This window comes from Agelaius tricolor, unplaced genomic scaffold (genome assembly GCF_023055355.1).
Source record: "Agelaius tricolor isolate 1412-34295 unplaced genomic scaffold, bAgeTri1.0.p SCAF_27, whole genome shotgun sequence".
In the NCBI taxonomy this organism is placed as follows: Eukaryota; Metazoa; Chordata; class Aves; order Passeriformes; family Icteridae; genus Agelaius; species Agelaius tricolor.
In genome coordinates, this window is record NW_027269287.1 from 4606752 (window position 1) to 4678840 (window position 72089).

At 38.5% G+C, this 72089-nt stretch overlaps 2 long non-coding RNA genes across 3 annotated transcripts; one reads left to right on the top strand and one right to left on the bottom strand.

The window, feature by feature from the left end:
• Positions 1-23820: 23820 nt before the first annotated feature.
• LOC139600443 (uncharacterized) lies at positions 23821-37734 on the bottom strand. The gene is made up of 3 exons (XR_011682542.1): positions 36883-37734; positions 26192-26416; positions 23821-24334 (listed from the first exon to the last, which is right to left on the bottom strand). It is a non-coding gene; the product is annotated as an uncharacterized lncRNA (long non-coding RNA).
• Positions 37735-38878: 1144 nt separating this feature from the next.
• LOC139600476 (uncharacterized) lies at positions 38879-40512 on the top strand. Of its 2 annotated transcripts, none has more exons than XR_011682559.1 (3): positions 38879-39178; positions 39272-39358; positions 39667-40512. It is a non-coding gene; the product is annotated as an uncharacterized lncRNA (long non-coding RNA). The 2 variants fall into 2 exon arrangements; XR_011682558.1 differs by having other exon boundaries at positions 38879-39028; positions 39210-39358.
• Positions 40513-72089: the final 31577 nt, after the last annotated feature.

Consider the following 72089-nt stretch of genomic DNA (forward strand, 5'->3'; position numbering starts at 1 on the left):
CTTTATTGGGCTCCAGTAAGGGGAGATCCCCCTCCAATGATGAGGAAGAGGAGGAGGGGGAATCGCCCAACACCACAAATACTCTTTTGTTTTGTTGGCATTTGTTATATGGCCTTGAAACATTCAGGTAAGCCTTGGGCTAGGCCTGAAGTTATGCGTTGATGCCACTGACCTGGGCACCGTCGTCTTGGAGGCAGGCCCCTCCGGAACCCAGGCAGGCAGGGTTCTAGCCTCATCAGAAGGGATGTGGCCTTTTGAGTTATTTCTGGCGGTAGTAGGAAAGGAGTGGCCCAAGGTGGAAAGGGGATGTCACAAGGTGGAGAGGATGGAGTTGGAGGCAATGCCAAGAAAGGGACCTCCTGAAGGACTAATAAATCAACTGGAAGGTGTATTATTATCAGGAGAAGAAGGAAAAAGAGAACCCGAGGAGAAAAGCAGGACGGAGTGGGAGAGATCCAAGATGGCGTGCACAGTGTCATCTTGGGCCTTAGATGGAGGAGTTGGAAGTGGACATAGGGCAGCAGAGTCATTGGCTGAACCAATATTACATCTGAGCCCACCATAGTCATATGATTTACTAGCAATCTTGGCCCCGTATCTACCTACCTCTGGGATGGTGCAAGGAGCAAGAGGGATAGTAAGAAAGGGTACCAATCCTAGGCTGTTCTGAATTACTCGATTTTTACTCCTTGTCTTTCTCTTCTGATTTTAATGGCTCCAGAATTAGTCAAAAAAATGGTAAGTGATTTTCAAGCAAAGCTGTCTCTTTAATGCTGAATTATACAATTTAACACCTACCGAGTCCCAAAATGCTGATGTTACAACACAGTAGCCTAATGAGAATTTTTGAAAGAATGTTTAATTATTTTTCAGTTTTCACTTCTCAAACTTCTTTCCCTGGGATCATAATTTGAACTTAAAGAGGCGATAGATATCTCTTTCTTCTACAGACATCTGCAAGCCCATCTTTAGAAAACTAAAGCTTGTTTTTTCTAAGATACTGGCATTCTCTTGGAGGTTATCAGGAAATTCCAGACACCCTATCATGTGTAACTAAAAAATAACATTCAGGTGATGGGGCAGATATCTCCCTTCTCTTACCTTCTTCACGCTACAGGTCTTCTTGCTGTCCTTTGCAGAGAACTTCCCCAGTTTCTTGGGCTGCTCTCCCCTGAACAAGCCACCAAAGTTGCTGAAGTCTTCATCCACTTGCCAGGCTTGACGTGGATCATGACAACGGCAATCCAAAAATTAGCGAGATATGTAGGGCCTAATTGGCTTAAGGGACTTTTGCTGATATTCCTAACACATCCCCTGAATATCAGGGGTCCCCTTTCAGATGCCATGTGTGGTGCACTGGGCCTGGATGGTATAGCTGGCGGTCATTTTAGCACTATCAACTTTAGAAAATCCACGTGGTGAATAAACAAAGAGGCATGATTTAGTGACCAAAAATAAAAGAGAACAGTAATTAGTAAAATAACAAGCGAATAATCTGAATAGTCATATAGGGTGCACTAAAAAGGCGAGAGCCTGGGTAAGTTCAGTAACACATATAAGGTAGGTTAGGGACAGAGTCTGAGGGATAAGGTACAATAAGTGTCAGGAATATTAAAATCAATGCACCAAAATTAGGCTAATAGTGGAACATGCAACAAAGAACTTTGTAGATTATGTTAACATAAGAACTCCCAGGGACGGTGAGGGTGAGGTTTTTTTTTTTTTGCTCACAATAACAAAGGGCATTTATCCCACACCCTTAGGCTAAAGTTTTCATTCTGCTCAACCCCATCAAGGAACCACGGATTAGACACAACTAAAGAGGCTGCCCTTAATTTGAATTCTTAGGGGCGACCCGGACGATTTATAATTTGAACAGTTTCCAGAGGTGACAAAAGCGCAATAGAAATTATAAAACCTTGGAAACTTATTTTTTATTTGATTGAATTGTTAAATACTGGAACATATGGCAAAGACTGTGTGCTGGAGGAGTCAGTGGCAGTGTTGGTCACCCTTCCAAGACCTCAGAGGATGCAGATGGATGAAATGGCCACTCTAAATGGCCCTAAATGCATCCCCTGTGCCAGCCCCATACCCTGGAGAGATACTTTCCACAAACCCCCCCATGTAGTGGGGCCCCAGTGCGTGCTGAGATCAAGGTGGGCAGTGGAGCCCCAAGCAGCATCAATGCCACGGTGGCCACCAAGGCCCTGGCAGTAGATATAACCACATCAAGTAACAAAGGTGTTCCTGCACCATGGGCATGCTGCACAGCACCGAAACACACTGTACTTCCACCATAGGTATACCACTGGGGCCAGAATGCCCTGTACCCACACCCACTCTCGGTGGCTACGTGGAGATGCTGTCCCAAGTCGGAGAGTGCCACCATCTTGGCTGGGTAACCTGTGACCGTGACACAGCTCCATGGAGCTCCCTAGACCACCCCACTGCCACCAGAGCTGGTCAAGCACCTTGTTACCATGGAAACACCCTGACTGCCCCTGTCTGGAGATGGTTGACTCAACCCATAAACAGTGCCCACAGTCCCAGCTGCCTTCAGAGTGGGGCCTGAGATGATGTCACTACAAATGCCCAGATGCCAAGCCTATGTCACATCCGGAAATGCACAGGAACCAGGACATCCCAGCACTGTAGGATATGGGGTTATAATTATTAAGGTCCTAAGGCTTATACTCACAAGAAGACCCCATGGGAAAGGCACAGCTACAGGCTGCCCAGTTGGAAGTCGGTTAAGGAGTAAGAGGCAGTTATAAGGAGACAGTCAGAAGTGAGATTGTGATTGGCTAGAGGAATGTATGGACAGTGTATGAGCAGGAAGCTGATTAAATGATAGGACACGTGGACAGCAGCATGGCAGCTGAGATAGCCAATGAGTACCTCTGTCTCTTAAGTTCTGTTAAGTCTCGGTTTGCTTTTAGTTATGTCAGGTTAAAATTAAAGGTGTAAAAAGGGGCTGATTTGTACTATAAAGCAATCTCCTTCAGAAGCATAAGGGAGTCCTGTGTTGCTTTGTTCCCCCATTGCTACAAATGGCAGGCCCAATCAGGGATCTATAAAGACAGCGGCAGGATGTACAATATTCTCTGGTAACAGGTCTCACTAGGTAAAGGAAGTGGCTGGGAGGAGTCCACAAAAATGATCTGGGGAAGGATCCAGGAAAAGGATCGGGGGAAGGATCCAAGAAGTGGATCCAAGAAAAGGATTTGGAAAGAGTTCAGGAAGGAACTCCAGAGTTTGTGAAAGAACTCAGAAATTAAAAGGGCACACACCTCACAATGGGGGGTGAGTAGACCAGTGTGACAAAGTATGGGACGTGGACAAAGCAGGCCCTTGGGCCAGGTCAGGCAGCTCTTACATCAGCAATCTAATAATGTGGCTGATGTGAAACTAAGCACCCTGCCGGACTGGGTGTCCAATCAATTTAAAGGCTTTCCCTTTCTTGGACCTCTTTGATTAGAAACTTGGCAAGCAATAGGCCAGAGATTTTTTGATATTACCGGGGACAACAATGCGGAAGCTTGCAGACACCTTGCTACATGGGGAAAAATCATGGCAGATATTAAAGGAAGTCACTCGAGTGTCGGCCACTACGCGGCTTCAGAAATTAATTCCCCTGAACCCTCAGCGCCACCAGAACCTGTACACAAACCCGAGTTTAATCTAAACAGCCACAGATCTCGGGGCAAGGATCTCTTACCCTGAGATCAACCCAGGCCCCACAGACTGCCATATCCCCATAAAAATCCGTGTGCTGTTGGACCCCTCAGCACAGAATTCTTTTACCGTGATAAAAATTCCTGCAAGGCCGGACCCCTTGGCCTGGAACTCTTGTATATTGATAAAAATCCCTGCAAAACTGGCCCTCTCAGATTGGAACTCTCGCATCGTGAGCAGGCGACAGACTTGCTCCCTGCCCCAGATGGCCATGCAAGTAGTCTATCATTGGCAAAAATGTCGGGAAGCTGTCAGGAAGGAGCGCAGCTTGGTGCTTGTTGCGGTCTGCCCAGTAATATATGCACCAGACCAATGGCAAGTGGGTCAAGAACTAGATTATAGAGTAATTAAATAACTGAGGGCAATAATAAAAAAAAGCAGCTTATCCTCCCATTACACACTAGTATCCATCACACCTAGAATCCATTAGGACTGCCTATGTCCTAATACACCCTGAGTAGAAGAGCATAATGGTTTTAAAAGTGACGCAGTTTACAGACTGCCTGATTATTGAGAGCTGTGTACAACTCAGGTGGAAGAACTGCAGTAAAGATATCCATAAAATGATGTTGCACAGCTGACCAGAAAGGGTGCTTTTGCAGCCCCTTCAGTGCAAGCAGGCTACCTGTGCGAAGTATATGATATCATCACTCGCCTAGCCATGCAGGCTCTGCAGCAACTCCTGGGGATGGGTGTCGATTCCAACCTGTCTTCTGGTAAGATTTTACAGGATCCAACACAGTGATTCATAAAGTTCTTGGTCAGACTGCAAGCCGCACTCTCCCGACAAGTCGACAATGATGAGGCCACAGTTATTCTGTTGTGGCAGCTTGCTTTTACAAAACCTGTGTTATAATTGCTAGCAAATTTCAACCTTTGGCTGTTCTATTCCAATGGTTTGTTAATGATAAAGACTCTTTCCATGTTTTTCTTAGCTCACACAGCAACAAAAACTGCATGGACGGTTAATGATATGTTTTCTTATTTAATTAAGAAAGGTAGAGAGCAATTACAAACCCTCAACGGCCAGGATCCGCATTACCATCTACGTACTTCCAAGACAATTTGACATGGTTGCTATCAGAGGATGCTAACTTTCAAATCGCAATTGCAAAGTTTTCTTGACAGATATCTATCCGTTATGTCTCACATTGTTTATGGACAGAGATAGGTAACCTCCCTCTGTACACAAAGCCTCACTGCAGCATGACATATGTCAATGGAGCAACTGTTTTTACAGATGCATCAGGCAAAACCAACAAAGCTGCAGTAATATGGGTGATTCTGCCCAGTGGCATAAAAGGGTGTTCATGTTAAAGGATGAATCTGTGCAGATTTTTGAATTGGTTGCTATCTGGTATGCCTTTCAGTTATTTTCACAGGAGCCATTTAACATCAAAACTGACTATTCATATACTGCTGATGTTATGATTCATTTAGAATTTTCCTATTTAAAACACGTTAATACTCATCTTTTTTTTACCGAGTTAAGAACATTGTGGACTGTCGCAGACATCTTTTGACGAACAGGTCAAGCTATTGTTGAGCATTCCCTAACACTTTAAAATCCATGCTTGAAAAACAAAGAGGCAAGGAGGGAGTTGGGGTCCCCTCATGAAAGGATAGCTAAAGCCTTTTATGTTCTCAGTTTTTTAAATTACGATGAGACAGGACGAACTGCATGTGAAAGGCTGTATACTTTCGACACAAAGGCACATTTAAAACCTCTTGTGATGGTAAAAGATTTACTGACTGGAAATTGGAAAGGACCAATGGCCTTGCTGACATGGGGAAGAGGAAATGCCTGCCTTTCCATGGGCCATCATGTGCAGTGGATTCCATCATGGTGTGTGCGGCCTTTTGTCACAGCATCCTGAGTTGATAGGTATATAGTTACTATGTTATAAGCCTTATTGCAGTTTTTGAACAGTTGTAGTTGTTGTCACTGTTATTAATGTCCTAGGAGTTGTTTAGTTTTTCTTAGTAGGCATTCAGTACTTAACAAAAACGGATATGGTGTTATTATTATTAAATAAAATTTATGCTCATCAGAAGGCCCCATGGGAAAGGCACAGCTGCAAGGTGGGAGGCTGGAAATTGCTTGAGGAGTAAGAGGCAGTTTATAACTGAGGAAAGAGTCAGTTGAAATTGAGAATGTTATTGGCTGGAGGAATGTGTGGACAGTGTATGAGCAGGAAGCTGATTGCATGGTAGGACGTGTTCAGAGCAGCATGTCACCTGAGCCTTCCAATGGGTGCCTTCTGTCTGTTAAGTTCTGTTAAGTCTCAGTTTGCATTCAGTTTTGTCAGGTTAAAATTAAAAGTAAAAAAAGGGGCCAATTTTTACAATAAAACAAGCTCCGTCACCACTCTTACTAGTCAAGACACCAGCACATATTAACACTATGGAGCATAATAATGGCTGCAAATATATGTACTCCACCCACATGTAGTCAAGCTTAAAACAAAAACCGAAAAAATTATACTCACATACACTTCCATACATATATGCATGAGTTTTAATCTGTATTACAATATTTATTGTTATTGTTAATTTGCATCCTACAAAAATTATTAGTCAAAAGGTACAACAGTGGTGACTTGATAAGGAAGAGCTAAACACCCTCAACTGGATTAAACCCTATCCAAAATTATCAACTCACAATTTATACCTTTATTTGACCTCCGAAAACATGATCCTAAGTTAATTTCCACCAGAAAATTAACCCCAGAAGAAAAAACTCCTCCCAAATCAGTAGAGCAAGCTACCCTCAAAAAAGACAGTAGTTCTTCTTACATTTCACTGAAATAATGCCATCTCCTACAGCTCTGGGGAGTGTCATGCCACACTGGTATTCCCAAAATAACAACAGGACAAGCCATCATGGAAAGAACATATGACACTTTAAAATGTAAACTAGGAGAACAAAAGAGAGGAATGTGTTGGTGAGACTCCACAGGATTGTGATATCACCTAACAGCTCCACGAGGTGAGTGCTGAAGTTTCAATCTGTACATGGAACCCATTGCTGGCTGGCAAAGCTAGGTTTGGCAAATTAATTAAAAGGCCTCATTCAAATTGGACTCATGCTGTGTGTCATCTTGCCTGCAAAGGGCCCTTGTAAGTAAGATAAGAGAGAACATTCTTGACATTTTTTTAATAAAGGGAAAAAAGGTGAATTGTCACAGCACAGCTAATCTGTAGCTGAACAAGATATACCTGAGGCTAACAAATACAATTTGGCTGACCTTGCTCATTCTAGAAAAGAGGTGAAAAAGACCTCCGCCAACCCTGTTCAAGCTTAGATGAAGATAATGTCACTAGCCAGAGAGCTGGGTCCCATTCAATAAGGAGAATGAAATGCCCAATAAAAAGAGCAGCCATATTAAATTCATTGTTGTTTGCAAGAGTATTGTGTCGTGTGTCTGTCTCCAACCCACAACCTCAAGTAACACCTAAATTCATTAGCATTTACACTGCTCAAAAAAACCCACCTCAAAAATTCCTGAGTATGATCCAAGAAACAAATGCTCTTTCTATTTTCAATTCTTTGAAGTTATTCCCTTCATTTACAAATGAAAATCATATGCAGAACACTGGTAAGTTAATTCCTCCAGTCCTGTGTCATTACACATGCTACTCTCAGGGTGATCTAGTGTTTATTTCCATGTATGAAGTTTCCAAGACATCCAAATAAAGAAAGATTATGTAGGTACCTTGTGGAGTTTGTCAAAAAGCTAAGACATCAAATCCCTGTTATAACCTGGAGAATGGAGGGAGCAGGGGGTGTGGAGAAATACCGGGAGATTGTGGCTCAAAGGAGTGGGCTGGGCACAGCTTCTAGCTCTGATTCTGTCAACACCTGGAGGAAGAAAGACTGTGGTCATTGTGGAGAAAATTCACCACCACTGCGAGGCTCTGTCTTCTGCTGCCTTTTCCTACCAAGGATGGTCAGACCCGCAACTTGGGAAAAGGAGTTTCGCTACCACCACCATAACCCAGCAGTGAATCTTTCTTCTGTTGCTGGGCCCTGCATTCCCCCTGCCCTTCCATGACATCCCACAGGTTCCAGCTATTTCCCGTCGAGTTTTGACACATTCTCATCCACTGCCCCGGTATTTCTGCTGATCCCTGCCATTCCAGCCTTCTGCTTCAAAGAATCAGGATGCGGTACCTGGATCGGCTGCCCCAGGGCTTTGCATAGCAAAACTTCTCTTCCATCCCTCACGACCTCAGCCGATCTGCCATAGCTACGTGCTCGCTGAGCCTGCGTCAGAGCAACGCCTGCAGCCGCGTGGGGATCACTGCACCTGCCCTGCCCGCCGGGAGCAACCAGCACCTCTGCCGGCTGTGACCATAACTACACCAACGGGGAGAGTGCCGCAGCCAAAAAGGCTGAGACTGGGTTCCTGGTTCTGTTTTTAATTCCATATTTGCTGTTGTTTATTTATTATACATACTCGTAAAGAACTGTTACTCTTATACCCATATCTTTGCCTGAGAGCCCCTTAATTTCAAAAGTCTAGTAATTCGCGGAGTGGGGTTTTACCTTCTCTATTCCAAGGAAGGCTTTTCTGCCTTCTGTAGCAGACAACTGTCTTGTAAATCAAGAGAGTAATATACCAAGAGTAGATATTTTAGGAGTTTTGTTCCCTGGACTGCACCTGAAAGAAGGTGGTGCTTCAAGGTAAAAATATCTTACATGGCATATTTTCCAGCATTAAAAATCTGATCGATCATCCTTTATTTGGACTCCACTGCTAAGAAAGGTTTTGTATTGAGAACTGGGGGGACTAATCATGTCACAGAAGTCAGCTTTTCTTCATATTTAGGAAATTTTTTTTGTGTCTGAACAGCTCAAATTAAAAGATCATCTACTACCAGCTAATAGTATCTACAAACTTCAAATTTCTATGAATATTTATTAACTCTTTTTTCTGCTTCTCTTATCTGTTTCTGCCTTGCATGAAAAAAAAAAAAATTGGAAATCTTTAATTAAATATGTTCATTACAAATTTGCTACACTGACAGGATAGATAGTAATTTTGCCTCCAAGACTCATTGTATCAAATAAAATAATCATGCTTGAGGTAGATAGATTGTTTTCAAAATAAATTACAGATGAAATACAAATGAGTACCTTGCAAACAAACCTGCATATGTGAAGAAACACTCCATTGCCCACAAAGATGCAGAGCAACATGAACCCGGAGGTAACTATAAAAATGCAGCTTAGTGCAGCACAGCTCAGCCTGAATTGGCTCACATGAAAAAGAATCATTTTGCCTCATTGAGCAGCTCTCTGATTGAAATGCACTAACAGTATTAGATAGACATAAAATAGTAGAGCTATACTAGGGAACACTAGGCAACCCAAATCTCTCTCTCTTACACACACACACACGGACAGAATGAATCAGATGGAAAAGAACAACGATGGGTCATCTAGTCCAAGCCCCCTGCTCAAGCAGGGCCATCCCAGAGAGCATGGCACTGGACTGTGTCCAAGCTGTTCTTGAATACCTCCAGTGAGGGAGAGTCCACAACCTCTCTGAGCAATTTGTGCTGGTGCTTGGTTACAGGCACAGTAAAGTTCTTCTTCACACTCAGGTAGAACTCTTGTTGTCTAGTTTCAGTCCACCTGGAAAAGTTAGGTCAAATAGGGGATAAAAAGCTTTCATGTTTTTTCTCATTAGATTTCAAATATGTAAGTGTGTCAGCATTGTCAAAATATCATCTACACTCATTTTAGCAAATTTCTCCCTAATAGCCTTTGATCCAGCTGTCATAGACCACAGCTTATAGATATCTCCAGTTCATGTGACTTATGTCTCCCCAGACTTAAGTCTTCATTATATAGATCTACACATAGATATTTTAGTCCTTATCTCCTGTTTCTACCACTCCATTCTTCTATGGGAGTTATTTCTGCAGGAATTCCAGAGGAGATTAATGAACTGCACCTTTAATTCCAGGGCACAGGTCTCAAACTCCTGCATTATTGAATACAGCTTACTTATCTATCTATCTATCTATCTATCTATCTACCTATCTAATTTATCTATCTATCTCTATGTCTACAAATAAATATCTATATATAAGAGATATGTGCACCGATAAATTTTTTCCCCTTCAAATAATGTAAATGACAAGCACCTTGAAAAAAGACAACTTCACAACTTGGAACTATCTACAAAACAGTGATATAGATAGTTTAAGCCTTACAGCACATTAAATCTGTGCTGTATGAAATAACCTATTGCTTTACTTGATTAGTTTAATTTCAGAATAATTTATTAAAAAGTTAATGGTTGATGGATAACAGAATTCATTGGAGAGATTTAATCTTCAAAGTTCAAGTGGCTTTTGTTACTTTTATTTGAGAATAGACTGCCACTGTTTCAGTCCTTTATCGCAATACCTAATGCCTAAAATGCATTACTCATGTAAGTATTTTCATTCCTAAATTGATTCCGTCATGTGATTTTGTATATTTTCCTGAAATTTACTCTTTAAAAAAAGCTTTGATTCCTCAAAACCTAATACATATGTCATTTAATAAAATATATTAATTTGATAGCTACTACAATGGAAGGTCAATTTTTGGGGTGAGTTCACACAATGTCTTCAGCTAATATTTTAATTTTTTTTTATTATTAATTAATGTCTTGAATTAACTTGTATAATTAGTGGTATTCTCCTAACAGTATCAATGGTTCTGCTGTAAAAATGCTTAACTTGCCTAAAGGAATAAGTACAAAACCAATAATCACACTGCCTCCACCCTTAAGCCATGCCAAATCAAGCACAAGATTACCGTGATACATTACATCTTTTCTCCTTTAAAAACAAAAACAAAAACAAAAAAACAAACAAAAAAAAAAAAAAAAAAAAAAAACAAAAAAAAAAACAAAAAATTCAAACCAAGGCATATATTTTATTTTTGTCTTTCAGTGCATAAAGAGGGAACTGAATAATGTTTTGGCACAGAACAACTTTTGAACTGACTTCTCGTGAGCAACTAAACTGCCATTTAACTAAAATATTGTTTTTCAGGCTTAGCTACAATTATTGACATAATATGTCAGACAAATTATGAGAGTAAAATGGTTCAGAATTTATTTGAAGTCAATTTACTTTTACTTTCTTCTTTGAGAATATATTAGGAAGGCTCACTGACTTCACACACTACCTTAAGTCTAATTTTCAATATATATTTTTCAAAATTAAAACAATATTTTTCTCTCTAGACAACCACATTAGAACCGCACCTGCACATGTCGCAATACTGTCACCATATACTGAATAATTTTTATCTTCATGTCGGATCATTTATATTTGCAGATTCATTAAAGATATATGGAAATTTTTACCCTAGCTCTCAGTGGTAGAAGAGAGAAACTATAGTGTGTAAATTTCATGCTTCCTCCTCTTACACAAGAGGAGGAAAATATAGAGGAAAGAGTAAAATGGTTAATCTCCCTTGATCTGAAAATTATTTTTTCATAAAAAGCCCCAAAAACCCAAGTAAATACATTTTAAAATCGGTGTTGATATTTCATACAAGCAAGACTTTCAAGATTTTTGAGGCATATAAAAATTGCACTTGCATAGAAATTCCTATAGTACACATTTGATACAGCTACTTTTTTAAAGATTTGCATACCTTGACGGTTCACTGAATGCAAATATATTTCTGTCTGAAAAAACATGTATAAACATATCATAATCCTTCTCATGAAAAATACGGTTTCACCAGAAACCTTTCTTTATACAAGAGGGAATTTCACTTCTTGTATATGTTAATGCAACAGATTGCTGATAACCCTGTTGCAAGTATAGTAAAACCCTATTTTACATTTTCTTCAAATGCTGGGTAAGTTTCAATGCATATGAGAAAGTATAATTCAGAGTTTCATGACACCATGATAAATTTTCATCAAATATTTGCAATCTAGACAGAAACTCGACTACAGACAGAAAATACACCTTAAATATATTCCTCTACAGACAGTTAATAAAAGTGAATAGAAAGGATTATATAAATTGTGGTTTCCATGCCTGAACACAAGATGGAAAGTAGTCAAGCCATCATGTCCATTGGTTTAATATATATTGTATATACTCATTCTAATGCTCCACTTCATCACAGCCTAGTAATTCTAAAACTGAGACAACTCAAGAAGCGAAAATTTATAACCAATGTATGTAATACTTAATCACACAGGTATATTGTGGCATTTAAACTTTTAAAATCAGTAAAGTATATATATTTGAACTAGCTGCATTTCAATGGAATTCTGAAAAATATTCTAAGACAAATTTGATCATGATTATTACGCCTTGTAACTAGCCGATTACAATGCACACATTGTCTTTTAGCTAAGAAAAATGAATTAAAAATACTTTTGAAATGTTATTACTGAAGGATTTTCTAGAATACTGACTAGGACTTATTCAGAGAGTAGACGAACAAGAAGGAATGCAATATTCATATATGTGAACAATAGCAATTGTTGGTACTTAGTAAGCAAAAAACTCAAGAAACTGCAAAAAAATCTTTGTAACACTTAATTTAGTCTTCATTTAATTCTTAGACCAGTGTTTTGGCTTTATAGGTCTCCTTTATGCTCATGACTGATATAAAATGTTACACAGAGGAGATTTGATAACAGGCTTTTTGTCCTTTAATGGTTCTAGGCCTTGGGTAGTACAAACTAGTAAAAACTTCTCGTTGTAGAATCAAATATTTAGTGGATTTTAATGATCTCTTTTACGTGGTCTTTATATGGTACTTTTTTACTTTGCATGGTTTCGTATAGCTTTGCAAAACTTGTTTGAAATAAAGGTTTTATTATGCTTATTTCTAATTACAACCTGAGACACAGCGACAAAGGTGAAAAGTGCTAAATTTTTCATCATATCCCTTCAGAGAAACAGGACGTGATTTTAGAGGCCACTCAGCATTTTGTAAACTGTAAAGATTAAAAATACCTCAAAGTAAAGATATTTCTCAAGAGTTTTTAAAATCAGGTTCAAGGTCTTATATCAAACTCTTAAAAAAACTAACACTATATAACTACAGAAAACCATAGAAAAATATAACTCTCTTCACACAGTGTGTGCAAGAGGAAAACAGGATGTGATTCTCAAAGGTATTATTTCTCTTTTTGAGATTTGTGAATAGTATATTTTTCAGAGCACAAAAAGAAAAATTTGAAAAATATTTTTATGGATTAATCTAATTTTTTTTCCTATTTAGAAATAAGAAGAGAACTGTTTTCATGTCGTAAAGGCACCTTGCATTTCAACTTTTTGCGTAAAAATAAAATATTGCTAGTATCATTTACAATGTAAATGTGTAAGAAAAACGTCTTGACAAAATCATTTGGCAAAACATTTGTTGTTCTCTCTCCTTCCAAAACCATTCATGATTTTGCAGGTTTATTTTAAATCAACACCTGTTATTCCATAACGGGGGGATCATTCATTCTTATGTCACTCTCTTAATTCTCTGGGGGAGAACATTTAAGTTTAATTTTTTTCAATAATCAAAGAAAACTCATTATTCATCTCCTAAGCATCGAGTCTATGGAACAATTGAGAAAAGGTCTTTTGAAAAAAATAAATTCTTTAGTTCAAGGTTTTTTAATTCTCCTGTATTGGAGTTGCAAGGCAAGATCCATTTGCCATTTCCTAGTTTTAGATAATTGATTAAAATTTATGTATGTATGCATAGTTTGTGCCTAGGATTTTAAGATGGAAAATGATTTACAGTAATGATAAGAAAAAAAGTGCAATGATGTGAAAATATTTTTGGCTTGTTTCAAGACTGTGAAAAGGGGCAGGTTAGAACTTTCTCCTGCCCTGTTTAATCCTAGCTGTCCATTCATTCTCACCACCATTAACATTTCAACTCAGCTTCTTTGCTTGGCTAGTTCTTCACTTAAAAATATCTAATTTGCTTCTCTACTTCCTGTCTGTTTTATTAAGTTTTGTCCCAGTCACCATCAACTTCACTGAGCAAACCTTCAAAAAGGTTTGCTTCAGTAATTTTCCTTAGATAGATGTCCTCCAGTATTCTTCAATTACCAGTTCCTCTTTACTGTCTTACCCTGCCATGAGCTTTTTAAGCTAGTTGTTCTACTGGTGAAGATTCATTATATTGAAATTTACAGCCAAAGCTTAAGGATCTGAATTTTTTCATTTCTTAATGTATTTCAAAGAATTACAAATTTAACAAATTTACAAAAAACTCTCACAAAGATGGCAAAACATGCCTTACACAAAGGACATACATTTCAAAGTAGAAATTTCCGTTTTTTGTTTTCTTTTTTTCTTTTTCTTCCCTATTTTTTTCCTTTTATTCGTGGGGGGGGATATCTTGCTTTTAACCTTGTTTTCAGAAATAACTCTATTAATATGATTTGGTCTACATTTTCAAGGCTCCAGTGACTAGATTGATCGTTCATATATTATTTAATTTTAATATAATGCCTTTTCTCTAATACTCAGCATTTAACATTGGATTTATCCTTTTGTTAAGCTATGTTTACATATATGGAACAAAAAATTCTCACCTCTAATGATTAAAGTCTGGCAAAATTTCATCAAGAGTAAACAGGTTTTTATATTACAAAATAATTACACATTATGATTAGCAATGCTAAGAATTCAATTTATTATAAAGAAGATGTTAAAAGTTAAGGATCATCAAAGTAAAAATGTCGGATTGGCGGAAGAAATGCGGCACACAACATGCGTGATCAGCAAGTCTCAAACTTTATTGATAGTTCACACATATTTATATTGGTGTTAATGAAGCTTATACATATTGCAAAGCTGAGCTCATTATTGGTTAATTACTTATCAGTCAATCACGCCTACTTCTATACTCTTAGGGTTATTTTGTTACTACTTCTACATTCTTGTGGTTATTCTGCTGAAACTATCCTCATATTTTTGGCAAAAGATCCTCTCCTCTATCCAGTTGTTGCAGCAAGGACAATGCCCTTGTCAATGATTGGACACTGACTGCTAAATCCTAAACTTGTCTCCTTCTAACTTAGCCAACGGTATTATGTGGACATGACCTTTCTCAGCTAACCACCTGTCCACAAAACTCTCCACAGTAAAATCTAGATTCCAATGTACTTTTATCTAGCAGAATTCTAATTTATCTAGTAAAACCTGCAATTCTTTAGCATGTATACTAATAGTTAAAACTCAAGGAAGTAGAGCAGAAAATATATTATATGGAATAGAAGACATCAAAATTCCCTGGGACCAAACTACAGAGTTGTAATACTCGTGTGGATCGAAGTGAAAAGAAAAAGTTTCTTTACAGTATTTTCAGAAGTATTATATAACCTGCTCAAACAAGAATTATACCATTAAAATAAAATCCTCAAAATTCACTTCACTTCTCTAAAGTGAAGAACCTAGTGTTTAGTAAAGAATTATTACCAAAAAAAAAAGTGTTAATATAAGTGCTTCTAAGACTGTACAATGAAGTACATATGTAGTGAAAGTCTGTGCATATAAAGTCTGTGCATCAGTTACTTGAGCGAGAGTTATTTGGCAGCAAATGGAGCAGGGAAGTAAAATACATTACGAAACTCAGAATATGTCAATCCTGCTTGGTTCTAGAGAGCCAGTGCAACTCCTACAGAAGTCAACAGATATTTTTGGACTCACACAGGTGAGGAATCTGAACTATGTCCTTATCAAGTATTAGGATTGGGAAATCCTAAAAGCTCAAGTATTTTAAAAATAACTGGATTACGCACAAAGTAGAATATCATGTAACAGTAAAACAATGATAAGGACCCAGCTTCTAATTCCGAAAACAGTGTGAAAAATGTAAACTGAACTCTTGGAAAAAATAAAATAATTTCTAAATCTCCAATACTGTGAGTTTGAAAAATTATTTATTGTAATTATTTATTTATTGTAATATTATGTATTGTAAAGCATAATTTAGTTTCATTCTCAATCTATGTGGAAAATGAGAACCCTTATTTTACATATTTCTATTAAAAAAACGAAAGAATACACGGAATAACAAGAGGTCATCAAGTAGATTGTATGTAGATTTTGTTTCGCCAGGAAAAAGCCTGGAGAAGTCATGCCTGCTGCTCTCTCTAGAAAGAGCTGGGGCTACAATGGAACGTCATGTAGAGGGAGATTGTGAGTTGACTTTGAGTTTGGGGTTCTATTTGGGTCTTAGGAGGGACTAAAAAATTTGGTGTGTTTAAATATTTTTATCAATGCTTGGCATGTAGAAAATAACAATAACAGTTTCATCTCTTTAATAGCAACAGCACTATAGAGTTTCTAGTTGACTAGATCTCAGAAATCATAGGTCAAAGCAAACTTTGGGTCACGAGTATAGAAGTTTGTGTTTACTCAAGTCAGCAAGTCTTTCAGTTAATTGTTCTAGATATCTGTAAGAGAATTACTTTTCAAGTGTTGTAAGCTGGTTAAAAATGTCTTATTCAGGTTTGGACATAGTTTGTCTCATCATTTACATCTCCGAGAGATCCCTTTCTCACGTTACTGCTGTCGAAGTCCTTGGTGAGGAGGGAAGCTCTTTCATTTCATGACAGAATATGCTTTGTTTTAACAGCACAATTTTCCTAACCTGGGGCTCCCAACACCGACAACTGAACAGTCCGTAAAGAGTTTTATAATGAATTTCATAAGGGGTACAATTTGTGTTGGCTTGGTTATTTTTCTCTTTTCCCGAATAGGAGTGGAGTGCTTGGGGTATATTTCTGGAGATTTATTTGCATCATTAGCCTCATTACATAGTTAAGACAATAAGAAGAAGCAAACATCAGCAGCCAAAAATGCCTTTGTTACAGAACATCTTAAAAAATTTTTAGCCAATAACATATTAGTAAAGCTTACAGACAGTTGTTATAACTAATTAGTAAAAGTACACGCAGACGTCACACAATACTTATCTTCTTTCTATTAACACTTCCCAATACTCCACTATTAAGCTTAAAACCTTCTATTATCTTACTAAGAACAGTTTCATATTTTCTTAAAGTCTATCTTAACTAAACCTCAAACTATTTTTTCATGTCCTTACTTGTTATACCGTTATTATTTTTTCTATTTTCAAACTTTACAAATACAGCTAATTTTAAGTTTCTCTACTCTTTTTGTTTGTAAGACTACTTTTCCAACTTTCTAAAACTCTTCTTACCTTTATTATTTCTGGCAAGTCAGGATAATTTAACTACCTTTTAAAATGTGTGCAGTATATGCATAAACATCAGTGTCACCCTAAAGATAAAGAGCCACTATGTAAGTGGTCTGTCTCATAGGCTACATTTTCAATTAAGAGAATTTCTCTAAATCCTAAGATAAAATCTTGCAATTGTTCAACCTCCAGACTTTTTATAACACAGTATAAATACAGAAGAGAAAAGAAAATTAGGTCTGTGAGAATAAAATGTAGCTAACCCAGAAAAGTTAGACATATACCCCAAAATTAATTAAAACCAAACATGGTTAGATGTTGATACCATGAAATCCATGTATTTTATTTAATGGTAGAAGAGGCAAAGAGTAGAATAAAAAAGAAAGAAAGAAAGAAATCGAAAAAGAGATGTGTGGGGAGAGAGAACAGGAGAGAGTTACAGGGATTAGATAAAAAAATCACCCTTCCAAGTCCCAAAAATGTGTCATTGGTCTTCTCGCTGGTGAGGGTCCCCCATGCCAAAGAGTATTAAATACAGTAATTAAGGTAGGTTTGGACAGGTGGGAATGCCCCTTAAGGGGGAAAGTTTGATATTGTCCCTTGAAACACAGTGGATCCTTTGCAGTGTTGTGGTGCAGGTTCTGGGGACCCTTTGTGGAGGGGCTTTGATGGTTCATTGACACCTCCTCTCACATAGATGTGATTTTCCCACAGTGAAGGGGCTCTTGAAGTTGTCAGAGGAGAGCGGTTTCACTACGCACAAGAAACTTCTCCTCCTCCTGCATTTGATGTAGGGGTCTGTGTGACCCTGACAGCACATAAACATGGGGCTGTCGCCCCAAAATTCTAGGCTTGAATGCATTGTCCCCCAGCCCAGACCTGCATAACTTATCTTATCTGCATCAACTTCCAGTCCAGGACTTCAGGTAGGATGTGCATTCAGAGTGTGGTAGACTTCCATGGAGCTTTTTCTATAAAGTTTTGCTGTAATAAGCAAAATTCCTTCACGAACTTGTTTAAGCTATAAAATATAATATTTCAGTCTCCGACAATCCCAAAACAGGCTCTTCTTTTCCTTCATCTTTGCTGAAGGAAGGGGAGAGAGTGCTATGCCCACAGCAATCCTGTATTCAGATACAGATAGGAAAGGGAAAACTGTGTGATCTCTACGACTTAACCATTTTCTTCCTTACAGAGGACATTAGCAGCCACAGACACTTGTTTATTCAACACAAGCATAAAAAGTCATGTTAAGATAGGTGGGAATGTTTCAAGCTTTAGATTAAAATGCAGAAAATTAAAGCTAATATTTACAATAATATGCAGTAAGTCAATTCACCCTTCTGGCCAGGCAGTATTTGTATTTTTGTTTTCAGTTCCTCTAAGGGACAGCCAAAGGACTGACTCTTCAGGCTACTTGTTAAATCAATACAACTTTCCCAGTCACCTTTTATTTTTGATGACGGTCAAATTAAGAATATTCAGTGAACTTATATTTAAAAACCCCTCAGGTAAATATCTAGCTACTGAAATACTGATATTTACATTTGATTTAAAATTCTAGAAATAATTTAATGTTTTAATTTCCTGTTTCACCAGGCCTCATGCATTTTATTACAGCCTCCATGACAGTTTAATTTGTAATGAATTTTAACAGCAAATGTTCCGACAAATTATTTTATTAGTTCCAGGATATGAATTTAGTTAAAATGAGAATGGTTTCGTTTTTTTCTAATACAACTAATGTTTATTAAAAGTAATTTTATAAAACTTTTTGAATTGCCTAAGCAGGATGAAAGCTGTCCACACTTGATTTGAACTACCAGTACTTCTCACACTGTTTTCTTTTTAAAAGGATAATTCCATAACTATCCAACTGTATTTATTTTTTATCTCAAAGTAGAGTCCAGCATGGCAAGAAGAAACATTTATTGTTTAGATTTCAAAATTAAATAAGGGGTATTTCTCCTTTCAGGCATTTTTGTAGAATTAGCTTCAGTAAATTATTTTAACTTCACCCCTTGTCTTCCGTGTGAGATTCACTATTGCACACAGAGGGAAACTGGAAACGGAGCAACTATTAATGGGTAGGTTAGTCCTGTTAGAGGGTCACAAAAGAGGAAGAAATGGTGAGGCCCACTTCTAGTATAGTTTGGGAACAAGAAGTCATTCTGCTTGACAAAGACCAGTTATTCAAAAACAAACTATAGAATGAATGTCTCTGAATCTGACTGCTGAAATAAACTTCATTTCCTGGAAAAATAAGAAACATTATTTCTTTTCATTCTTATACTAACACAAAATTATGGAGGTTGAATAGTCAAAGTGACAGGATTTTTTATATCCCCTGTTTTTTGTTTTGTATTTGGTAATATTCACCCACTTCTCGGTGGAATTTTTATTTATTCCTTTAAGACTTTAGCATTGTTTATTATGTCTGAAACATGTGTAAGCGTAAAGCCGCATGACAAACATGAATGTATGTCTTCTCATGAAAGCCTTTTCTTTTGTCTTTTATTGATCATTTTTTATATTTTTCTTGCTGTAGCTCTTATACCAAAACTTATTCTTCGAAAGAGTCTCCTTGTTTTAATTTTCTAACACTAGAGTTTCTACACTGGAGGTATCTCCTATCTGATTGACTCAAAAGTGAATTCAGCAGAATGCCCTCTTAATCATATAAAACCTCTTTTAACATATTTAAACGTCTGACTTCAAAAAATAATGTCTTAACATATATCCTTGTTTTTGTTTTTCTTGCAATTCATATATGTAATTTCCTTGACTCTTTAGAATTGATTTTAATGAAATCTCAAAACAATCATCAGTCTTTACCATTCTTTACAGTATAACACCAAAGCTTGCCATTTAATTAATGAATGACCAATTATTTATTGGATACGATGACTACCAGGGTTTAACAAACATTTAGACTTTTTCTCAAGCATTTAACTAGTAAATAAAAATCCTTCTATTACTGACAAAATCCTCTCTAGAGTTTGTTTTTCTTATTACTAAATTAACATCTATATCCAGTTTTTATCTCAAGAGCCTAGAGCTGTATCTTAGCATCATCTGAACAGAACAGAAAAAGAAAAAAAAATCATCTGTATTTTGCAGTGTTGTTTTGCCAACTTCAGGGTAAAAACTACCTGAGTTAATTCCGAGTTGCCATTTTTTCTCATCCCTTTGTCTATACTGGGAGTTTTAAGGGCTGAGATCTCCCAGCGCTTCCTTTCTGCAATATATTTTGATTTCTCCTCTTGATGGAAGAGGTTCAAGAGAAAACTTATTCCTAATTTGTATGCTAATAATATTTCTTTCATGTCACTATCACGGTTATAGTCTGGTTTATGCAAGACTGAAGAAGGTACCAGGGAAGGAAACGACTCATTTCCAATCTACCTTACTTCCAACTACCATCCTGTTTTGCAGAGAAAAACCTTGAGATGTGTTAGCATTTGGGATACTAATTGCACATTCTTCTAGCCATAGACACAGCAAAACATAAAAAGATTGAAAACAGCTGAAGGGAGAGCATAAATTAGATGGGATTTTGGTTTTGTGAAGAAATAAGAAATAGCTTTGAGAGAGACAGGGCTGAGGCAAATAAGTTTTTTCATAGAGGGTAAATCCCACAACCTTAAACAATTCTTAAAACAAGAAGGGAATAACAGTAGAAGAGGACACAGATAAGAATTGTTATAAATATAGATACTGGGAAAAACTATTGTTGCCGATTTTCAGAGGCTCATATTGTCCATGCCTCAAACATTGATATAATTTCTCAGTTTTAGGGACGCTGCTTATCCTGCATTCTGCTTCCTCTCTGTTCAATGTTTTACACAGAATCACACAAAATAACTAGATTGGAAGAGAGCTTCAATGTCATCGCGTCCAACCCAGCCCTAACATCTCAGCTAGACCATAGCACTGATTACCACATCCTGTCTTTTTCAAAAACATCCAGGAAAGGCAGCTCCACCACGCCTCTGGCAAGACCAGTCCAGCAATTTATCATCGTTTCTTTAAAAAACTTTTTCCTTAAATACAGCTTGTATTTCCCTTGGCGCAGCTTAAGACTATTTCCTTTTGTTCTGTCAGTTTTTGCCTGGAGAAAGAAATCAACCTCCATCTGCATACAATCACCTCTCAGAAAGTTGTAGAGAATGGTAAGGTCACCTCTGAGTCTCCTTTTCTCCAGGATAAACTACTCCAGATCCCTCAGTCATTCTTCATGGGGCTTGTGTTCCAAAAGCCTCACCAGCCTTGCTCCCCTCCTCTGAACACAGTCAAGCACCTCAGTGTCCTTCCTAAGGCCAGTGCCAAGTACAGGAGAAAAAACCTAAATATACTTACTAATAGTTTTCCTTTTGTCCTTATTCCTCTGTGGTATTATTTTAAGTGTTATCTCTGAGAGTTTTCTACCTACTAAATAAATAATATGTTCTATAATAGACTGAATCAGTCATTAATAAAGAAATTGTGAATAATAGTGGGCTTTGGGGTGCTGGCCACTTCAATAAATTTACTACCTGCTGCCAGAGGCCTAGGCAAAAGGCAAGGGCTTATTCAAAGCCCCACATACATTCATAATATTTTTTGGTGTATTCAGCAGGATAATGGCAAACTATTCAAACAATCAGACTAAAGACTGTATAAAAAACATATCTATTATTACTATGTTCTGTGGTTCTAATTTCTCTAATAACCTTGAATGTTTACATATATACTCACTAGAAAAAGCTAGGTATGTCTCCAGATATAAAACAAGAAAATATTCAAACAAGTAATGAAAGGACTGTCCACTACCATCACAGCTGTAAAAGCTACTGATTTTCCTGAACTCCTGTAAGGGAATAAAGCCAGTTCGGGACACCAAATACTGGACTGCACAGAAATTAATTAATCTGCTATAAACAGAAATGTAAATTATGGTTTTATCTACATTTTTATGCTTACAAATCAATGTTTGAAACAATGTAGTATGACTAAGCAGCGATCCCAAAAAAAAAAAACAATGATGTTTTTCCTAACCACGTATACAAAAAATGTTACCTGACCCTTGAAATGGGAACTTCACATATAAAGCTAATGCAATCTGTGACACTGATAACAAATTGCAACAATTGCTAGATTTGTTCTCAGTGCTCCGGGTATTTCCTGGAAGTAATCAAGTACTAAGGACTCGAGGTATATTCTCTAAAATCCTTCCTCCAGCTGGTGTGAGACTCCTGGAAAGAAAGACAACCCAAATCTCCATAAAGCAATAATGCCTGATGATACCAGCAGAGCCTTACAACCAAAATTTACTGACTTTTTAGAGGTAATTGAAAAAAATCAAATTGTTTTGGATTTGCTTTTAACTTCCACAATTGCCAAAAAACAGTAGTATACATAGATCAAACTCTAAAAATACAAACTGATCTGAAAGAAACTAAAAAAGAACATTAGAATCTTTCATTGAATTGCAAAGAATCAAGAAATATATTCAATGGAATGATCTCATGAATTTACATTTTGAATATGACCTTGAAGACATTAATTGGTATAATTACAACATCCTAAAATTTAGATTTGATATAAAAATTATATCCCAAAATTAGATTTTACAATTTTTTAAATCTAGTAATAACCATTTTCTCTAAAGATTTCAAGAAAAAAAATTTAACTTGATTCATCTAACAGTAAAGCTATTTTTGGTACTATTGAAATACCAAATAATTGAATAACTGTAGATGTTTTAATTAACATTTGTATATGCTTTGTAAATTCTACAAATATTACTTTAGAATGCTTTTGTCTTCACTCTGATTGTTACAGTGGATAAGAAAAATTTCACTCCAAACTATTATGAAAGCAGTTTTGTAAAACTCTTCTTACCTCTTCAAGGTCAAACAAAAGTAAGAACAATTTAATTTCATTATAGCCTTGATTCCCTTGAGACAATCAAAGAATTGTATATCATATGTGTATTTGCTTAAATTATTATAGAATTGTCTAACACTTACTACATAAGGAAAAGCTGAAACAAGGAGCAAAAAAGGAAATGCAAGAATCACTAACCATTCAATGAACACCTTCAGTCCCTACAACTAAAAAACTACCCCCCCAAATTCTTTTTTTTTCTGCTTTACAGCTCATCGGCCAATGATTTCAAGATTCAAAGAATGGCGGAACAATCTAGTCTGTATGGACGAAAAACTAGTCTCCAATTTTCATAGACACTCTAAACGCAGTGCCATATTTTTATGTTTGTCACTAACTGTTCTTTTTCTTTTTCCAAATATATACATATATCTGCTACATAAGCTGCAGCAACAATACGTGTTTCTTACAAATACCAATAATATGTTCAATGCCTTTAAAGGAAATAATATAACATGAAAAAAATATGTATGAAAATAGTCAATCATGGTCCACAAATAGGAAAATGGATGCTTTTAAAATATGGAGGCAAGGGATAACTGCGCTCACTCCATGAAGTAAAACCAGTGTTTCTAAGTCACAGTGTGATTTGTGGCATGTTGTTTTACCTTTCCCCCCTACCACCAACACCTGGTGCATTAGGAAATAACTCGTGTTAAAAGGCTCAGCAAGGGATCATCTCTAGCAACAAAAAGGCTCAGAAGTCAGCTAAGAAGCAACATCTTAGCCCGGAGAGCAGATGTGGAAAGAGAAAAAAATAAATATTCTTGACTGAGAGACACTCTTTTACAAACTATAAAAGTCACACAAGCTACCACAGTGGCAGAAGACTTCCACAAACATCCTGGAAGTGTGGGAGGCTTCTCTCCAGACTTTGGATGCATATCCGTGGTTATTTCCCCAAGGGTTGAGGGAAAGGATCTCGACAATGCCTCACCAACAATTGGTTGGTAAGATACACGGAATCTTAAGTTATATCTTTATAGTGTTCCTTCACTATTTCTAATATTAATAGCTACCTTTAACCTTGTACTCTGTGTATCTACTAATAGTTTCTCTTTTTGTCCTTATTCTTAGCAGTGTAGATTTAGTTTAAATCTTATGCCTGTTAGTTTTCTGTGTATTAAATGCATATTTCATGCTATAATAGGCTGAATCAGTCATTATTAAAGAACTTGTGAATGAAGATGAGCTGTGGGGTGCTGGCCACATTAATGAAGTTACTGCCTGCTGCCAGAGTCCTAGGCAAAAGACAAAAGACTATCTAAACCCCTTCATCCACTCTTAACAAGATTTTTAATGGAGTAAGTGTGATAAACACTGTCCAAGTCACGTTTTGACATAAAATATAAGTCATGCTTAAGCTACCGTTTGCTTAAGTTACATAGCTCATGTTTGCTCAGAATTTTACTGTCATGATTGTTTTTTAAATTTTTCAAGGAAAGGTCTGAATACCTACGCAAAAAAAAAATAGCAATTTATTTCCTGAATTTGTGTGAAACAGGTTAAGCCTTTTGCTGTCAACAGTGTTACTTAACATTTCATGTTGTATCCCACTTCCAACTTGTGCTTAAATGCTATCATAATTCGTAACTTGCACATAGAATAGAATACTTTTTCTTTTTGTAGGACCCATGTAATTTGGTCTACTTACAGCAAATAGGTACTTAATTGTAAGTCCCCCGCTAGCATACTTTTTGCAGATTCTAAGCTTTGAACATAGTAACAAAAACACTGTAAAATACTTTACTGTTTTATCAGACAAAATGCTTGTCTCCATTGCATTTGGCGACTAAACAAAGAACAATATGTCTACAGTATGTTAATGTACACCATATTTAGCCAAGTAATTAAAAAAATGAAACGTAGTCTTTTTAAATTGAAAATGGATTTAATTTAGTTTTTGAGTATACAAAAAATACACTTGTCTTGTGCATTGCATACAGATTCAGTAAAGCAAAGCGGGCAAAGAGGAGAAAAAATTTCTGCTGGAATAAAAGATCTATATAAAAATTCACCAAGACGTATCGTTCAACTGTCTAGTAAATGTTCAAAATTTTTCTACCACTCATAGGGAGTCTTACTGTGATGAAGCATAGCCAAATACCTCATCACAGTAAGACTTGATGAGGTATTTGGCTAGCATTTATTTGACAGAAGACAGAAGCAAAATGTGCAATTGTTCCCTCTATTTTTTCTCATTGTCTAAAGAAATTACTGTGTTACATAAGATACGTTGCTAGAACTAAAGACTTCAAAATGCGACTTATTTTGGATTGATTGAAACAAAAGCTATCTGTGGACAGAATTGCCCAGACTGATGTTAGGAACTCAACCCATAGCTGGATGGAGTCACTGGTTTCAGTGAGCTGTCTGCAGAACTGTATTTTTGGTGTGCTTTACTTGCTTGTCTGCAAAACGGGGAGTTATGAGGAGCCTTGAACCATGACAGTGCCGTGGGCACTGAGAAATATCTTGTAGCTCTTTGACCAGCCAGAGCACACTGAGGCATAATGGATTACTTCCAGAGTTCATGTGGTAGAAAGGTTTTCTGCTTCCGTGAAGAAGGACATTTCAATATTCCTGCACAGAGCCATTCTGTCTGTTACAATGGTACCTTGAATTAATCACGCGCTATTTGCACTGTGGCCAATGAGCTTGGATTCTTAAACTTCTTATTTTTGATTAGTTTCCTGCTTCACTAAACAGCAAAACCTTCAAGGACTGCATAGACAAGATGAAACTGCTACTGTAGTTCATATGTTTGCATAATAAACTGTAATTCTTGCAAATGTTCACTATGCAAATTTCAGGCGTTGAAGCAGCAGCTCTGCCTAGACCAATTCTGAAATTTACTTTAGGTATTTCCTAGATTTCTTAATGGGTGAACTGAGACACTTCTAGCTTTCAAGGCAAGGCATTTCACAGTACTATCAAAAGAGGCTGCTTGAAGAAAAGGTGAAAAACTCAGGTGAAATTGGGGAAATCTCAGTCCTATTTAGTGTCATAGATTCAGCCACATGATCAACAATCATTAGTTTCATTACGTAATAGCCTAGTCTTTCATTTTGGCAGATCTGCAAAAGTTTAAAATATCCAGCAGCTTCTTCTTTGCAACAGGTGCCACAGCCAAAAGACAGGCCTGGTTTTCACTTTCCCCTTGCAAACTCTGCCAGACATACCGTCTATTCTCACTTCCCTTCTCAGCTATGTGGAAAAGCACCACCTCTCAGTGTCCTAGAGTCCTTACCAAAGGAAGAGTGGTTTGCCTCCAAACAGCTTAGTATGTCAGGACAGAAAGCTTTCACTCACCTGCCTTTTCCTTGCGGCTTCTTATTTTCAGAGCATGCGCTGAAACATTGCACTTTGCCTCACAGTTGAATATATTGTCATATTGCCGCAGTCCCACGCGTCTATCTCCTTCTCGCACGAGCTGCTTCAGTTGAAACATGATAAAGATATGTGCTTTCCTCTTCAGCTATTTTCACCATCACATTCTCTGTCCCATTTGTAGTCTGAATTTCAATGGAGAAGTTCCTAGCCAAAGAGATGTGCCAGCACAAAAAACGTTGCTTGGACATTGCTGCTTATATTTGAAAACTGCTTATATTTGAAAACACACTGCAATACAAGTGACTATTTTCTTCCCTTCCCTTCCCTTCCCTTCCCTTCCCTTCCCTTCCCTTCCCTTCCCTTCCCTTCCCTTCCCTTCCCTTCCCTTCCCTTCCCTTCCCTTCCCTTCCCTTCCCTTCCCTTCCCTTCCCTTCCCTTCCCTTCCCTTCCCTTCCCTTCCCTTCCCTTCCCTTCCCTTCCCTTCCCTTCCCTTCCCTTCCCTTCCCTTCCCTTCCCTGAACCTTCCCTGAACCTTCCCTGAACCTTCCCTGAACCTTCCCTTCCCTTCCCTGAACCTTCCCTTCCCTGAACCTTCCCTGAACCTTCCCTGAACCTTCCCTGAACCTTCCCTGAACCTTCCCTGAACCTTCCCTTCCCTGAACCTTCCCTTCCCTTCCCTTCCCTTCCCTTCCCTTCCCTTCCCTTCCCTTCCCTTCCCTTCCCTTCCCTTCCCTTCCCTTCCCTTCCCTTCCCTTCCCTTCCCTTCCCTTCCCTTCCCTTCCCTTCCCTTCCCTTCCCTTCCCTTCCCTTCCCTTACCTTCCCTGAACCTTCCCTTCCCTGAACCTTCCCTGAACCTTCCCTTCCCTGAACCTTCCCTGAACCTTCCCTTCCCTGAACCTTCCCTTCCCTTCCCTGAACCTTCCCTTCCCTTCCCTGAACCTTCCCTTCCCTTCCCTTCCCTTCCCTGAACCTTCCCTTCCCTGAACCTTCCCTTCCCTGAACCTTCCCTTCCCTTCCCTGAACCTTCCCTTCCCTGAACCTTCCCTTCCCTTCCCTGAACCTTCCCTTCCCTTCCCTGAACCTTCCCTTCCCTGAACCTTCCCTTCCCTGAACCTTCCCTTCCCTGAACCTTCCCTTCCCTGAACCTTCCCTTCCCTGAACCTTCCCTTCCCTTCCCTGAACCTTCCCTTCCCTTCCCTGAACCTTCCCTTCCCTGAACCTTCCCTTCCCTTCCCTGAACCTTCCCTTCCCTGAACCTTCCCTTCCCTGAACCTTCCCTGAACCTTCCCTTCCCTGAACCTTCCCTTCCCTGAACCTTCCCTTCCCTGAACCTTCCCTGAACCTTCCCTTCCCTGAACCGAAACTTCCCTTCCCTTCCCTGAACCTTCCCTTCCCTTCCCTGAACCTTCCCTGAACCTTCCCTTCCCTGAACCTTCCCTGAACGTTCCCTGAACCTTCCCTGAACGTTCCCTGAACCTTCCCTGAACCTTCCCTGAACCTTCCCTTCCCTGAACCTTCCCTGAACCTTCCCCTTCCTTTCCCTGAACCTTCCCCTTCCCTGAACCTTCCCTGAACCTTCCCTTCCCTGAACCTTCCCTGGACAGTCCCTTCCCTGAACCTTCCCTGAACCTTCCCTGAACCTTCCTTCTTCAGCTGCACTCATTTATCTCCTATTTTGACCACTCTACCACTGTTTTCCTGGCTTTGCCATACATGGACATTTCCTTTGCGACACCCATTGTGTTGCCTATCCCTCCCCTACATTGACGTCCCTCTCCTACCCCATCTTGCATTTCCATTTAATTCCTGACCATTCCTTTCCTTTGCCTTCCTGACCCATGTATGTATTTCCCTTGCCCTTCTTACCAATCCAGTGCCTTTCACTGACTCGCTTACCTATTCTTTTTCCCCTTCCCATTTGTCCAGCTCAAATCCTTAATTTCCTTCTCTTTCTGGGATTCTCATTGCCTTGCTTCCCATTTTTCTTGCCTTCCCCTTTGTCTTGGGTTAGAGTTTAAAGATGTATTCTATTCCCATCCTCAAGAGATGGTTGAAACTAGGACAGGAAATGTTGTTCCTTATCTCGTGTTAATGGGACCATCAATGCCTTGCCACATGACCCAGGGATAACTCCCTCTAGGAGCCATTTCTGTTTAATTGACACATCTCATTACTCATATAATGATACCAGGCAATTGTGAGATGGTCCGCCCAGTGGCGGAGGAGCTAAGCATCACCACCTCGATATAATCTGGGTTTTGGGATGGAAAAAGCTGCCCTTACCAACTGGTTTCCAGAGGACAAGTGCTACCAGATATTTTCTATGGGATCACCACTTCGACAAGACCATTTCATCTGGACTGCTACCACCACCTTAACTACCAGGGAGTCAGGTTGTATTCTGACACTGGCCAGTGGTTTGTGGTTTTTCTTTCGTATTATTCCATGTATTTTCAGTTTTTTCCCTTTTCTTAAAAAAATTGAATTTCCGCCTTAGCATTTCTCAATGGTTTTGTTTTCAAACGAGCACACCCTTAAACTCTTTACTTGCCTTGCATTAACTTGCTCACCAATCCCCTATCTGGAATTCACCACATCTTTTTTTGTGGAATTTCTTCAACTGGCATTGCCCTGCCTGCTGCTCTTATAACTCTCCAGGCTTTCAACAGCTTTTTTTTTCTCAAGAAAAGAAACTCCAGTGGTTCAGGAATATATGAGAGGATCCCCAGAGGAGGTCAAGTGCAAGCACACCTATCAGTCCTGACAGCTTTTTTTTGACATCTATCTTTACATGTCTTGAATTTTAGAAACAAAAGTCATGATTCACCCTTGGGCTTCAGAAGGAGAATGACAGTTCTTTTGCATTCAAAGGAAAGCAGGTAACCCTAGTATTTCAGATGCTGAGTAGAGATGGCCCATGCGAATCAAAACCCAGACAGAGCAGTCGGTCTTGGCTTCTTTTGTATACCAGCAATCTTTGAATGTACCGGCCACTTGCCTTGTTCTGGTAACCCAAAAATTTCCTTGTTTGTCCTGTTGATCCTCCTTTGTTTTGCATTCTGTCACACGCCCAAGCCCCACCTGTCACCTCCCTTCTTCTTTCCTCCAAGGGACTTGCATTGCTTAGCCCTTCCTCTTTCTCCCTGGCCTAGCCACTACTGGACTTACCTTCTTATGCCGACTTGCGTCTTTCTTCTGGGCCTTCTCCCTCCATTCCATTCCCTCCCATTCCATTTTCTTTCCCATCATGCTACCAACCTTATCAACCTCTCCACTGGCTTGTCTGCAATTGTATACACTTGCTTTGCATTGCCTTACATGCATGGAAGGCCAGTCAAAGAGCAGTAGGCAAGACAAAGCAAAGACAGGAACTTTTTTGTAGAGCTAGGCAAGGCAGACATGAGGAAGGCAAACAAAGCAACAGTAGTCTAGAAAAACTAGTCAAGGTACTGGAGGCGAGGCAAAGTCAATTGGCTCATTTTCTTGGCATAAAAAAGATGTGGTGCCAATATAAGTAGGACAGATTTTAAGGAACCGTGGAGGAGCTAGAGTTGAGCAGACATGTCTGTCCTGGTCCCTCTGTGTCCGAGCCACTGTTGGACACAGTCAGTTATTGACATTTTATGTCACTTTCGCTTGCTAACTTACTGAACGAGAAAAACAATATTTTCTCTTGGGAGGGAAAGAAGCCGGTAGCTCCAGTGTTAGAGGTGCAGATAGAAACTGTGTCGTGCAGCTCAAGGGAGGCAGCAGCTATCTTGGCATTTTTGGTTTGTAAGCACTGATTCAATTAATGAAATCATAGAACCAGTATCCCTCTTTGGAAGGCGGTCTCCATCCTGAAAGAATCCATTTGGCATGTGTTTCTCACTTTTCAGAGGCAGTCTTCTTGAAATTCTGCCAGCACACTTTTTTTGGACAAGGTAAGCAGATACACTGAGTCTCAGCATACAGCTGACCTCGTGCACCAGGCAGGTAATGCCTAGTACCAGTGTTCTCACTACTTATTACGGGATAAGGCCGTGGATATTTTGGATTTTGGAGAATGCGATGTCATTTAAGATGGGGTTCAAGCTCCTCTCTGGCAAAGAAAGCAAGTCTGGAAGGCACTTTAGGTGGTCAACGTGAATTGAAAGGCTTTCCCAATAGTCAGTTCTCTGAGTTAGAGTTGTTGAACTGTCAGTGGGAATACAAAGGCCAAGAGGTGGAGTTTTTATCCTTGTAGCGTTAGTGCATGAACATTCTCTTGTGCCATTCCATTTGGATCCTGACTTTGTGAGATTGAAGGCTTATGATGGTATCTAGAACTGAGAAGGAAAGTGTCAATAGAAGGGTGTTTGCTGGGGGCAGTTTAAATTGTAGGTAGCAAAGAGCTTTGTCTACCGACAATTTTGCCAGGTGTGTTTTTGGCAAATATTTTCAAGTTTGTTACCAGCCTCTAGGAGAGTGAAAAAGGTTTGTTAAGGCAGAGGAGTTGGTCTTGCTGTCTGAGTGTGGTGCAAAGAAGAGTAAGCACTTGGAAGAGGAATATCAGAGAAGCCTTTTGTCCTGACAGTTGATTAGAGAGCAGGGGGGTTCCCGACTTTGCTGCGTCCTGGGGGTGGTTTTGAGCTGGGCTAGGTGTGTGTCCCGGTTTTATTTCTATGAACTTTTACAGTGCCCAGGAAAAAGTCAAGCCCTTTTCTGGCCTCTGCTCATTTGTGTGGGAACAGTGTGGTCAAAATCTACTCTGTAGATCCTGGCCTTTGGGCACTTACCGAAGGTAATCGTGGTATGTAATGGAGCAGGAAGAAGAAGCATTTCATTGTTTGCTATGCAGATCATAGGGTGCAAAGAAAAGGCAATTGCAGCCTGGCCTTTTCCCTTTAGAACGTTTTCTGAGCATCAGTTGCTCAACATATACCTCATACCCGGTGAAATGCATCCAGCTCCCTCGAGATATGCACTGTCCCTCAAGATCTATGTGGCATCGTGCACATTCCAAACCTTTTCAAAACATCCCGCAGCTACTCACATAGAAAAAGTCCTAAAACAAAAAGCCACTGCTGGCCATAATAGTATCTTTGAAGTCTGTCAACTAACTGAAACACACTAGGTATTCACACTTTTCTTCTCAACTACATGTATAGTATCAGCCGCTTTTTTAAAAGTGGAAGAGTCTGTGGTTACAGCGTTTCCAGCTGCAGTTGTGATTGGTAGATGTGGCAGGACAGAAGGTATTTGCAGCCATACCCTCTTCCCTGTGCATTCTGACATTAGCAGTGCAAATATTTTCATACACTCTCATTATCACCATGTCCAAGCAACTAGAGAGCATACAGAGAGAAGTGTCAAGAAAGAAGTTATTCTTAAAGTACCTTCTATTCCTAACAGCTTTTAAATTTAACACACTGCTCCATGTCTTCTTTCCAAGATATACCTGCCGTTATTTTTGCCTTCTCACATTTTCGTTCCAAACTTCCTGCAACTACTCTAAGAGAAAAGGGCTTTGGAAGTAAAAACCAGTGCAGGGCTGTACTTTCCATGTGCCCCACGTACGCCTTCTCACCCTCACTGGTGCACTCCGTCTTGCCCTTCTCGGCTGCATCTACCATTGTTCCTTGGATCCAGAGCCCGAAAGTAGGGACAGTTCCATCCATAGAGCGGTTGGAAGATGATATATGAGTCTCTTCAAGCCAGGTCTTATGAGCCTTCAGAGAAATATACCACCCAATATAGCTCAGTCACCTTGCAATAAAATCAGCAGGATGTATTCTGTGGTAGTTTTGAAAACAGACGTTTTAATAAGAGACAAAATAACAAATCTCTTTACAGAGATAACCCGAGCCAAGTGAAAAAACTTTCATGCTTCTGGTAAGACACTTCACAAAAGCAATTATTTCCTTTCTTCCATTCTTTTTCTAGTGAATTGCTTAGGCAGGGCTTTTTGGTTCGTGTCCAAATTGGCTATCGTTACGTTTGAGGTAAAGTCCCTCAGGTCCTATGAGGTGTCTTTGTTAATGGAGGAAAAAATCCTCTGAGCTTTTTTCCTTTTGTAGGCCACAAAGGATACTTTGGTCACTAGGTCAACACGGTGCTCATTCTTACAGGAAGAGGCAGAGGTATCAGTACAAGCAGATTTTCTGAATTTCAATCCTTTCTACTGCCACAGTGATTTTGGTTGGTAGGCCAGTGATAGCCACGCTCTTTTTAAAGCCGGTAGGGGGCATTCATAGACTGGTGCTCTGTGGCTTCGTTCTTTGCCCCTTGGAAGTTATCACCTTCATTCTCCTGGACGTAACTCGTCAGCAACCTTAAGAATTTCCCAGTCATATGCCCAGGTCCCCACCTGCCCCCCAAAAACACAGACATAAACAAAGAAAAAGCCGGGAGGAAAGAAGAGGGAAAAAGTCTCACTACCAACGTCTCTTCTACCAGGAAAGGAGAGTTCTATGTTAACATTACAAAGCACAAGAATTCTGGTAACATTAAAGAGAAGCATTTCAGAGAAAGCTTGTGATTTTCAAAATTGTGAAAGAAGATAAAGACAGTAGAGAGTCTAGTGAGATTGAAGAAGAGCTTCATTTTTTACATGTTAGTTGCACAACACCTATAAAATTGTATCATACACAGAAACACACAAACAATTCCATGGACAAAAAAACAAGCACATAAACATGACCCACAAAAAGAGACTGCAGTCCAGACTTTCTTTTATCAACCTACAAACATTAAAATCCTAAGTTTTATGTTGATTTTTAGAAGTAAAAAATTGCTAATATCATAAAACTTTTAACAAAACCGTTGTGTCCATCACATTAAAAACATTTTAAAATATCAAAATTTATAAAGTTAAACTTTAAAGGAAGAGTTTAGTACTTTGTAACTAACCAGTCGATTAAAAAGTACGAAAAAATTTACTTAAAAGCTCTTTACAGATCCATTATCCATATTCCCCTCTCTCTTTTGGACAGAAATTTTTTTTTGGTTTTGTATACCATTTTTATGGTTTTGTATACCATTTTTTTGTGCAGTGAAATACACAAGGCATTATCACGAATAGTGATAGCCTACAGTACCAATTAATGCGTATAAATATATTTTACAACTATTGTGCACAACTAAGTCTATGTGCTAATTAAAGAATATTGATTGTGGTTCTAATGCTGTGAAATTGTATGTCTGAGAGCAATCACATATTATCCTGCAAAATATGTAATGGAAATACCATTGGCTTCTTAGTTCGTACTTTAATAGATATAATACTTTTAATGCTTTATTTGAGGAATGTTGAGGAAGAAATAAGGATTTGAAATCGTTATTAGAGATTGAGATATAATGATGGGAAAACACTGCAGCTGCAAAGAGCAGTGTCGCTGCAAGCGCTCCAGGGCGTTTCCTGGCTAAAAGATACCAAGAAAATGCACCAACCATTTAAGCCCTGCCTATGCCCACAATCTGCTTCTCAATTTCGTCTGAATCTAGATGGAAACTATTTCGACTATAACTAGCAAATTTAGAAGAAATGTGTCACGAAAACACAATTGCCTGTAGTTTGTCCCCATAGTCTAGGGAACTTTGTATTTGCACCACATTCAAGGGGAAATCTCTCCTATAAAACATGCAAAGAACGGTAATATCATGGTGCTCCTGGCACTGTCCTGCTAAGATGAAAAAGCCAGGCGCGCATATTACAACCTCGCAATGACAAAAAATTTCAAGTCATAAATCAACATTTCAGGTGTGTGGTAATGACGCTGAAAATCAGCATAGCTGAATGCCTCAGCTGCCCTTCAGCAGTGTGCATTTTACAGAGGCGTAAAATGAAGAAGCAGAACATATGGATTTTGTGCACACCGTACAAAATTGCAAGAATCGAGCAACAAGGTATCAAACTTCATAGCAAAAGGCAAATTTAAACTTTTTTTTAGAAGAGGGCAAAACATTTTGATGCTTGACACTTTTCTTAGCAGATAGACATGCGTTCCCAATATTCAGTCTCAAAACTCTCTTGGCAAATTTTCGCAGCTCTTCCCTTAGCAAAAAGCTCTGAAAGTAAGAGCCAATCATGGGCTGAATTTTTGCCTTGCGCCACATAAGCCACATCAAAATTACCCTTGCGCCCTATATGATTCTTTTCTAAGCATAAAGTGGAGACCCAAATCTTCCGCCGAGAGCTAAAAAAGGAAAAGGTCCGACACAAAAATCTTGTCTTTTACCTCATTTCACAGGATTGTTAACGTGAATTTAACAGGCAGGTTGAGTGGCAGACACTCTCTTCAAGCAGTCTGAAGGCTGCACATAAGGCCAGTGCTATAAGGCTTAATTTTTGTTGCCGTGAAATTGGTATGAATTTAGGTCCTGGAGGCGAATACGTGACTACTTCTCGCACAGACCACTATGACGGCAGAAAAAATTCTGGCGCACTCCTTCTTCCAAGGAAAGCTCGGGCCAAGGCCTTACATTCCCAGCTTTACATAGCCCCGCTTTCTTCGTCTCTTGTAGTTTTCATCTGAGCGAAAATCTTTCAGACCAATTAATGCAATTAGAAATAGTGTCAAGAAAACAAGCCTGACCAGTTCTTGCCTGCGCAGTATTTGCCTCAGCCGGAAATTTGTATTTGAAAAATATCCGAGTGGCAGTCCTCTTTCCGTTACAGGGTTAAAACTGCTGTGAGATTTCAGAGCTATTTGCCCTCTCCTTCTCAACTCAAAGAACAAGCACTAACATTATACCCTAGCAAAGGTTAAAATCCTAAAGGATGAAGCAGTGCATGCGTGTAGCACAATAGCAGAAAGGCAGCAAAACTAAATATACTCGCTCTACTTCAGTCCTGTGCAAATCACACGAAAATGAAGAATAATGCTGCAAAGAACCTAGTTTTTTTTGTGCGCAAAAAGAAATTGCAAAAATCCAGCAGCTGCTCATTCTGAAGAACAGGCAGCTGTGTACACTCTTGCATCTTGAAAATCTCAGCAGTGTCCTTCTTTTCTGCAGCGGCCATCGACTTATTTGGGAGCATAATTAGAAGTGCAAGAATTTCCAGAGAAGACTGCAAGAGATTTATGTAGAAGCACAACGAAGTTGCCTAGGAACAGTTCCCATACGAATGCTTAGTTAATTTAAGAGGCAGAGGAGTGGCAAGCCACTGTCCTTCAGCAGTCTGAAATCTGCGTGCGCACAATCCAACGGATTTGCGCCTTCGTTCTTCCTCTGTTAGGACTGCTGTCCTCTCTCTTTTGAAAGTGAAGAAGAAGCTATTTCACGCATAAATCTCTGCGGCAACAACGGTGCGCTGGTGTGCACTTTTCTGTCAAAAGATGCCGGGCAGTGTTACTTACCATCAGAGAACTCCGTAGTCCTGTCTTCTTCAACTCTTGTGGTCTTGCATCTGGACGAAAAATTTTTCCACTATTACTTGTTAGGAGAAACTGCGCCAGCAGAAGACCCTTACCCGAGTTTGTCACTGAAACCTGTATTTGCTGTGCAATCACAGATCATTCTTCTTTCTTAGTTTACCTGCAAACTGGTGTCAGATCGCCACGCTCCCTCCCCAATTCACCCCAACTACTCTTATCAGTGGGAACAATATTGCCTCGCAAAGGCAAAAGATCCTGAGCGATGATGCAATGCATACGTCTAGCTTGGATGCTGAAAAGCAGCAAAGATTAATAACCTGGCTTATTTTCTGTTCTGTGGAAATCACGGAAGGCAAAGCTTGATGTAATAGAGCATCGGGTTTCTAAACACACCGAAAGAAATTGCAAAAATCCAGCAGCTGCTCATTCCCAAGCACAGGCAGCTGCCTAGAATCTTGCATCTTGAAATCTCAGCGTTGCCTTTCTGTGTTGCCTCTACCATCGACCCTTTGCATCTAGAAGCATAAATGGAAATGCAAGAATTTCCACCAAGGGCTGCAGGAGGACTACCTAGAACTACAGGGAAGTTATCCAGGAATATTTTCCATAAGAACGCTAAGGAAAATTTATCAGGCTGGTGAGAGGCAAGCCACCCTCCTCTAGCAGTCTAAAAACTATGCGCACCTAAGCCCGCTGCTTTGCCCCTTCTTTCTTCGCCTATGAGAATCTGCCGTGTTTTCAATCTGCCAGATGCTAAGAAGAGGCTACTTCGCTCACAGATTTCTGTGGCAGTAGCTGTGCTCCCCGTGTGCTGCTTCTGCCAAAAGACTCTCAGCAGTGGTACTTACCAACAGAGAATTCCAGACCCCCGTTTTTAAAACTCTTGTCTTTTTTATCCTGATGAAAATCATTTCCACTATGTACAGCAAAGAGAAACTATGCCAGTAAAGCAGTCTTTCTCCATCTTTCACCTGCAATATGTATTTGCTGTAAATTTAAAAAGCACTCCTTCTTAGGCCACCCTGCAAACTGTGCTCCCATCGCCGCCACCTCTGCCCGTTCCCTGCAGTTTTATACCAGTAGACACCATAAACATTCGGAAAGGCAAAAGATCTTGAGTACCGGTAAGATGCATACATGCGGCAAGGTTCAGTCTCGCTCAGCTTCAATTTTGTGAAAATCACAGAAAACAAAGAATGATGCAGCTGAGCACAGGGCTTTTGTGCTCACTGAAGGAAATTGCAAAATTGCAGCAGCTGCTCATTCCCAAACACAGATAACTCCGTATAGTCTTGCTTCTCGAAAACCTCAGTTGTGCCTATCATTCCTACCTCTGCAATCGACTTCTTTGCATCTCAGAGTCTAAAGGGCAGGGTACGATTTTTCCACAAAAGACTGCAGGAAGAGTGAAAGTAGCATGTGAAAATTCCTCCCTAAAGAAGGCTAGTGTGGATCGAAGAGCAGGCGAGTAAAAAACCTGCGCCCTCTAGCATTTTCAATGCCGTGCACACAATGCCGGTGTTGTGCGGCTTCATTCTTCACCTTTGGGAGGCTGCCGCACTCTCTGTCTCCCGGAGGCGATGACGCGGCTTCTTCGCTCATAAGAGCATTGGGCCGGTCGGGGTGCGCTCCCAAGGGCGGCTTCTGCCGAAAGACGCGCTGGACAGGATCTTACCTTCGGAAGGCGCCGGATATTCCTATTCTGGGTCTCTTGTCGCTTGTGTCGTAGCCAAAATTTTTCCACTACTGCTCGCAAGGAGAAAATTTGCCAGCATAGCAAACGTCCCCCGAACTTGTTCAAGAAGTTAATAGAGTTCTTTGCGTCTCGCAGCCCAAGCAGAAGCATAAAATTAACTTTGGAGAGCTGCAAGAGGACCAGTAAGAAGCGTAAGAAGGATGTGCAAGTTCTCCCCTTACCACTCTCCTGTCTTTTCCAGTAATAGCAACATTCGAAAGGAAGGGGTTTTGGACAATTTTCTTTTGCCTCTTGTTAAATATTATGCAGCACTCTGTACAACGTCTAGAACAAGATCAGGAGATGTTTTATCCTCGCACAGTTTCTCGCGAGATATAATAGAAAATCTTTTTGATAAAATGTAGGCGACAAGAGACGCTAAAGACGGAGATAAGGAGTTCGCCGAATCTAAGCGCTGGTCCCGGGCGTCTTTCGGCAGCAGCCGCCCTCCTAGAGTGCAACGCGACAGACAAAATGCTCTGTGCGCAAAGAAGCTGCTTTTTCGACCATGGGGAAATGAAAGAGGAAGGACAAGGTTTAGACATGAGTACCACAATTGTGTAGTGGTTTGGCTACTCCAGCCGGATAATGAGTGCCATTCCTTACGGCCCGTGTCGCTGCTGGTCAAGCTTTGACTACGTTTAATAAGTTAGGATGCTGGATGGTCAAGCAACTAAAAGTAAGGTCGGCTAGTTTAAATCAGATTTTCAGGGACGTAGATACCATGAAACATGGCACACTGCAAAATAGCTCTTCTATCGATTAGTTGTTGATAGTACAATGGCACGAGTGTGAGACTTTTGAAGGATTGTTGATCAGACCGGTGTTTTATGAACAGCTCTGATCATTCTGGAATCATTCACAGGAAACTCAAATAGCGACAAATAACATAAAGAAATTTTTGGGAAATAAGTGTGGTATGCATGAATGGTTGAGTGACAGGAAAGAATTGGATTGTTAAAAGATCTCGTAAAGGGAGCTTTCTTATTGCTAGTAGTCACTATTGTAGTGCTTTATTTTATTCCACGCATTATGAAACTTTTAAGCCTCTTAGAAAAAAGTACGGTGGAAAGGGTCTAGCTGGTGCAAGAAGACATCGATAAATTATATCTTTTCCTGAGTGTACTGCTGTCTATACATTTAGTTATGAATAGAAGGGAATGAGTTTCAAAAAAATAGATTTTTAGCTGTGTTTCCATTTCCATTGTCTACTAGGATCTCCTATTTTTTGTTGACTTTTCATAGACCTTTGACTAGATTAACATTTGTATTTAATTAAGCCCTAAATTTTAGGCTATTAGGCTTGACCAATGAATGGAAAGAGAAAAGTCACAGAGCTTAGGTTGTTCCCTTGTCAGCAACTTCTCAGTACTAGGAGATTTCTGTCCTCAAGTTTGCTACTTCAGCTGATTATTCTCACTCCCAAAGAAGGCCAGAAGCTTTTTACCCTAAATGGTCCAATAATTCTTTCTGCTTATTTGTGACTCTTTTATACGACTGGATTTTGTATTACTGGAGTTTGTTACAAAAGGTAGATTAAATTGGTTCTTGGGAAAAGCAGATTATTTAGCCAATAGCATTTAAGGCTTTTATCAACCTGAGATTTTCTGAAAGGACAGGATGCTTTAAACACAATAATTACGGCTAGTTTTAATTACATTTTTAGCTTCGACAAAACAAATGGTAATCCTGCACCAATAAGGAGGGGAAAATGAATTGGACTTTCTCTTCTTAGAGAGAAGGTAATAAAAAAATTTCACTAGAATTAGAGCAGGCGTCATGAAGAAAGAGTCATTAAAAGAGACCAATCTTATCTTCTTAGTATTGATAGTTGTGATCGGACGTGAATGAATTTTGTCACTCTTGATTCCTGGGTGCCACACCAGTAACAGGTACCTCAGCTGCTCTACTTCTCTCCTAAAGGTAAGAACAGAACCCTAAGAATGGTGATTCCATGGTAACAATCCACCCTGTGATGCTGAGAGGTGAAAAAAAGTGGAAGTTTCATGGGTAAATGAACCTGAATGGATTTTCTAAGTCAGCGGCCACTGATTTCCTGAATGCTTCAACAGGTAAGTTACCCATGGGTTTTTTGGGGATTCTTTTAATATTTAGTCCTGTTTTTTTCTTCGCTTCTTTTAACCTTTCCCCATTAGTTCACCCTCTGCTCTGTATCTTTTTCTGACATTTCAAGTATCACGATAGCCTGGAAAAGTGTTGTCTTTATGTAACACGTCATTTATTTCCTTCAAAAGGTTGTTTTCCTCCACTTTAGTTTTTGCTGGTTTTCTGCTAGTTCATTGTAACATTGCAGCAGCTGTTTTGTAAGAGCATGTACACAATCCTATAGCTTGCTTTTCTTTTTATTTGGCCTGTCTAGAAAATAGAATGACAACATTTCCGAAAGAATTTTTTCTCTCCATTATGTTTCCCTGGAGGAGCAGATATAACTCGTCTACCCAAAATCCTGGCATTGAAGAAACTATTGTTTTGCTGCTGCATAAAAGTAAAAGCTTGCAAAAAGAAGGCCCTGGGCTGAGGCCCGTTATTTTGCCTAAGTAGAAAAGGACTACGGAAAGGTAAGATAGGCGAATTACAAGGAGATCTACAAGTTCTAGAACCATGGCGTGTTCAGAGCCTCGTATACATTGGTGGTTGGAATGATTTGTGTTATGGCTTAAAGCTATGTAACTGATAAAGAACTGAGTGCTTCAAAAGCCTGGTTTTTACAATAAAGTAGCTCTTCTTTGCTCTTGCCTGGGGACTCTGCGTCACTAGACACCCTCATTCCAAATTTGTCAAGGAGATGATCAGTTCAAGAGCTGCTGTGTTCATACTGCCGTAATGGCAAAGAGTGAAGTACTGGAAATTTCTGGGGTTTAGTATAAGCTCCTGCATTGGTGCCAGTTTAGTCGGTTTTCCATCAGTGTCCTTTCTGTCTAGAAGTACACCGCCCGGAGTTTTTCTAGAATTTGAAGCTATTTTCTTCCTGTTGTTTTAACACCTTCCTTCAGTTGAAAGGATGAAACAATCTTTACATTTTGAAGATCACTTTTAGGCAACACTATGCCACAGGAGTCATCGCTTCTTTTTCTTCTACCTCCTTTGTAATTTTCAGAGATTCATTTCAAATTTCTGCTAATGCCAAGAAGAACAAAGAGACTACTTAGCAGGGTTGATGTTCTCCACTGCTTTCCTCTTTTACACTGCTTTATACTCTATTTAACTTATTGGCCTCCTTTTCTCATTTGCATTTCACTGTGATCCAAAGCTAAATATTCCAGGCTTGTAAATAGAAAAGTAAGTCTTCTTCTTTTACAAGAACCACCCCTTGGAGGATTTGTGTTAATTTTGATTTCTACGGTGTTAGGCCTGTTCCAGGAAAAAGTACATTGTACTATTTTCTTGTGTACTCTCTTTTTGTGCTCTCATTCCCCCGCTCTCTTCTTTGCATGCGTTCGTTAATCTACCAGCGTGACTCCTTTGGCATCATCCCATAGTGCAAATTCTTCATAGATAATATACTTAAAAATGCCAGGTGACAAGGAATGCGTAAAGAATTGTAGGGCTGGACAACTTTAGGTGCTGAAACTGTAAGAGGTTGAAGTCATGCCGTGTTAAAGTGACATAGTATATCAATTGATCTAGGACTTTCAGCTGGACAGCTCTGAGAATAGCAGTTTGTCAACAATGACACAACCGTATTCCTAGCTGTATTCAAGAAAGACAAAAGGGACATCTTCAGTAGTTAAATATTTGGCATGAGAAAACAGCAAGAAATATACTACAATGCACTTGATTCTCTAGACAACCTATTCCAGTTTTCTAGCACCCCTACACTAAAAAATGTCTTCCTTTCATTTAATATATGTCAAAAATAATAAATTTAGGCATATAAACTTTGAGTAAAAGTGTAAAATTATTTTGATTTGAAACATTTTATATGAATACTGACACATGACTAAAATATGTTGGTAGGCATTTCGGCTTGACACTTTTTTTTAAAATTTTAACCAGTAAAATGGAAAATTTCCTGCCATTTTCTTTTTCCTCTTATATTCAGAATTGTATATGTCAAATATCTGTGCTTCATACACATAACTCAAACACTCTCAGAAAAGAGTTTTAGAATACATTGCAGTTTACGTAGAACACTATTACTAGTGAAAGTTTTTCTGGGAATAGCGGGAACATATTCTCATTGGATTTCTGTGCACAACACATTTTATCCAAACTGGAAATTTATCCCAAATCTGTTCTATTCAGCGTTCTTACTGCATCAGGCCTCAAGATGCTGCGAAAAAACCTGTGGACCTGGAACTTAGCTTATGTGAGAGGTGATGGAGAAGGTGAGGGAGAGAATAAAGAGCTTACGGCCCAGTAGAGACAGGACAAAGTACTATTTGCTGTGATCCACAGCCTGAACAATTGTTTAGCATTCTTAAAGCCTGTGTTTGACAAACAGGGCTGAAACACGTCTCGGAAATATATGGTAGATCAAAATCCATTGAAGCAAAGTCCCCTGGCCAGTCACCTTGATGAGCACTAAAAATGCTGCAACAGTATAGTGAAAAAGGTAGCCACATTTTCACAGTTGCAGGGGAAAATCCCCTTGGACGGGGATTCCAAGGAATAACATAATGGAGCAAGTTGTGTCCCCTTCTTATCTACTCTGCAATATCTAAGTTGGTGAGTTCACTATCTGTCAGCATCAATTTAAAAAATAAATGTTTGACCCACAAAAAAATATTTCATATGTCCTCTCTCTCTGCTCATTTAAGCCACTTAATAGGTTATGTTCCATCAGCAAACTGTGTATGGTCATATGTTTCTTTAAACTGCAGTAGTTCTTTATTGTTTTCTAAATCAGTCACTGTCTATTCATAGCATTCAGATGTCCATAGTAGCGGTGTAATTAAGTTTCATGTTCGCTATTAAAAATATCCCTCTTGTTTTCTTTTTTATTAAATTACTGACAAGTAACATCAATCTGAGAGCTGGGGAAAAAACCCTTAATTTGCTCTTTGCCGAGTATTTATCTGTGATACAAGTTCTACTTGAGATATCACACTCATAAATTAGGACTCTGAACAAAGGAGCAAATGCAGATGAATTTCAGGGAAGGAAACTATTGGATAGCTAACTGCAATCCCTCGACTTTACAAGAAATGATATCAAGTAATCCCAACCAGAAACATATATAACTGCATTTTGAAATGGTTTGCAGTTAAGGTCTGCTGTTCTTCCTATATGAAGGAACTGTGTTTTTAATCAGTCTTCAAAATTGTATGACTAAAGAACTTATATGACTCAAAGTCTTTTTTTTTCCATAAGCATCTTTCCTCAAACGTCTTTAAAGATGACTTTTTCCCTTAAGATGCCATATTTAAAAGAGCGTATTGTCATTTAGCAGGATATTCCAAAGATTTAGGAATGTAGCTTAACACTAACACTCTTCCTAATATTCTTTTTTTTCAGCTCCCTGCTGACATAGGAAAAAAGTAATACCTTCAAAACTTTTTCTTCATCGTTAGGTATATTTGTGAACTGAATGATTAGAAAATAAGCAAGGGCATTTTTTCAAGATGCTCCAGAAAGAGTTGCAGTCTGTTCTTTGCTGCCTATGTTTAAAATATTCTTATTTTGATAAGTTTTCTTTAGAAAAAGTTTAAGCAACACTAGCAAATAGGAAGTACACCTTGCAGCAGGGAAAGACACTGTTCTACTTTCTCAGGTTTATTGTAGTTAAATACAAACCAAAAGGCTTTTCGTAGTACTACTACTGTCTTGTAGGCGTACTTGATCTATAATCCTATCTTTAATAAAATTACAAAGAGGTTACTTTTCCGGAAGGCGGAAAATTTTTCTTTTAATAGTATGTTTTTGCGAAGTTGCAAAAGTGAACATGTACACCAGACATGTGGAATGTACTCCTAATTCTTAATAAGTTTCCCAACCTTCTTTAGCAAATATTGACTGTGTGTAACTTCAAAATAAGAATTCTGGGCATCTTCATTCTATTGATGTAATTTTTTTTCTTCCATGCTGTTATTTTTTTATATTTAACTCATTTTAGCAATAGAAATATTTTTCTCTGACATCTATGGAAAAGACCTATGTTTACACAATAGTGTATCATCAGTACATTTTTTAGAATTATTTCAACATTGTCTCAAACTTAACGGAACGCTAGACAACGGAGGTTAGCAACAGTGATGGGAATAACTCCTGAAACATTTTAGAAAGTTTCCCAGGAAGGGCTTGCTTTCTGCCGCTGCAATTTTTCCCAGGGATATTTTCTGGTTAATAGTTATATCAAAAGAGTATTTTTGTACAAACCTGGGGGCAAGCTCTGTCTCCGATTTACTAATGTATGCAAAGAAAATGCTGCTTCAATGCCTTCTGTGAACTTTCTGTACCAAGAAGTGGATGACCCCAGAAATAAGTTTTTGATCTCTCTTCACAACACAAGGCATGTCATCACCTAATTCATCTTCTTCTGGGACTCATAGCATCTTAAGACTAAGAAGCTCTCTTGCTGGCTAAAGTGCGTTCAGCAAAAAAACCTTGCCCCATCAGCAAATTTGAACACAACTACAATCGAGCCAATGGCGATGCTGGCAGGGCAATACTCTACCCCAGTAATGATATGCCACTATTAAAAGGCTGTGTTAAAATATTTGTGTACAAAGTAATCGGAGGGAAACTTAGAATTGGGAAGGACGGCACGTTATTCTGGAAAAAACCTTCTGTTACACTCTTGCAGACATCATTTTCTGGTATCATTTTTAATAGCTGACAGTTTTTAAATTTTGTATAAGATAAAGTATCACTGCTCCTTTATGTTTTCTTAATCTAATACAGACATTTCTTAATAAAATAAAATAAGCAGTTTGAATACGTACAAATTGCCCTTTGAAATGCACATTCTATAGCGCACTTGTGAAAGTAATTAGCTATAAATATAAATTCAAAGATTTAAAAAGATTTTGGAAGAAAATAAGTCTAAGTTTATAGAAGAAAACAAAACCAACCTTTTTTTTCTGGTAAAAAAACCTGAGGAAATTGCACAGTGTAGATGTATTATTTGCCTTCCTGAAAAACTGTGTATGTTTGCTATTGCCAATGGGTTTCATTAGGAAGGAAGATATTCCTTTGGCAAAAAAACTTCAAATTTACTTGACGTAAATGTTACGACACTTAACTTCTCTAATCATGAACAAAAATTCTCATCACTTTATATGCAAATCCTGATGGTAATGGAGACAAAGATCTCTAAGCTGTGCCATCAAGTACATAAAAAGCATTAGATTGCACGTAAGACTGAGCTCCTGTACTAGAAAGAAGAGAATGCAAGAAAGACATTTTCCTTTCAGAGTCTTCAGGATGAAGAGCCGATCAAATTTTTTCATGTATTGTATTTATTAATAGAATTAACCTTTAAAATAAGATTGTTTTCTAAAACCTGTTTACAGTATCTCTTAGAATTCTACACAGTTCTTATTAATAGAAAAGAAAAGCACGTTTTTCCAAACTGCTGTACACTCTTAATCTATAATAAAAACAGTATTTTTTAATGATGGGAATGATGTTAATTACAAAAATGCCTTGTAGCACATTTGGCACTATAGCGTGTTGATTATCATAGTTTTATTTCATCGAACAAGTTACACATGGACTATTTTTTACCTTTAATATTGGCGTCTTTGTACTTATGCAGCATCCATGAAGAATTTCTTGGTTGTTATTTTATACTCGATCCTGAATGGCAGGGTCTGCATTCTGCCATCCGTCTAGCTTTCCCGTTTGATACACCTTCTGAGAGGTATTTCAGAATTGAGAACTACCTGCAAGAATGATGCTAAATACATTCATTTTACTCCTTGGTTAATGCAAAACTATTTTTTCCTTCACAGCGCAATAAGAACAGGAAAATAATGATGGTGGATTCAATCCTTAGAGTAATACAAAGAGGACTATTATCATTATTAGAAAGGAAGTAAGTCGTATTTATTGCAAATGCAGTATCACCACTAATTCATATTACCCTGTAAATTCAAAAGGAATCTGTATCATAGGAGTGGATGGAATGTTTCTATTGATATTTTGCTTAAAGCAGAAAATTAATTCTTTTGACAGCCAACTCATAATTGCAAGCTCACTTTCAACTACAGCTTTCAAACAGCTGAAACATGTCTGTTTATAAAACGATACGGTAGAGTACACAATACCAGACTAGGTCAAAAACATTCAAAAGAAAAAAAAAAGTTCATAAGACCAAACTAATGACATCTGCAAGCTCTCAACAGTGAGCCAGGTCAAATGTGCCTAGAAAACTAGGCTGGTGGCACAAATGCTCTACGTTGACACCAGCAGCAGCAACTGCTATCTTTTAGGATGCGATTTTTCTACAAGATTTAAAAATGTAATGTTAAGTTTATTTATTTCATATTTCATTAAATTCATCATAATGAATTTCATCATTAATCACAGTATACCATAACTTTCTGAATTGAAGTATGTCGAGTATGACACGTGTATTTTGCGTGTTGGCCCTCCTTCACATTAAAACTTCTCACAGCTCATATAAGTTACTGTAAAAATATATAGCTGAAAAGTGGTTTGGGAAGTTAGAATTACCAGAAAATCATACAAATAATCTAATTGTAGAGCCTTGAATTTCTGACTATAACTGGACCATGTAAATTCAAAATATTATATTTAAATTAGTTTCATATAATAATCAGTGTGGGGAACAGATAACACAGTTGGTTTTTTTTTTTTTAACATTCCAGGAAAAAAACAACATTTAACTTTGAAGTATAACATTAACTATTTCTATACAACAAGAGTTTTTATTGTTTAATCATATGATTTTTACAACTGAATTGGGAAAAAGGAAATAAATAAAGAAAATTTTTCAAGCTATAAATTACATGAGTTTAAAAATATCCTTGTATTTCCTATTAAAAATATTAGGTAGCGAAATGTTGGTCTATTATTTTAAAAAACATCTGGACATAAAAAAATGTGTAAGAGACTTGGATGTCAGCAATAAAGACTCTTGAAAAGATTTATTTCACTGCTTCCTAACCCTGATTCAATCCACTTACATGTATCTCTATTTCAGATGCTCAGGGAAACTGTCCATGTAATGCATATAGCTTAAAAATAATTTGCAGAAAAAACTAGATTCAAAGATCTTGCAAATGGCATTTAATATATTTGTACAAACACACAGACGGGATTTCTGCTGTCTTCTTCCACTCCCTCCAGAGAGCTCTCCATCAGATCTCTCTAGGTCTACTCTTCTGGTGATCCAAAGTCAACACTGGGATTGTAGAACTGCATGGAATTACTATCTGCTGGAGGTGTACCCTGAAGGCTTTTGTGTGCAGCATCACGTCAGCCCTACTAATGTCACCCTGTTAGTATAAACAGAGTTAGCTGCATGTCAAGGGACAAGATTGTGGGCTGATTTTGTAAGAGAAATTAGGTACTAAGAAAGAGGCTGGAGGATTTAAATATTTCTGCCTCCAGCTTAAGCAACACTAAATCATGGTCTTTATCTGAAAAACTAGGTGATTTAACCCATTCGGCATTTGTATGCCAAAAATGTCAGTAGTACACTAAGAACTGTCAAAAGAGTAACAATTCCAATCATTACTTTATAATTTTTTTATGATGTCAAGAAGAACCATGAAAGATGCCAATATCCTACCCTGAGAATCATTCTGTTGATTGGCACAGGTTTCTTATTATATTCCCATCTAATGCATTGGACATGCGTGCTTGTTAGGAGAAAAATACTTGCAAAGTGTACTAGATAAAATACGTTCTCCTTGAACAGCAAAACATTTTTTGATGGTTGTATTTGTTAATTATATTTAGATTCAGTGTTCTTAGAGGTTTTTCCCAACCAAAGTGATTCCATCATTTTCGAAGTCGCACATCCTGCTTTTCCTGGTTTAGGGCAAATTTGGCAGAAAACCTCCAAAATGGGGGGGAGGGGGGCTGGGGGGTGGTGAAAGCCAGAAAATCCACGCAAGCGGCCCCTCCCCTCAACAGGTTTGGGAAATATTTCCTCTCAGGGAAGTGGAAAAAACTTGGTTATTTAACAGGCAAAGGGCTTCCCAGCACAAAAAATGAACAATATCAGAAGACAAAAAGCATTCGCCGCTCTGAAGAGACAACAAATTCAGAAAGTCTCTCCTCTGGGTGCTGACTCTGTTGTTAATCTCTCCCGCACTGGTAAAAGCTGCTGCCCAGAGTAGGCCTCCATAGGCAACAAAGCCCAAGCTCTCGGTGCTCCCCAGAGCAGGTTTGAATATTTCCAAGAAAAGAGATGGAAAAAACAGTCAAGGGAAAACTCTGCCTCAGCCAGCTAAACCAACTAAAAAGCAAAGGAATGTTATGTTCTGCTCCAACAGTGCCCAGACAATAGTCCAGCACAGAATGTGGAAGAGTGTTGCTTTTAGAAGAGAGAGTGCAGCCTCTGATAACTCCGCTATTCCTCTTCTCCCCACCTTCACTCTCAGAACCAGAGAATATAATATCCAGCATTAACAGAAAAGATGACTGGGGATACAGGCATCATAAAGTCACCCTAAAACAGTGCTCTATTGACATATGTCACCAGACTATGCTAAGAGGTTTTCCGTTTTTAAGTCCATGATATCACAGGCTTAAGTCAACACTTTTTGGGTAGGAAAGAAGATATTATTCTTCTCATTATACTGATGGCTAAGCTGAAATACAAAGCAATTAACACAAAGTTGACATAACAATAAAAATTATTTCAACATGCAGATTGAAAGATTAAAATTACAGCTGCACTAAATATAAGGTGGAAAAGATGTTGCTGTCAGTTTTGCAACAAGGTCTATTTAGCATCTTAACATCTTACAAAAAAAAATTATCATCTTACCTGGAAAAAACCTAAGAAAGTTAAAATATGTAATCATAGTCATTTTGTCCTTTGCAGAGCTGATCAAGCATTATATTTAGAGTCACAACAGCTTTTATTTTTAAAAATATAAGCTCTATTTAGCCATGTTTGATCATTTTTTGGAAAATTCTAAAAAAGATATATGCATGTTGGAAACTGCTACAATTTTATTCTTTCTGTAGGACAGCCTCGGAAAAAGCCCAGGACATAGCTGGTGGTCTGGATCTCAAAGGCTTATAAGCCATTTCTCTTGAGAGTGCTCTATGTAAGAGGCTAAGAGAAGACTGAAAACAGTAACATTTGCTACTGACTGCAACTTGTCCAATTGTTTCCCAAGATGTTATGGAGACTGAGTAGTGAATAATTGTAAATAAATGTTTTGCAAAAATAACGACTAATAAAAGCACAAAACTCTGTAAAGAAACATCCTTTATGATTATTCAAAACTTCGATTATGTGACTTGGTTTTAAAATGATGAATACTGGGTATATTTCTGTTCCTATATGTTGGTATTTACTAGCTCAGAATTGATATTACTGCAATACATTTTCAAAACCGAATGGGAAACCAAATTTCACAAGGTATTTTCATTATCTGGAAAACTCACTCCTATACTGAAGTATTATTTGGTCGGGATTTTTTGTTAGTTTTTTGAGAATAGTACTCTCTTTATTTCGAAAAGCTTGCCAGTGTATTTTTATCATTCATTTTCATTCTCCAGTGTATTAGATTGATTGCCCTGCATTATATTGTGTTATTTTGCTGAAATATATTTCAGGAACACTTGTCTAACTTTATTTCTCTCAGGACAATCATAAAATTACATGACTAAGCACATGAAATTATGGAATAGTGTTAGGTTTAAGAAGAAATTAAATAGTGTTAGGTTTAGAACACAAGACTAATAATATTCTGAATGGAAAAACAGCTTACAATCCTATTATAATACAATGTAGTCCATGCATGACAGACATTTTGTCATGCTAGTAATGATTTTGCAAATGTATCACATATGAGACTTTTGCTCATGATCAGGCTTTGATATATTTCTTGTGTCGTCCTTCCCTTTAATCCTTTATTTCATGGTCTACAACAAGATAATTCAGTTCAACAATGATTGAGTAGCTCAAAATATTTTTGGAAAGATACCACTAATAAAAAAAATCCTGTAATATCTTTTTTAGTAAGTCTTTTTACTGTGTTATATTTATTAGAATATAGTATTTCTGATCAATACAGGCTTTGACAGAGTATTTCTTTCATCTATTAATACACTAAAGAATTTCACTGAAGCAAACCAAATTCATTGGATTAAAGTTTCATTGTGATTGCAAAATTACTGGATTAAATATGCATACCCTTAGTACCAATAGCTAAAGAAAAGATATTATATATTAACAATATGTACAATTATAATACACAATTTTTCACCAAGAGTTAGACATTTAATTGAATGAATCATGAAAAGTACATGAAAATTATTTCAATTTTTTGAGGAAATCAACTACATATTTTCAACCATTTTATTAATCTTGGTTGTTCCTCTCCTCCTCTCACCTCCGTACAGTAATTTACAAGTGCTGGCTTAAGTACTTTTATCTAAATTTTGATGAAGCTTCAAAAACTATATGAAGAGCTAAAACGGGCCATTTATGACTGCTTTTTCTCATGATGGTGATTTTCAGAACAGATCTGAGAACAAATATAATCCAAAGCAAATAGTGGATTATATATAAGTATTTATTGCCTTGAAGTGTAAAAAATCACATTTTTCTTGATCAACCCAGGATGTTTTACGAATAAAAAGGTGGTTAAGCAGATATAAATATTGTGAGACAATAAAATAAGGTTTTTCAAAAGCAGGCAATATTTTATCCTGTTGCAATATTTTACTAGTACCACTCTGTTCAAGTACTGCCATTACTAGACAAACATTATGGAGGTATGAACATCAAAATGCTCTCTTAGATTATGCAGCATAATTTGGCCATAAGGCTAAATTTTTATATATATGTTATATATATGTTTTTAAATAGAAGTCTCCTAGATTCACACAGGCGCTGCAGAATTATTTCTGGTGTAAATCCAAGCGAAATACTAATCTGAATATGAAAATATTTCCTTCATTTTTGCAGCAAGTTTTCGTGAGAGTTTTTATGTAGAATCTGCTTTTTTTTTTCTACAATAATTCACTCAGAGTTGATGCTTTTATTTCTACCCAGTAGTAACACTTCACTGAGAAATGTCAACGTCCACAACATAAATCATGAATATGAATTCATACCATCAAAAAGGGTTTTCCCAATCTAAGGGTGTTATTCTCAATTATAAATATTGTCTACCTACCATGATATCAGGGTATTTGCTATTCCAGGCTTTCTTTCCATTTTGTTAGTGTACACCCACTTGTGTCCCTTTTGCTTTCTTGAAAAGCCACTTCCAGTGCATTTTATTTTCAGTGAGTTTGATGGACTGTGCTGTAATTTAAGCAACAATCACTAACTCATATTTTAATGCAGAAGAGCATAATCAGCTGTAATGAGACACATTGGGTTTTTTTCCACAGGCTTTGCTTTCATTTCCGCCACTTTCTGTCCACTGAATGAGTAAAAGATTGTAAACATAATGCAGTTTACCACTGATAAGTCTTTATTAAATCTAACGAAGTGGAGGAAGATATTTCTTTAATGCTGGTTTAAATGTTCTAATTAATTTATTTTCTTTGAAGAAGTCACTAAAAATTGTTTTTGCCATATACTTGGTAGCTTTTGGGCATGAAAATCGAAAAAGTAAAATCAAAAGTATTGCTCAAATTTCAGATCCTTGGAGTAATGCTAATTTGGAATATCACTTCAGTAGATAAAGGGAATATAAAAAATGTCATAAAGAAATATTTTCATGGAGGCCTCAAAGAAACTTAATTTTCTTTGGTGGCTAGAAATTGCAGAAGAATTTAGATAAGAGCAGTTTTCAAAAAAAAAATTATCTGTGCTAATTTTTATTTTTGTTCCGGGAACATATTTTTTGCGTCCTGAATTTTAAGGCTATTAACCCTTTGTTATCAAAAGACACCTGTATATTTTTGGCTGCCTACTGACAGCTGAAAAGAACCGAATTATCATATTTATTTCTGCTTTTATATAAAGTTGTTTGTGTTTGAATTTTTTGTTTTGTTTTTTTGCTGTTTCTTTGTTCTGTATCTTTTCTTTTTTTACTCACCTTGCCTAGCTTCCAAAATCTTTATACCTGAAATATCTGCTACCAGAATTATAATTTTCTTGTTGAGGCTTAACTTACTTAAATGGTCTCTGTAATTTTTGAAAATATATTCACTCATTTAGAGACCTTTAAAAATGTTCTAGATACTTTCCAGTAGAAAATAATAAAATATGATAAAAATAGTATTTTGACACTCTCCATGATTCTTTTGCTAATAAAATACATTCAATACATGTAAGGAAGTTGAAAATTAAAATATTTTAAAAGCGTTATCTCTCATCAGGAGTCAGTTAATATAATTTTCATGGTAATGACACTAGAATCTGCAAAGAATAAGCATTATTTACCACAAATAAGCCATGCACCATTGTACTCATAGGTGCTTTGTAGCAGTAATAAAGCTAAAATACAGTTCTATATGACACTAGGGGTTAGGCACAGTCCTATATGGCACTAGGGAGGTAGCATTACGCCTCCCTTAAAAGTAACTTTCTCCTTAGTTTACAGATAACCTTCCAAACTATATTGAAGCAGGATTGTAAGAACTGAATTGAGCTATATATAGCAAGCCTATATCCTCTGAATACAACTAGGCATTACCTTGAATAAAGAAAATCTCTGTGGGAAATTTGGTTTTCGTTACGTAAAACATTCACCAGGGGACTAAATAAAAATGGTAGAGATACTCCTTATTCTGGAAGCATCTTTTCCTCATTCGTTGTGTGGGTTTTGTGCTTCATACTAATGCAAGATTGTGGAAAAATTCTTGTTGCTCTCATTCTCTTTATTGGTTATTCTACTTTAGAAGGTGATCATAGCTCTGTATATTTAAGAATAAGAAATGTACACATATTCTTACTTCTTTGGATACTCAATTTTACCCTATAGTAGACTTCTATCTTTTTAAGTAGAAAGTATTCTAAGAGACGGCTAGAATTCACTATAATACAAAAAGCTTTGAATCTACCAATTCTGTGTTCCACTTAGCTCTATAGATGCTCACAGAAACAAACTCCTTCTTTAGTTACTTTATGAGTACATAAACTCATGAACATTATGAGATGCTCAACTTGTGTGAAGTGACTTTACTATAATTCTTCTATAATGATGACATAGATGAAATCAAAAAAATCAACGAAGATAAATGGGATAAAATGAATAGCATTACTAGTAAACATTTTCAAATTCTCTGGTATGATACGTACCCCATGACAGGGAGTTCTGGCAGGTATTTTTTAAGATCTACTTTTTAAGGCCTTGAAAATATTTATATGCTACACTCTCTTCTAGGAAAGAAACTGTGGGCCTTAGAAATATGATTTTTAGTCTCTTAAAGTCTCCGAACTCTCTTAGATTTCAGTTTCATCTTCTCGAAGCACTCAGTAATTAGCTGAAAAATAAATACATTTTTCTACTGGTTTACCTGACTGAGAGCCATGACCAAGAGAAGAGTGTTTGCATGTTTTTTAATTAGGAAGGGGCAGAAGGGTCAATAAAATAGCTGTGGGTTTTTTTATGCCGCTAGAAAATGGATGACTGTGTTTGCCTTTGTGGAAAATGATTTTCTGGTGATATTGTCCCTTATATAGACAGAGAAAGAAAGAAAATATTACCGATTAGTTACTGATTATCTACTGATTATTAAGTCCCTTTAATGATGAGTCTATAGAATGGCCTGATAAATGGAGCAATTGAAAAGAAAATGAATAGCAATGAAGTTTATGAGCAGGCACCCATGCAATTGAGAGGAAAAAAGGAATTTCTTAAGTTTTTGCCCAAATTAAAATACATGTGTACACTCTTCATTGACACCAAAAACTCATGTGATTTATGTAAAACATAAAAAATATTAAAAATTATGGCGACACTGTGTTAGAAATTAATTTGGGATAGAAATCAATTTTGCATAGATGAGGTGTATTATTTAACTTATTTAGTCTGTTCACATGCCTTGCTTGCAAAAACCCATAGACAGGAGAATGCAAAACTACCCCAGACAAGGTGAAAGAAATTTGTGCTCCCAGCTGGAGAGAGAGATCAGAGAGCCCTCTTAGACCTTAAAAAAAGAAAGAAACGAAAACTGAGTCTACCAAGATACCTGGGAGACAAAAGATAACCAGAGAGCTCTCTGCACAAACACTGATGAAGACTAATTGTAACGAGAAACAGGGTTAGTAAATGAGTGCGAATGGACCTATTGCAAAAAATGCATATGCAGCAGGTTAAGGAAAAGAGGGAATCTAGACTCTTTGGGGGTGCACGTGTTCTTTGATGGGCGATCCTCCCTGTGCCTGGAGCTGAATAAAGATACATATCTCCATAATTTTTTCTCTGACTTGCCAATGTCTCTCTGGCAGGTAGGGTTGAGGCACACTGGCCGGCCTTGGGGCGGTGATATCTTTCATAGTAAAAACTACGTGTACGCTATTTACAATAACTTCCCAATACTTATCACGTATATTAGACAGTTTCTACCTTAAACTAATCCAAAAGTGCCAAGATCACCCAGAAGATGGAGGCTAGGAAGAAGAAGATAAAAACGACAGGGTACACCCAAATTCCTCCATCTAGGGACCCCGAGCCCCCATTCTAAAAACTACAAAAATCTATTTATCACCCTGTTATAAACTAACTACTATTCTACTTAAACCCTCTTGAGTCGTAATTCTTCATATAAGGGTTGGTAATTGTTTTTCTATGAGTCAAAATCAAAGGCACAGGCGTTCTGGGCTCTATGCCAAAGTTTCTGAGCCCCCCATGTCGGGGTCCGAGCCATCCAAGACAGCCAGAGAGATGTTTGGCTTTCAACCAGTGAGGATATAATTTGTGTTTAAATGTGTTTGTGAAGACTGTGCATGTGGTTAGACGAACTGAGGATATTCAGCTGCCCCAGTGGTTAGGGCTTGACCCCTAGAAATCTGTGAATCTTGTAAATATTTGGACAGTACAAAAAGGTTTTTTTAGAAGGGCTTTATCTGACTTCAGCTACTAATTTTCAGCTATTAGTTTCTCTAGAGTAGGAACAAGCCACTGTAAAGAAATTAGATATCCACAAAAATGGAAATGGAATAGCTTGCTTTGCAAGAAATTCTTAAAACCCTTAGGTACACGGAGAAGCTACCTGCCTGCGTAGGTACTATTGCAGTGTGGCGTTTGTGAGACGTGTTGGCATTGCTGTTCCGGTAGGTTTCGGAATCCAGGAAATTCCTCTGGCTGCCCTGGAGGGCTTGAGCCCCTGCTCGTGGGGCTCAGAGACTTTGGCACAGAGCCCAGGACACTTGTGCTTTTGATTTTGACCGGTGGAAAAACAATTACCAAATTATATATGAAGAATTAGAGGTCGAGAAAGTTTAAGTAGAATAATAATTTGTCACTGGGGAAACAATATATTTTGGGATTTTTAGAATGGGGGGTTGGGTGCCAAGATGGAGGAATTTGGGTGTACCCTGTCCTTTTTCCTTCTTCTTCCTAGCCTCCATCTTCAGGAAGGTGATGGAATTTTTAGATTGTTTTAAAGTAGAAACTCACTAACATAGGTGATAGGTATTGGGAAGCTACTGTAAATAGTGTATACATTATTTTTTATTATAAAAGATATCACCATCCCAAGGACAGGCAGTGTCCCTCAAACCTGCCTGCTAGACAGACCTTGGGGGGTTGGAGAAAGAATGTTGTAGTTAAGAAGCAATAAAAAACATTGAGAAAAAGAACAGAAGAGTTCTGACTCCTTCTTTGACTGCCGGGCTGGGAAAAGAGACTTTCTAACGCATCCCGGGGTCACTCTGACCAGCAAAGATTCTGAGAAGTAGGCAGTGGAGCATATGCCTGGAATGTAGACTGAGGTTCCCTAATCGAACTGATTTTGTACCTCAGATTTTAAACCTTTTGTCTGGAAAATCACAGGTGGTATTTGTAACCTGAGGCAGGAGAAAGATTAAGACTGGAAAGCTTTGTGAAGAGAGGCTTGGGTAAGAGCAAGATAGGACAAGTAGAAGAAGATACTGAGGACTAAGCGGAGCAAAGACATTCGCCCAGCTAACCCTTTGAAATGTATCTTAACCCATGAGAAAGAAATCGCCAGGAAGGGTAGATAAGAGAGAAAGAAAGATTTAATCTAATACTGCATGCAGTAGCGGCCATTATACAAGCAAGAAGATGGAGCAAATAGCCACCTACTGGAACTTTATGTTAGAACACCTCGTTATTTGTTAATGCTCTTTTTAAGACAGGCGGGGAAGTGAGATGATGTCTCTTATGCCACTGTTCTTCACGTTAAGATATCATCTGGAATAGCAAACGGACTGTGGGCTCAAAGATTCCTCAGAACCACTAGTGTTAGGAAATTGAGAAGGAAAACAAAGCAAAGAGAAAGCAAATTTAGTGCTGTTGCTCAGCATGTGATATAGGACAGCGATGTATCAAATCAAAAAAGTTTACCATGTTGTGGCTCAAGAACAAGAAGGAATACTGGATTTACTGGAAGCTCCTCCTACGAGACGAGAGAATGAAGAGGAAGATGAAGAAAAGTTGGGCTTTCCTAAAATAGACGAAGACATAGGCTTGGAAGAAACATCTGCTAAACTCAGTCCCCTCTTGGCAGTCCAGTTTCATCCAGAACCAGGAGGCAAGCAGGGTTACAGACCCCTCTTCAACAGTCAGTGAAACAAGAAGGAAGGAAACTAATGATTAAAGTACCATTCTCCACTCTTGAGCTAGAGGCATGGGAAAAGTGCTAAAATTTATCAGTTATCCGATACTTACTACCAAGCATTTACGATACGTTTTCAAAAACACAACCCTGTTTTGGGAGACATCCAGTTATTACTAGAAGCTTTCACTGAAACAGAAAAGCAGCTGATTTTGAAAACAGCATGGACTATAGCTGATAATTTTAAAAGCTGGAGATTAAATATAAGAGAATTTTTCCCCTCTCCAAGACCCAAAATATGATCCAACTATATAAGCAGAATTTTAAAAATTAGCCAGCATTAGATTAGACAGCAATAAGAATAAAGAAAATTATTCCAAAGAAGACAAATTGGTCTGCCCTATATTCTATTAAGCAGGGGCATTTCAAGACAATCTCTGAGTTTCTAGAGCATCTCAGGGATTCTATGCATGGCCATACATCATTAGATCCAGGGTCTGAGAGAGAAATGAATCATCTAGATGATTAATATTTGGGACAGTCTACTGAAGACACCACACCTAAACTTCAGAAAATCCAGGGGCCACAAAGGAGAAACAGTAAGGCCATTCTAAAAGAGACATAGAGAATATTTAGTAACTGGCAAGAAGAATACAAACGAAAAATGAAAAAGCTAGTAGCAGTAGTACAAAAGGGAAAGCAAGAGAAACAAAACGGGGACAACCAAGAAAATGTCCATCTTGATTAGGCAGAGCAGAGTGTGCAATTTACAAGAAGACTGGTCACTAATAAAACCAATGCCCAGAGTGGAGTCAAGGTGGCCATCAAGAGAAAGGGGTAGTGGTCGCTCATGTACAAGATGACTGGGGAGGACAGGGGGAATCCACCCCAGCAGATCCCGTAGTTTTAATAATGAAGTTAGGAGAAGAGAGGAAAAATGTGCTATTTTTGTTGTCACAGGAGCAACATATTCAGTTTTAAGTACATCTTTATTACCTGTGGGGATGATTTTGCTGGAGTGCAGGGGACAAATGGCCAATCTAAATAGGCATATTTTTATAAACCTCTAAAATATAGACTGGAGGAACAGTAGGAGATCCACAAGTTTTTACACCAGTCCTATTCACCAAAGGTGCTTTTACAGAGACTTATTGGAACAATTACAAGTAACCATCACAATCAAGAATAAGGTTACTCTAGAAGTAAATAATTAAAAATACATAAAACTGTTAAGTTTAAGACGGACAACAATTGAACCTGAAGAAGAAATTAGTGGAGACATATTAAGTTAAATGTTTCCTGTAGTACAGGCCTCTAAGATACCAAATAGGACGAAAAATGCCCTTCCCATAGCAGTCAAAATTAAAGAGGAATCACCAGTTAAGACCAAACAGTACCCCTGAAAAAGGAAGACAGGGAAGGGATCAGCCTTTGACAACTTGTTACAGTTAGGATTTTCAAGGGAATGTCTATCTGATCTCAATATTCCCATTTCACCTGTTAGAAAGCCTGATAAGTCTTGTAGAGTAGTACAGAATTTAAAACTGTCAACAAAATAATAGAAGATTTATATCCTCTGGTGTCGAATCCATATATTTTGCTAATCTGCTTAATATGTGAACTAAGCTGGTTGACTGTTTTAGATCTAAAAGATGTCTTCTTTGCCGTCCATGAAGCCAGTCAGAAAATCATTGCATTGGAAAACGAAAACCCTAAAACTGCATGCAAAACTCAACTCACGTTGACCGTATTGCTTCACTGTTTTGAAAACTCTCACTCTGTTTAGAGAACAAGTTACAAAACACCAAGAGTCCTGTGACGCTCCACTGGAAGAAAGAAGGCTATTGCAGTACATGAATGGTCTTTCAATAGCAACTTAGAAAAAGAACGCCTGTGTGGCTTAGATGGTAACCTTTTACATTCCTACGATTCCAATAGACAGTATCAAAGAAAAAAAAACTAATATAGTGAAAGAGAAGGTAATCTACTTGCTTAGTGCAAGACCACGGACTTTAGAGCAAGCTCAGAGGGAAGTTAAATGTCAAACCCCAAAACCTCAGACAATAAAAAAACTCTGAGTCTTTCTAAAGATGTCAAAGTCTTGTCACCTATAGATTTATAACTATGACCTACTTTTAAAGCACCTATATAATTTTAGTCCTTATAAGAAAGGAGATCTCCAGTAGAAAAGGGAGAGCACATAGGTCTTTCATCAGTAAAGAATGCCCTAATCTCAATTCTGGCCTTATGAGTTCTGTATTTCCGTGAGAAACAGAAGAGTACCTTGAGAACATTAGCCCAAGATTTAAATCCTTATCAATTCGTGGTTACCTACTTTTCCAAGCAAGACCCTAAAGATAGCCATGTTGCCTCAGAACTGCAATAACAGTGTGCTGAATATCCAAAATGCAAGCAAATTTACCCTGGGACGAAAAACGATTGCACCAGTGTCACACAGAGTGTCTACAATACTAGAGGTAAAGGGCAGGCACTAGTTTTCACCACAAAGTTTTTTGAAATACCAAACCATTATAGTGGAAAAAAATGATGTTGAGATACTAGTAACTAATATTACCAATTCAGACTCTTTTCTCAGCAGAAACCAGGGTGAAGCATACTATTAAAATTACTTACTCCAGCTGCTCAAATTTAAAAGACACTCCTTTAGACAATGCGGAGATCTTGTTTAAGAATGGGAGCATCTGCGTCATCAGTAGAAAATGACATGCTGGATACGTGGTCACTACCTGAAGAAAAGAAATTGGGGGCCCTTGCTAACAATGATCTCTACACAAAAATCCAAGGACTCATGCCTTAGAAATGGCAGAAGAGAAGATAATAAAATATACGCTAATTTGAGATATGCCTTTGTGGTTGTGCATGCACATGGAGCCATTAAAGAGAAAACAATGCTGACTTCTGCCATTGCACCGGGTGGTGGTAAGGGTGTCATGATATTCCTGAAGTACGTCTCAGGGGCACAGGAGCGTTCTTCTCCCAGCCAGGTGTGTGATGTTCAGCTCCGGATTCTTCCTTCAGGCAACGCGGAGAAAAGAGACTGGAACTCTTTATGGCGTTCCACAGTAGTAGCCTTTATTAAGAGCACGGCCCTCTGTAAACGGAATCAGAACAGAAGTTCTCCTAAGTGAGGAAAAACGAGTGTTTATTCAGGGAAGGTGAGCCGCAGTAAAAAACTGGTAACCAGTACGATGCAGGCTAAAGAGTGGAGCATAAGGGGAGGGACCAATGGGCAATAAAGGATTAACACATAACTGCAAAGGCCTCTGGGGGTGATATTTTGCTCACCTTAACCAAAGTCGATAGATCAAGTGATTTCCCTCCAGGGGAGTGCAACAAGTTTTTCTTTAGCCAGCTCTTCGGCCCTCACAACCCTCCCTTCTTTATTTAATAAGAAAGCTTCCCCCAGAGACCTTGCGAGTTACTTCTTAAAACAAGTGAACATGAATAGAAAAATAAAAACAATTAGAGGAACCCAAAAAAACATTTTTAAGAGGGAGCCAACCTACCCTTTGAGTCCCGAATGTCCAAAAATGTCTCCGAACCACTGAGGCTCTTTTCCAGTCTTGAGTTCCTGAACTAGGTTTTCGATTTTCTGGATGCAGGCATAGATGCCTTTGCTGTGGCTGGATAAGTTAAAACAGCAGAGACCCTCGAAATTTTTGCAGCCATGTCCATGGGCAAGAAGGAGAAAGTCAAGAGGTCACTTTACATGGAGGATGTCAAGTTGGCCTGCTTACCAAGACAGCACTCCAGATGAGAAAACTCACAGCGGGCTTTAGCAGTGGCAACCCAGGGTAAAAAAACCAACCACCACCCTTTTTGTGTATAGCAAATCAACAATTTGATAATTACAACTTTCATCCAATTGAGTGAGCTTTCTTTTTTGAGAACGTGCCAATTCATTCTTTTTTGCAAGTCATGATTTACTTTTGAGCTTGGAGTGAGGATGGTAAACTGACCAAGCGTGCAAAGACCCCCTTGCAGAACGGAAGGGATTCCAGTCCACACCCTGTCTCCAGAAATCTAAACCCACCCCGGGGCAGCACTCTGGGATGATGAGAGGAAATGGATAGTGTTGCTGGCATAATTGCACCAATTAAATGAGTTTTAAATCTTGTTGTTTGGTGATGTGTCTTTTAGATAAATTGATTTTTGATATTAAAAAGCAGGCCATGCTTTACATGATGGTCTGAAATAGAATTTAACACAGTAGGTGGCTTTGAGGACTCCAAAATCTCCAATTCTTTGAGTTCTTCTGATGCATGGGGCAAAATCTTTGTCCACTCATCCCAAGTGACCACTGGGTTGGGCTTCTTCCCTGTGAAGGAATATTCATTGAGCTTCAGAGGAATCCCTATCAGGCATGAGTTAAGAGATTGCTTGCATTGCCCATGGACAAGCACTTGTTTTTCTGCCGAGAAGTCTTTGCAAGTGTGATAAAACGTTCTCTTTGGGCTGTGCTAGTAGCCAGACATCCACTGCTGGTGATCCCAGAAGCATCCAGAAAACCAGGAGCTCTAAGAGGGTTTTATTCGCCATCTTCACAAGTAGTTGGTAATTCCGTGAAAGGGGTTTAAATGAAAAAGTGTTTATTTTGGAAGGCGGGTCATTTTTCCCCATTTTCTCTCTCCCTTTTCTAAAAAACTTTAAAAAGGGAATGTGTATTGTATTCATAACAATAAAGAAATTAAAATTTTTTGAGTTAGTAAAAAAACTATCGTGGGATCTTTTTGTGCAGTGGGGACGCATGATTAGTCACTGGCAGTGGCAGCATTAAAGGGCAGTAGTAACATTGTAAGTAGATCTTTGAGTCGGGGAAGGTAATTATTGATTTGGTGGGGAAAGGAAAGGTGCTGGGGAACAAAGGTAAGTGGCGAGGTTTTTGGAAAGGGGAAAAGTAGAGGAAAGGGAGGAGGATAGGGAAGGGGAGGGGAGTTTTAAGAGATTTATGTATTTGTTTTTGGAGAGCAACAATTCATTGTTTTTGATTCAGTGTGCTATTTGGTCTAGGCTCAGACCTGCTGACAAGACGATTTGGTCTCTGCTGTGTTAGTTTTTGGCAGCGTCTTCATCTCCAGGCTGTCGTTAATTTTCCATCTTGACCTGTGTGAGTCTCAGCAGATTGTGAGTGGTCTGGCGTGTGTGTAATGTTTGCAGGACCCAAGTAGGGTCTTATGTTTTTCTCTGGGAGCCACTTAGGGCCGGATGGTGTAGACACACAAGCATACCCTGTCCCTCGAGGTAATCAGTCGGAAAAGTCCTGATGTTTGTTGTGATTTGGGGTCCTTAATCGGCACTGGCATCTTCTCAGTGCGCTTAGCTCAGGTCAAGACAAAGAAGTGTCGCAATAAAATGAGGGTCAGGCTCTGAGGTTGAACAATTAAGAAAATTGATGACCTAAAGAGTTTTGCAGAGCCTCTCGACGGGAGGAATGGTCTCCTCCTCCCCACTGCTGATCCTCTTAAGAGTTTGGGGGGGTCCCTTCCCCAGTTGACTGCCCGTGGGAAAGCGTGTTATGCCCATGGTATGCTTCATCCCTCACTGACTGAAGAAATCCCTCAATGTGTAGGAAGTGTAAGCAGGCCCATTATTTGTTTTCTTCTGTTCTGTGACTCCCAGCGTGGCAAATGCAAAGAGAAAAATGCTGGATGGTGTACTTCGCATGCTCGCCCATGTGGGCTGTGCCAGAAAAAGTATCTACTGATATGTGTACATATCTGATCTTTCCAAGGAAAGGATATGAGTGACAGTGGTCTAATATATTTGGCAACTGTTAAGACCCTAGGGGTTAACTCTAGAACTCATAGATGGGACCTGATATCCTTGAAAATTTGGGCAGGTGGTAACAATTGGCTCGACCTTGCTCTAGGTAGCTTAAACATTTGCATTAAAGTTGGGAAGTTCTGGTAGAAAAAGGAGTGCAATTTCACCTGAACGAAGACACCAGGGACATTGGCTGTTCCTGCAGGCATAGGTAGTGTGTCCCCTCTATTTTTCCGCTCCGCGATGGCGCCTGGGAGGTTCGTGTGGGACCTCACATGCATGATGTAATAGCGTTGTTTTCTGTGGGAAATGAGGTGGATTAACCTAGAAAACAATTCGTATAAATTTGTCTTGGAGACTTCTTTTAGAAAAGAATCTTCAGCCCTCTTATCTACTCCAGCGACATAAGCCGAGTTAGTCACTAAATGGAAAGGCTCTTGGAGCTTTTCAAAAGCTCTGCTGATGGTTTCTAGTTCTGCAATCTGTTGTGATACTTCGACCACCTGGACATCAGAATCCGCTTCTGTATCCTGAGATTCCCTCCAAGTCATCACCAACTTGTGGGATTTTCCTGAGCCATCAGTGAAAAGAGTCAGTGCTTTGAGTGGTCTTTTACTTAGCAATGATTAGGGGAGCAAACGAAATGTTAGTTTAAACAGTTTGTGGCCAGAAAGATGGATGGAATTTTGGCTAGCTATGTGTCCTAGGATGACATTATTATGCTTGTATCCCCAGTCATCTGTTCTGTTTATGCTAGATATTATGTTCTATGCCTTAGAGACTGGCTCTGAAGAGCGAATTTTTATTTTGTTTTGTTATCAGCCTGCTCCCCCACAGCTGGTGGGACACAGACATGGGGCAGTACACAGTGTGGCTTTTGCTTTTTGCTTGGTTTTTCATTTTGCTCTTCCTTCTGCTTTGCTCTTGCTTTTGCTTCTGCTTATTATTTAGTTTAGCTAAGCAGTCTCAATTTTCCCTGGGCTGTTTTTCCTTTCTGTTTCTTGGAACCACTGGAGGTTTCTCCAGACTGGGACCTGGGAAACACAAAGCATTTGCACCTTGTGGCCTGCTGCAGCCATTCCCGGTGCCGGAGGGACTGATAACAAAGCAACAACTACCACGAGAGACTTTTTGAATTTGTCATCTTTTTCAGAATGGTGAAAGAGTGCTGTCATCCGGTATTGTATATTTTATGTACTGGGGAATACTTTGCTTCTTAAATAGACAAGTTGTTTTCACTTCTCTCCAAGGAATCCTTCCTGGACTTGTTGGGGAAGGGGCCATATAGGTTTGCTTTATGGAGTGGCCCTCTTTTGGAGTTTTTCTCCCAAATTTGCCCTAAACCAGGACACTAGGGTAAACTGGAGGCTCTCGTTGGTTTGGAGTAAAGGCTCCAAATCTCCAGTCTTCAATGAGAGAAAAATACATGAGAATTGACACCCCGCAAGAGCACGGAGGCAAGGTCTGGCGCTTCTAATGAGTTCTGCCATGATTTCCAGCAGAGTAGTGATGGTTTTGGTGGGTTGATCATGTGTGAAGACCAATTTGATGATGAGGATTAGGTCTCTTAATGCCCTGTCCCATTGGGAAATGAGTGCATAGAAGCGTGGGGCCTTACCCTGGATGGCCAGCTGGAAGGGCAGGCTGGGCTCGTATCGATGGGCTTGTTGTGAAGACAAGGCCTCTTGAACTTTGACGATGGACTCTTGGGCCTCCAGTGTGAGGGTGTGTAGTGAATCCAAGTCCTCACAGATACACAGCAAGTTGAAAAGTGGCGTGAGGACCTCCGTCGTTATCCCCAGCAGGGGACGTACTGAGCTGATGGAGCGAGAAATTTGGTACAGATCCTGTAGGGTCTTCTGTTCACCCCAGATGGTGAGCTTCTGGGGTACAACTCATTAATCCAGAATCCCAGGTAGGTCCAGGGGGAGAGGTAGTGAATCCTGTCCTTGCGGGTTTCAAACCTAATGTCCTCAATGATTTGACAATTGGACAATTGTCTTTTGTACGTGACTTTTAGGGATTGTCATCTTGTGCACACACTAGAATGTCATGCATGAAATGTGATATGATTTTGTCCGGAAACAGGGTTCTCATCCAGGACAGGCTGTGTCACTGGCATATTGTGGGGGAATTTTTCACTCCTTATGGCAGGACAAGCCAGTGGTAACTTTTCAGAGAGTCCTGCCTGTTCGGAGAGGGAACAGAGAACACGAATCTTGGGGATGGAGAAGAATATTAAAAAAGCAGTCCTTAATGTCTAATATAGAAAGCTTCCAGTCCTGAGGTGATATAGAAGGTGAGGGCATGCTGGGCCCTAGGGGACCTATCTCTTCAATCACATTGCTCATTTTCCTGAGATTATGGAGCACCCTCCACCTACCTTTGCTTATCTTTTGAGTTTTTGCAAAACAAAATAGGGGAGCTCCAAGGGCTGCTGGTCTCTGTAATGTGGCCCTTGCCAAGCTACTCCTGTACGAGGGCCTTTAGTGCGTGCAGTTTAATGTCAGAGAGGGGCCACTGATCAATCCACACTGGATAGTGTTTCCAGATGAGCTGGGGGATGGAAGGTCTCGCATACATTTCAGCGACCTCCATTAGAAGTCCCTACTGGGGATTTGCAGACAGGCCCCCCCACTGTGTGAGAGCACATCCCTCCCCCAGAAAGTCATTAGTGCCCTTAATAAAAATGGCTTGATGGTTGCCATTTTTCCTCGGGGCTTTCTACGATGACGTTCCTCTCGCTCCTCATGGAGACTGGAACTCCTCCAATCCCCGAGATAATCTCCACCGTGGGCTGTAGTTCTTATTTGACTGGCCACTTAGAGCGGGCAATGATGGTGACACCCGCCCCAGTGTCCAGCATGCCTGGGGAGTGGGCCTTCTCCCTTTTGCGAAACGTGTTTGCTGGAGCCCACACCTGAGCCCATATGATGGTGGGGTTGAGGGGAACCTGTTCCGGAGATTTAGGTGGTAAAAGGAATGCTTGGTCAATTGGAGTTCTTTTGGGAAGATAAAATGGTAAGTCTTTGCAGCAAAGCTGCAGAATATTTCTTCCCCTGGATTAATAATTTATACTTCGAGGAATGCAAAAATTTGTTCAGGACCATGAAAGGTGTCCCTGAGAACATATTTGAGGGTGCACCCCCTGGACCACAGTTTTCTACGGAAAATTTAATCACATAGCCAAAAATTAAAGTCAATGGACAGTTCTGTTATCAGTGGTGCCGGGTTCCCCCCTGTATCGCTCCATGTGTTGGATCCTCCTGATGTGATCGGGGATCTCCCATGCTGACGATGTTGCTTGTGGTCCACTTCCCTGCTCCTGGTGGCTGCCGGTAGATCTTGCAAGGGGAATGGCAGACCGCCCTGGTGGGATGGAGTGATACAGCATTAGATTTTGTGTCGGAGCATGGGTCCATACTGTGCTTTGCTGGCTGTTTCCTGGAGGCTGCTCGTGCTAGTTCTGTCTTGGGAGCCACTGGTGGTGGGTAGGATGGTGCTATTTTTCTTGAATAAAGGGTGTCTTGCGACAGTCTTTAAAGTAATGTCTGAGTTCACAGACATTGAAACAACAATTGATCTTTTTGTTTGTTTCTACTGCATAAGTGCTAGACATCCTTTCTGCAACCCCTTTGCCAATGTTAAGGCCACAGTGTTTTCAGGGGAGGCGTGTGTAACACAGGCTTCAAAATTTTGAGCTATAGTTGTTTCCCTGTCAAGGGGGAGAGCTCTATTATTTTGCACTTCACATTGGCGTTTGCCATGGCCATCTTTGTTAATAGTTCCTTTTGAGATTCAGTGCTCTCTATTTATCTTTTGAGAGTTATTTTCAATCTGTCTATCTGCTCAATTAAAGATTCTCTTGTCCCTTTTTTAATGTTTGTGAAGCCTTGTTTTAGCACCCTGTCACCTGGGGTGATAAGCAAGGATGTTTTTTTGGCAGTAACCATGTCTTTGACAACTACCTCATCTAAGATTTTGGCCTGGTCATGAGGCTTTTGGAAATCACCTCCTGTGAGATTCTGTCCAAAAAAATCCCTCATTTGCTTCATGATTGTCATTGGAGAGACCACTGAAAAAAACCCAAAACACCTAATGTCTTTCTGATCCTATAGTAAGAAAATCATGTGCCTGAGAGCATTGTTAATTTATTGTTTTCACAGGTGCATTTACTACATGCTGCACCGAGCTCAAAGGGCAAGCTTACTTTTTTACACAATAGCTCCCGAATCTTCCCCACCTCTCCACCTGGCTGGATTTCTCCTAAATTTAGGGTGGTATCCCTCCAAAATAATGTCCCTCTCACCCATTCGTAACCACCGTGACAGACAAGTAGAGATGTAAGAAGCCTCTTAATCAAGAGAACGAGACATGAAATTCCTATAAGAAAAACCCACTCTCACCTTCTTCCAGAGACTGGGACTGAAACCCCCAACACGGGGGAGGTGTACAGGGTGGGGCAGGAAAGCTGCCCAAAGCAAGAGAGATATTGCAGGTGTAGGCAACGGACCATGAAAACAATGGTTCTCGCCTGCTTCTGGACATGGACTCTGTGTACCCGTATCCAAACACTCTTCTTTCCGCCCCGAAGATAAAATAAACTACTTTTGTTTTGGTTGCAAAATCAATCCTCCCTTCCCCCAAAAAAAGGAGTATATTTGGTGTCCAGTTGAACTGTGCCTCTGGGATCTCCCCGGACGTATTCTTGTGAGCTCCATTGTCTGGATACTGAAGGACTGCGCAGTACTACGCTTGGTAGCTATGTACACATTTCTCTTTTCCTCCCTCTTTTCCCTAATTTTTCTCCTTTTTTCCTGAGTTGTCTCCCAAATATATTTTTGTTGTGGTTATTTCAATAAAGCTGCATTTGTTTTGATTATTACTGCAAATGCTTTGTGTTGTGCCTGTTTCTTTTCCACCCTGAGATCATCCCACAAACCATCACAAAGGCCATTCTTAAGCACGGACCGTGACACCTTCATCCGCCATTTATTCAAGACTTAGATTAGGTTTGTTAACATCTTTGGAAATGTGTCTGCCAATTATTTCAGATATTTTTTATTGCCTTTCCCACAGCATATATTCAGCTGGGGAGAGGAGACACTTGGTAAGTTATTTGATATCGAGTGGTACCAGGATATAAGCGGTGAAGGTGGCTTCAAACAGGTTTTTGAAAAAAATGTGAACCTTGACTATGCTCTTCAACTGCTTTGCACAAATCCTTTAACTCCTTATATGGTAGGGGTTCCCACATATTGATAGCTGCCATCCTCCAGCTAGCTTTACACAACCGGGAAAGCCAAGATCTTTTTGTCCAGTTCTGAGTCTCCCTCCCGAGTGGCTTCTCTTTCAGATACAATCCCTATCATATATTCATAGTCGTCTTATATATTCTAGGAAAAAAAAGAATGGCATTCAATATACCTCAATAACTCTGTCCTAAGGGTTTTTACTCTGGGTTTGCCAACAAGAAAAAGAAATTAATTTTAGAAATTGAATCTACATAAGATCATAAATCATGCATTGACTTACTTAAAATATGTTTTTTACCTTCACTATCTGAGTATAAATATACACTTTTAAAATTATTTTTTTATCAGAAACCTCTGCTTTTTCCAGGAGACAGAGTTAAATTTTCTTGAAATTAGCTGTATATAAACGCCAAAGCTTCTGTTGAGGGCTTTAAAAATAAGGATTTTTAACCTCTAGCTGTGCCAGAAACCTCTATCAGGTTTAAATATAGAAACTACTTATGACAGCTGAGTTTTTCCCATTTTTATTGTCGTGACTGAACATATACTGGTCTGTGGCGGGAGGAGAAAAACCAGGTACTGCACCATTAGTAGACGGATGATATGCACTAGCCCTCCTAGATTCATGCTGGACACATCATCTAGAATCAGTTTTTTAGGAGAGGTAGTGCTATACAAATTTTGTGCCATGATGGGTCGTTTCAGATTTAGGGGCACTAATGGATGCAGATATGTTTACACCCATCAGATCTACTGTGAAACAGTTTTTTACCACCTCCTGTGTTTCTATGACTCCAGACTTTCTTGCAATCTTTGAAAAGCACTACAATTTCTTAGGCTGGTTTCAGCTGATCTCGATCTGGGCTGTGTAAATTTGAGCTGGACACCGGCTTTAAAATATAGTGATTTTTTTGTTAGTGCTTAGAAGGACTTTGCAGAGAACGAAGGCCTTTTCTGCTTTTTATACACTTGTCATGCTGGTAGGAAATAAGGGGTTGCATGGTGGCGTTGAACAAAACTAAATCTTACATTTACATTGAAGATCACTGCTTTTATTGTTATCTTTCAAATCAACTGACTGACATCCAAAACGCATATCAGCAACAGAGTGTTGTCTGTGTGTTATTACAGATCTCCATAATTAGAAACTATAATGAAAAAAATAATTGCTGAGAGTTTTTTTCTCGTTGTTTTTAATTGTAACCTGTTGGTGGGACAGTTTCAGCAGAGTAGTGGTAGAATATATATATAAATATATATATAGTATGGGATATATTATGGCTGTCAAACAATTTTCAGGGAATTACTTATTTTCTAGTATAAGGAAAAAAGCGGCCAGTTAAGCCTAAAAAGTAAATCAAAATGAAATTTCTAGTCATCCTTAGTTACTATAATAATGAAGTCGGTAAAAGCTTATCATCTACACTTTGCTCTGCGCCTAGCAGACATAATTGTAATTTCGAAGAGAACACTATTGTCAAGTTCCAAAAAAATCTCAGGGAAAATTCTTTGTCAAATATCCTATTAATCCGTGATTCCCTAGCTGGACTGGAGAAAATTTCTGTTCTTTGTTTACTGAAGGTTTAGAGAATATTATTTATAGGAAATATATTAGGCAGGATAATTTTTGAATTTTGAAACTGAGGTGACTACAATTTCTAGAGTGCTGAACATTGACACAAAAATTACATTCTTCATTTTATGGTTCAGAAATAAAAAGACAGATAGAATATTGTATAATAAATGAGACATACTATTGCAGAATAGGTCATTATCATATTATAAGAATGCTCATGCTGACCCTATAACAAAACCTTTGTAACCTAAGATTTGATCAGGTTTTTCAAATTTGGGCACAAAACACAAAGGTGATCTCACTCATGCAGTAAATGGTTTCAGAAGTATTTGTAAGTCAAATGCAAGTTGGGATGATGAAAATGTAGTGAAACACCACAATAAAACATATGCAGTTAGTTTCTCATCATAGGAGGTGAAACTTTTTTATTTGTGCTTGATAGTAGTTTAGTGGAGAGAAAAGGAACAGTTTAGCTATGCTTCACAATGTGAGGATTACGTGAATTACAAAACTTTATAATAACTTTCCCTTTATCCCTTCAATGGTTTTTTCGCTACTTTTTCTTACTGTGTAATTATTTTTAATCTTTGTTAGACGTCCTCAGTTCTTACACAAAGCCAGAACATGTTGCTAGTATTTCATTATTTTCACATCCTTAATGCAAAGAAGTAGTTATACAAAATTTTAGTTAAGTATTTCTGAATTAAGGTTCATTATTGAAATGCATCTTATATTATAGGAATATAGGGCTGAGATCAAAAAATCCATATACTTTTTTAAAATAAATTCTGCAAAAATTTTGATTGGGCAAAAATTGTAAGATTATGCCCTGTTTGGTGAAAAGTTAAATTCAATCTATATACAACTATACCATTGGTTAGGCAGTTTTCAACTGCTCATATGCCTTTTGTTATATGTAAGGCAGCTATTTTGCCCGCAGATTAAACCTCGATATTTAATTGTCTGCTGGAGAGATCTAAATATTCAGAAAAATATTCTGGTCAATAAAATATCTGTGTTTTCCATTTTCAAAAATGTTTTTCAGTAGTACATCCATAGATGATTGTCTCATATAAAAGTGAAAAGATTTTTTTTAGCCCTCATTAATTTTATAACGAAAATTATATCTGCCGGAATAAAATTTTCTTTTTCATAAATATATCAGATTGCATCTTTGCAGTGCTATTTATTTGAAAGCAATATGCATTATTAAAATTGAAAATGATAGTGGAAATGTAACATTTTTTAATAGATTATATCACATTAAAACCACTCATTTAATAAGTTGATGGCTTCACATCATTTTTCAATCTGTTTTCAAAGCGAGCAGCAAAATTTAGCTTTCAAAAAGTGTGCCATATTGTGATATTTTCTCAGAATATTTATAGGGGTTTTTTCAGCCTGTTTTGTTAGAAAGCTTAATGTATTTCCTCAACCTTCAGGACACATGGAAATTAACTAAAAGGCAAGCATTCATTTTACATTAAGTTCTGTGATAGTTTCCAATTATAATATCAAGCAAAGATAAAAAATCCACAAAATATATTAAAAGACACCATTAGTGGATACATCAAGGTGAGATATTTTCTGGTACTCGGTAAACTTGTAAACTTTTTGTTATTATGGTAAATAACATATATTTAAAAAAAAACTTTATAACGGTTTACAAGAACTGTTACAAGTAAAATATTTTAAGTCGAGTTTGCATACTTTAATTAAATTCTGGCTCAATGTACATTCTTCATGAAGTATGAAGCAGGAAAAAAAGTCAGCAGAGTGACCTTTATGACATATCTTTCCTGCTTGCCTCCATTTAATATTTGTGTTAAAGCTGTAGAATTCATAATAGATATTGTGCAGAAGTTTCTCAATTTAAAAATCAGGTACAGGATCTTATATTCCTCGTATTACTTTACATATTTATCATCAGCATTTAAAGCCTATGGTAGTGTTTTTTTTTAAAGCACTTATGGATATGTAAGGACCAAATTACTTCTTTTCAGCAGAACGAAAAAAATAACAATGGCAAGATTTTTTTTCGTAGTTATGCACAAATCCTGAAAGGATCTCACAAAATACCCAAAATGAACTCAAAAATTTGAAGAATTGTTTTTTCCAGGATCTCAGTGTTATAATACTTCTTTTCAGAATTTAATCCTTTCTCTTGTAATTAGTATACAGGTAATACCTCAATATCAAAGCAATTTCTTGCATAGTGATAACTGTCTAGAGACCTTATAATGAACATGAGCGTGAACCAACCTAACATGATGGAAAATAAAACTTCTTTCAATGTGAATTGCATGAGTATTTTTTCTCAAATTCTTATTTTTGATCTTACTAGAAGTATCTGTGGAAATATTTTGGATTTGACAATACCTCCCTCAATGTGTTTCACTCTTTCAAAAGACTCCTATTCATCTCTCTATCTCTCTCTTTTTGCATATGACAAAATCAGCAGTCTATGCTTGCTCATCTCTCAGTCAAGCTGAACATATTTCCACTAAAAAGTTTTGAATTGTTTCCAAGAAACAACTGTGTTTTATAAGGACACATTTTTATTTGTGTTCAAAAATCTAATAAGACTTCTTTTTGTGGAAGGCTGCTATATCGAGTTGACTTTATGATACAGTATCCCCTATTGTTTACTTTATGCCCAGAATATGGGTCCTGCTGCTTTAAGCTAGGCCCAGGAGAAGAGGGGGTAAGCTGGGAAAATTATTTTGATATTGTGCCTTCAAAACCACTCTTCGTCTCTCTTAAGCTGTTCTTTCTCAGGAGAGAGAGGGAGACAACATATGATGTACTTCTAGCTAGCTTTCTGTTTTTTAGTTGCGGTAAGTTTCCTGGGACTGCATACAGCTTCTTGAGTAATTTCTATGGCTTCTTCTGAAACTATTTAGCTGTGCTCCAGCCTGAAAAAATCAGACCGTCACCTGAAATCCCACGTTGCTGCCCCTTTGGAAGGAGGCTGCAGCAGCAATATATCCTGGCTCCAATTCTCGGCGAAAGCTGAGTAGGACTCTACAATACACCACCTTTCTGCGCAGCAAGTCTTCAATGTCTAACACTATTCATTCCTTTTTCTTTTCTTGCACGCACTCTGGTTGTTAAAATGGCAGGTTAAGAAACAGTTCTTACCAATATTCTCCTCTCATTTTGTGAGGGAAGGCCTGATAAATCTAGCCTTTTTTAGAAGAGATGCCCCTTTCAGGATGATCCCTCTTGTCTCAAACCAAGACAGCTGCATACACATTATTTTTGATATACAATTAATATCTGCTTTGTCTCTCATATACTTTTTTGGTATTTAAATTAAGGATTTCTGAATAATGAAGTGGTATGTTGTACATTTTCTGCTGTGATAAATAC